The sequence below is a fragment of the Engystomops pustulosus genome, chromosome 4 (genome assembly GCF_040894005.1).
Source record: "Engystomops pustulosus chromosome 4, aEngPut4.maternal, whole genome shotgun sequence".
Lineage (NCBI taxonomy): Eukaryota > Metazoa > Chordata > Amphibia > Anura > Leptodactylidae > Engystomops > Engystomops pustulosus.
The window spans coordinates 19316217-19367686 of NC_092414.1; the positions used below are offsets into that span (position 1 = coordinate 19316217).

The following is a 51470-nucleotide window of genomic DNA, read 5'->3' on the forward strand; positions in this document are numbered from 1 at the left end:
AATGTCTTTTTAATAGTATTTTTTTTTGCATTTTTAAACAATAAGAATAACAGTACAAAAGTAACTTGACTTAAGGCATTGGATTACAGCACCATATTTGCAATAATTAGGCATTTGGCAATAATACCTACATAGTTCCAATAATGATAGAGATTACGTATTACAGGAAATATGTGTCAGGAATCAGGGTAGTGGACCCACTGGACCACCACGGACGTTGACGTAAGCCGACACCTGGGAGAGGAGCCTAAGCATTAAAGAAGACCTATCGGGTCAATTTGGGTCTCCTAACACTGCAGGCTCTGTAGTAGCTGCTACCACTGTACTGCCTATACCCCATTTACTATTACTTTGTAGGGGTTCAGAAACATGTATGGGGCATAACTAGATGATGTGCAGAGATAAGAAGCTGAGACATGGAGGAGGAGGAGGCACAGGACATTAGTAGGGTTATCTCTTCTAGTGCGGTTCCATCTGCTTAGAGTCCTCCTTGTGCCTTCACTGTCCTGACTGCAGGGCAGACAGAAAGAATTGGACTTTGTGACCTGGAAGTTGTCCCAGCAATAATTCTTATTACTCAAGCAGCGGTGTACATAATGTGCCGCATGTCATGTAAGGCACAATATCCTCCCAACTGCTCCTGCACTCAGCACCGCCGGGCCCCCCTGACACTGCAGGCCCCGTAGTAGCTGCTACCACAGCACTGCCAATACCCCATTTACTATTACTAGAGGATTTGCAGAGGGTGCAGACCCAGAACCCCATATGAGCCTATAAGGGGGTGTTTTGTGTAAAAATTAATTCCCAACAGCCTCTTATTGATTTCAATGGGATGTAGTTCCTGGTTGTGCCCACTAACAGTGCCCATAACTGGGGAGTAACCCTTCATTACGGGAGTTTGGACATTTTTGACCTGGCCAATCTGATTATGAGTCCTTGGCTTCATTTTTACCCAAATAACACGATTTCAATTTTAATTTAAAAGAAACGAGTGTGTGCAATTCTGGTTGTCGCCTATAGGTGTCTCACTACATAATACTGCTACATCAGAACAAGGCTGGACAGCAGCAGGCGCTATATCCCTATGGTATGGTCATGTGATCAGTCAAGTCTATAAGCATTACCAAGGAAACGTTTAGTAAGCCCTAGGATGATCACGTGACCGCACCGCGTATATTTACCCGCCGCAGATTCGTCGCTTTCCGGTCCATGGCCAGGTGTGTTGTTTATTTAATATTTCTCGCCGCCGGTAAAAGCGTTACCGAGTGTACAGTTTATAAAGTGTAGTTCTAAAGCTGAGGCAAATATTTCATATTTTTTACAATGGAGCTTTTTGACGAATGTGCGGACGTGAATAGTCAGAGGCAAACACTGCGCGGGAGTTTTGAGTTGTGTGTGTGGGAGAGCGGAGCCCCGAGCCGGGGGATGAGATGTAATTGTCACACAGGGGCTTCTGTATTACCTCCGCACTATGGACAGACCCTCCAGGTAGGTGATCTGTACATTATGGATGGTAAGGGTTATTATACGTATGTGTATGCACAAGGGCATGTCCATACACCATCATTTTGCTGCTAATTCTTGCAATTAATAAAATAAAACTAATGTTCATGTCAGATTCCCATGCTACCCCTGTTCTGACTTTCCCCAGGTCCATGTCAGTCTCTACATCTTGCCCTATAGCCATGACACCCCAACATGAACCAATTTAACCCCTGCTGCGATCACTGAGGTCACATGTCCATATCAGGGCACCACTGCTCCAGGGGGTGCATGGGAAGCTTCCGAATCTGTATGACAGGGGTCGTGTAAGATAACCAATGCTTCTTTCTCTGTGTTTCTTACAAATTTTTAGGTGTCTGGAGACTAATAAAATGTATGTCCCATTGTCAAGAAAGGTTGTTTTTTTTTTTTCTTTTGTCTCATTTAATAAAAAGTCTAAATATATTTTGCAGGAATAAGAAATCGGTGGATTATTCACAGTTTTTGGACTTGGAAGATGATGGTAAGTCTGTCTATCTAGGTCTCATCTTCTATATTTCTATATCTATCTCTTTCTATCTATCGATCACATGTCTATCTATGGGGCAGATTTACTTACCCGGTCCTGTCGCGATCCAGCGGCGCGTTCTCTGTGGAGGATTCGGGTTCTGCCGTGATTCACTAAGGTAGTGCGCCCGATGTCCACCAGGTGTCGCTGCTGCGCTGAAGTTTGCCGGAGTTCACTGGAGTTCACGATCCATTGCTGGGTGCAGGTAAAGCGCGTGTCAAGCGACGGGTTTTCTGACAGCCACGCCCCCCGATTTCCGTTGCGTGCATGCCGGCACCGATGCGCCACAATCCGATCGCGTGCGCCAAAATCCCAGGGCAATAAAGGGAAAATCGGCCAAAAACCGGTTGTGATTCGGGCCCTTAGTAAGTTACCCCCTATGTCTCATCTTCTATGTTTCTATATATCTATATCTCTATCGGGATAGATATCTATATCGATAGATCTCTATCTATATCTCTTAGGGCTCCTGCACATATGACAGATATGTAATAATAAATGTATACACCACTGCTGTGCCTCCCTTCATATATAGGTCTATACGTTCTTCCAGGCAGACATGTAATAGGCAGATTAGGTCTTCCAGAATGAGAGCAAATTGTTAGCAATGTCTGGTTAACAGGTTGGAGAGTCATGAACAAGGGGTGTCTGAAAAGGTTATGAAATAATCCATTTAAAGGAAAGTTCTAGTACACAGGACACTCCAGTGGAGGGCTGCATTGCCTGTCAACTCAAGGGGCTACTTGATTCTCTATAGAAGCACCATCTACTACAGTACAGCACAAAAAGATCCCAGAAAATATATCTTAGTGCAGTGCTATATATAACCCCAGGTGGAAACCAATAGGTAATAATACAGCTGCACCCGTCTTCTAGAATTAACTTGGAGTTTTTATGTTGTGTATTTACATGGCGATTTAAAGAGGACCTGTCCCCCAATTTATCGGCACTAGGAGATCTTACTAAAGTAAGCAGCTCCTAGTGCTTGAACAAACTCCGCAGTGTTAGAGTGATAGCGTTACCGGAAACCTCCGGTAACGCTTTCAAACGCTGCGGCGGGGTACAGTGTAATTGTCGGACAGCTTGTGGCTGCTGTATAAAAAATTTGGGAATCATTTGAAGCTGACAATTACAATGACCACAAGACACTGATCAGTAGTGGATTACAGGCGATCCCCTACTTAAGGACACCTGACTTACAGACGACCCATAGTTAAAGACGGACACCTCTGCCCACTGTGACCTCTCTGGATGTTACTATAGTCCCAGACTGCAATGATCAGCTGTAAGGTGTCTGTAATGAAGCTTTATTGATAATCCTTGGTCCCATTACAGCAAAACATTTTGAAACTCCAATTATCACTGGGGCAAAATTTTTTTACCATTAAAAAATACAGTTCCGACCTGCATACAAATTCAACTTAAGAACAAACCTATGGAACCTATCTTGTACATTGTACATAACCCGCTGACTGCCTGTATAATAATGGTGGTAGCCTGTCACCGAAGCCTTCTTGGAGGCCCATAGCCACCCAACCCCCCCACCAACACCAAATTTTATGTTCAGAGGGGCCTACACCCATAAAATCCTGATGCATATGTTCCTGCTCTCAATACACATATATGCAAGATCCATTTCAGGATCTTTGAAGGTCCTCCAAAGGTCCAGAAACTGCAGATTGAAAGCAGCAGAAGGGACACATCCTCCATCCCCCAAGAAGCTGATTCTAGTACCAGATGTAGGAAGTGATTCCAGACTTGTAGGGGCCATAACATCCATACATTCCTGGGCCCATAATAGTCCTCTGAGGGTCAGTATTCTTCATACAATTTTTTCTCCCACAGATGGAGATTTTGCAGTATCTGCTCCTGTAAGTAAAAAAGCACGGGTGGAGATCAAGAAAGAAAAAAAGGAAAAAACGGTAAAGAAAATTCAAAAGGAAGAGGTCACACCGAACAATTCCCAAAACAAGAGGTGAGTGGATTCTGTATAGAAGGAGACACAAGCTTCTGGAGGGGATCACACGCATCAGTGATGTAATGTGCTATACCAGTGATGGCTAACCTATGGCACTGGTGCCAGAGGTGGCACTCGGAGCCCTTTCTGTGGGCACTCAGGCCATCACCAGAGATGACTCCAGGTATCTTCCTGCAGTCCCAGACAGCCCAGGACTTGCTGTGCACAGAGCTATTTTAAAGTGACAGCTCTACCTGGGACTATCACCTGCTTTATTGGTGTCCTCAGGTGCTGGTATCAATGAAAACTGTGACAGAGAAGGGAGTATAAATCAAAATCAAATTTCTGTGTTGGCACTTTGTGATAAATAAGCGGGTCTTTGTTGTAGTTTGGGCACTCGGCCTCTAAAAGGTTCGCCATCACTGTGCTATACCCTTACCCTCCAGTACAAGGGAAGGGGCCGGGGACTTCACTGTCCGTGCCAGGCCTGTTTCATAGAGCGCTGAGCTACTACATATCCACAGGGCAGGGGATGACAATCTGACCGGTCAGGGTTTGTCTGTTTGGATCCACACCCGTGGCTATAACCAGTGTCTCGTTCTCACTCATTTATGAAGCAGCAGTCCAAATAAGTGTCCTACAGCTCCATTCATTACTACTGGAGTGGTGCTGAGCACAGAGCTCTGGTATCTTGCAGACTCTCATAAGATAAATAAATGAGAGTGCAAATTTGGCAATTTGCAAAACTCCCTTAGTAATGAATGGTGCAGTAGGACACTTGCTCGACCTGCTGTTCCATTAATTAGTGCGAACAGGACCCCTATTCTTGTCATAATTGGGGATCTGTTCTCCAATCCTCCATAGATCAGATTGTTATCCCATGTTCTGTAAATAGCAGATGATAATCAAACTTTGTAGAACCCCTTTAGCAGCGTGTGCTCAGGCAAGGCTAAGCCTCCTAGGCTCTGGGCTACGTATCCGTTCACATGATGCGATGTTATGTGACAACTCATGTTTCTGAGCCAAATCCAAGGGGGCTTTAGCTAGCAGCAGCAGTAGTGTTGTTCTGTAATACCAGTGGTTGCCATAGGCTGCTGTGCCCACAGAATAAGATGCCACTCTGAAGTTTAATATGTTACCTTGTTGTAATAACGCATCACATTACGGGAAGGTTTAGCTATGATTTATGATATAAAAAGTATCTTTTTTTGTGTGTTTTTAGGCTGCCTCTGACAGATAAACTATATCAGAGGGATCTAGAAGTTGCTTTGGCTCTGTCTGTGAAGGAGACGTCTGTCATTATAGAGAATGATGAGAATACCCCCAGTAATGGTACGTGTATACTCCCGGACCTGTACATACGTGTGTGATCACTCTTGTAGCATTGCCTTTCACTCACCATTTTGAGGATAGACGGTTACATTTCACCCATGAGATCTTCACCTTTATCCTCAAAGTCAATGACTGTGATTTTTCCATAATCTCCACTGAAACAAACGCATATTTTCATCATTAATGGGATCTGCAGCTTTTCAACTTATCCTGTGAAAGTTGCTATAAATATCATTGATTGGAAAATATCATTTAAAGAGGAGTCAATTTCCTGGTTTTTAAAGGAAAACTGCAGTCACAGCTGATTCATTGAATCCTACATAGTGCAGGACCTGAACGGAGGGACACATGACTCTAGGTTCTAGCATGCGCTGCTGGGGGGTAGGGGACTCGGATACTCGCCTCTTCCCACTCCCACCTTGTGCAGTGGCTGTACCCGCTCCGATGTCATCACGTCTGCCGGCTTTAGAAACGGCACACAGGAGGGAGTAGATGACTTCTGTGTCAAATGGCTATAAGGATGATACTGTATAAATGTAACTACTAAGCAAATCGAGTAGCTAAATTTATACAGTCATAGAATTACATTTGGCCATTTTTTAGAGCAACCACAAGGCTGATGTGGCTGTGCTCTAGGCCATCAATATGGGATCTGGTTCTCGGCACCCCCCAACAATCTGCTAAGCTAAGGGGCCATGGCGATCCGGTAGCTGACATTGCTGTGCACACTATGTAGTGGCAGCTCGGTTTCATCTACAGTAACCAGTCTATGGCTGTGCTTGCCTCCTCATCACTGCAGACCCTTGAAGAGGGATATTGGGGGTCAAAACTGCTATAATCTGATAAACCTGTGTAAGGAGAGGTCTCTAGATTCCCCCCTCTTCCCCCAATGCCTTTAAAATCTTTACTCCTCTCTGAGGTCGGTGGGGAGGATGCCTGCAGAGTGAGAGCCTTTAAATGTTTATAGGACTTCTGAAACACCTGGAATCGGGAAATCCTGAGTGTTGCAACTAAATTTTAAAGGGCTTGTCCGGAGGTTGAAAAATATGGCTGCTTTCTTCCAGGTATTGCAGCTAAGCTCCATTCATCTCTACGCAGCTGAGGTGCAATATCAGAACAAACCATGGTGAGTTGTGGCGCTGTATGTGGCAAGAAAGCATCCATGTTATTTTTAAAACTCCACACCTCCCCTTTAAGCTTTGGGTTTTCCTATACAGTCCTACGCTTGTTTTTTGTTTTTGTTGCTCTCTGTGATACACCCTTATTTCTCCTTATTTCTTCTATGAACATCCCAGTGACTCATGTCTTGTGTTCTCCAGGAACTCTAGAAGATGCTCACAGGTTGATAAAAGACCCGGATGTGGCAGAAACCTCCTTCTCCAATTGCAGCATAGACAGCGGCTCTCTAGGTAATTTCTTTTTCTGCCCTGTATGCAATAATAAAGATGAGTCCCTTGAAGGGGTTTTCTTACTTTAGATAATTTGTTGCACAACCCTTGTGCTGCTTCCCCCAGAGACCAAGGCATGGTGGCTCAGTGGGTTAGCATTACAGCCTTGCATAGCTGGGGTCCTGGGTTCAAGTCCCAGGGTCAACATCTGCAAAGAGTTTGTATGTTCTCTCCGTGTTTTCGTGGGTTTCCTTTGGGTCCTCCGGTTTCCTCCCATGCTCCAAAACATACTGGTAGGTTGATTAGAGTGTGAGCCCCATTGTGGACAGGGACTGATATGGCAAGCTCTGTGCAGCGCTGCGGTATCTGTGTGCGCTATATAAATAAAGGAATTATTATCCTTCATTGATGACTGTACTCATTGATGCTCACCGCACCTGGTATCTCCTGCTCTGCCCTGACTCCTGTCACTGGCAGTATTTGCCAGCATTGGGATCCAGGGCAGTGCAGCGGCTGAAGCAAGGGGGGACCTGATGTCAGCTGTTCTGTACTTACCGCTCGGCTCCTCTCCTGCTCTGGCCGCGGCACTGCCCTGTAACAGGAAGGAGAAGAGTAGGTGGGGTAGGGTCTCCAGTATTCTAGGTCCACTCTGGGGGGCACGTTGGGGATGGCTTATAGATCCAACTTCTCTTGTGATTTGTTGATTTTTATGGATTAGGATGGTTGATTCATTATAAGGCAAAACTGTGTCCGTCATTCAGATATTCCCCTCTCCTTGGGTAGTGGCCGCATCTCCTGTTATCACCCGGCTCCAGCGCACAGATACAGAAAGCAAAATCTTCTAGAGATATTGAGATACTTGCATCCAGTATTTACTCACTACTGAGTCAAACCTTGACCTTTCTGCTTGACTCCTCAGGTCTAGATGAGATCACAGACGACAATGAAGATGCAAGTAGAGCCCGAGGCTGCAGACAAGCCGCTTCTAGGGCCATAACAGAGCAGAGGAAACTCCTGACAGAAGAAAGCGGCGATGAAGAGGAGGCGGATGAGTTTAATCCAGTAGCCGGTATGTACTGTATCACACAGATCCCACAACTACTTCATAGGGCATCAGCGTTGTGTGCACTTTAAGACCTGTCGCTCTTTGCTTTAGTGGTCCTCCAGATCTTTGGGGTGAGTGTAACCTCTTGACTTGTCCACGTATCTTGCAGATGATGACTCTGAGAGCGACTCAAGTTTTAGTGGAGAGGATGAAGAATTCGAAGTTAAAAAAACCAAGAAACCAGCAACTAGTAAAGCAGCGAAGCAGAAGCCAAAGAGGGAAAAGAAGGAGAAAACTGTGTCCAAGACACAGAAAACTGGTGAGATTGAGAGGATGGTCAGAGGTACCACAATAATGTATATCACAGTCCCAGATTTTGGAGGGGGTGTTTGTTTTCTGTGCTGGGAAAAGACACCCTTGTCCACAGTGTCACCAAATTTTATCCCATTAAACTCGCAACCCCCTCAGGTTAGGGATGAAATGTCCTTTCCAGAATGTCCTTTTCAAAGCCCTTATCTTCAGTTCTATATTACATAGAAACATGGTGCTGGTGTCATATTAAAGATAAGAATCTCATCTTCCAGTTTACATCGGGCTTGTGGTTCTGTGATCTGCAGAACCGGAAACAGGTAAAGACCTAATTGGTAATGTGCACTACAGATAAAGATCTAATTCCACCTTTGGAATCTCTGTCTGTATTTCTAGTTCGGTAGATCACAGAACCACAAGCTTTTTGCGACCTGGAAAATGAGATTACTAAACAAATTGAGTAGATAAATTCATACAGTGAAATTACATTTGGCCCTTTAAGGGCGACCACAAGGCCGATGTGGCTCTGCTCTAGGCCATCAATATGGCCAGCAGACGTAGCTGGACACACTGTGTAGTGCCAGGGTGGTCCCATCTACAGACCAGTCTATTTCTGTGCCTCCTGATCACTGTAGACCCTTGAAGAGCGGTGCTGGAAACATGGTGCTGGTGTCATATTAAAGATAAGAATCTCATCTTCCAGATTGCATCAGGCTTGTGGTTCTGTGATCTGCAGAACCAGAGCAGACTGGTGAATAACTGCAGATAAAGTTTGCTGGTTATGAAGATCACAGAACCACAAGCTTTTTTGCGACCCGGGAGATGAGATTCTTATCTTATACCTCCGAATCGACTTGTGATGTATTAGTATGTCACGGGTCCATTTAGGGAGTATAGAGCGGCCTCACAGGCTGAACCCTCTCCATATCAGCTGCCTATTAGCTGAATATTGCAGTAAACATCCACAATTGTTCCCGGCACCAATAGTGGGTGTCAACATTTTGACCTCCGTTGACAAAGCCCCTCGGGAACCACCAAATTGACTTTGAAAAAAATAAATGGCACCTTACACAGGTCTGTACACTGAAATATGAAAAAAAGTTATTAGCTTCCTAGTACTTGGCATTGAATATTAAATACGGTCACTATAAAGAGACCGAAAACGAGCCCACTTGCAGCTCTGTGCACAGAAAAATAAAAAAGCTATTGATTTTCAAAGGAGGGGAGCGAAAAAATGGAACCTTAAAAATTGAAAATAATCACGGTTAGAGATTTCACATAAGAGAGGGAATTCTGGGAAGGACCTGAGGGGTGGGGGGTGGGGGGGGGTAGTTTAATGAGGTGGAATCTGGTGACCGGTTTCCTTCAAGTAAAGTCTCTGTCCCTCCAGGCGTGTAGTGTATGTAGCGAGGCTCTGCATGTCCTGTTCAGCTGGATGTCGGACACGTATGAGTTTGGACTTCCGATATCCGGATGGGGCGACCATACGCAGCCTCTTACCATCCGTGACCTGTAGCCTAGTGTGACTTTATCTTTTTGTCGTTTTGCAGCGCCTCTTACTCCAATCACCATTAAAATAAAGCCGATGCCAGAAAGGAAAGCGCCGGTCAGTTCCCCCGGCGCCTCCAGGCCCTCAGTGCACAGCCACAGCAGTCCTCCGGTGGGCATGAAGAGACCGGCGTGGACGCCTCCAGGTACCCTCACTTATCGCTCCCCACTGCCGGCCCGGCCTTCATCCTCATTCCCTCCATAGTCATCAATCTAGCGCTTTTTTAGCTCCTTCTTGACAATTTCCCCACCCCCCGGCTGTGCATGCAGATATACAGGGAATTCGTGTCAATATATAAATTCATCTTTGTCTCTCTGCAGCTTCATCGGGTGCAGTGAGGAGTCCTCTGGGAGGAGTCGCCGTGAAGTCTCCGAATCAAGGTCTTCGCCTCGGCCTGTCAAGACTAGCGAGGGTGAAGCCATTACACCCGACCCCTGCCCTGCACTGAGCCATGACATCTGACGTTAAGGAAATCTACCATCAAAATCCATCATGATAAACCAGGGAGTACCAGGCACCATGACTGTGGTATCTTCTTATATCTGTTATCCTTGCCCTCCTTCTAAAATTAAGTTTTTTTTTAAATTGCTCTGGCTGCACAGGCCGTTACACTGTCTCGCCTTCCTCTGCCTGATGTAATCTCACTGCAGCAGAAGAAGTTTCAGCACACAGTAGGGAGGTGGGGCATGCTCCTACACACTGTAACAGCCTGTGAATCTGTATCACAGAGGGGCTCTGGTAACACCCCCAAGGGCCCTTCAGTCTCATTAGCATAATTTAAAAGTTGATTTTAGAAGGAAGGAGGCCATGGATAGCAAATATAAGATGATTACCACAGTCACAGTGCCCGGATCTATGAGGAAGTGCCCCTGGTGTTTTAGGTTTGAAGGTGGATTTACTGTAAGGATGACCGCCATGTAACACAGAAGACGGATGCAGGGGCTTTGGAGACCTGGACTCGTAGGCGTCTGATGCCCCTAAGAGGTATCAGACCCCAAACCTCCCTGCAGACTTTTACTCCCCCCAAAAAATTATTTTATTTTCTAGGATAAACTTCTAAATATTGTCCGGACCTGAGAATGTTTTATAATCCGATCAGTTTCTTGGAAAGCTGAATGATGACTTGCATTGTCACTGTCTGTATGTCTTTTATATACTGCTCTTGTATAGCGCCCCCTCTGGTGTATTTTATTTGTGTGTGTGTGTGTGTGTATAAACCCTGTTTTTAGTCCCTCTCCAGTTCTTTGTGACCCGGGAATAATCACATTGTAATATAGTCTGTCCAGAATGGAATAAAAGTCAATATTTTATTACTTTACACTTGAGCATTTGCTTATTTCTGAGTGGAGAATAGACAATGTATGTATCTGCACAGCGCCGCTTATTGGCTGTACTTGGTATTGCAGTTCAGACATGTACGATGGGCTTTATAGTGACTACTATCCAGCACACATCAAACAATGGGGGGAGCACAGCCCTGCAGATATCATTGTGGATCATCAATATGAGATCCATGGGGATCCAGCGACTGGACACAAAATGATCAGCTGCCTCCCCTGTATTGGCCTGGAGCAGTAACACAGTTTGTCCACTATAAAGAGAACGGAGCTATTCTATCTGCAGGTCGGACCCGGATAGTTCATCAATATATTAAAGCCAGAAATCCCTCATTAACTGATGGTCTAGAGGATCCGACCTTTATTCATATGAAATCCATGAGCTTTCCTATGTAGTGGTTATCAATCTGAGCACATGGGGGTCTGCCCTAAAATCGCACAGGGATAAGGGTCTTTAAGGGTCCGGCTTCTGGGACCCCCGATGATCACAAGAACTGATGTGAATGGAGTGTTCATCGGCATGTGTGACCTCCAGTCTACTATCTTTTATGGGACTTGTAGTCCTTGTCATCACTGAGGGTCCCAGTGGTAGGACCACCAAAATTCAGACTCCTATCCAATAGTCTAGTATTGTATCGCACAGCTACAACTTTACGTGTTTTTACCAATTGTGATTATTTGCTGCACGTTTTTATAGATCACACATTAAATGTAGCAATTTTGAGAAAAATTAGGCTATTGGACCCTAGTTTAACCTTCGGACCTAACACTGGACACGCACTCACCACACCACATACCACTTACAACCACAATCCTATTCTGACTGGCATACAGCTTTTTTTCTAATCCATATCTGTCTTTATTCAATAAACTTTAAGAAAGTTTTAAGATTTAAAAAAGTAAAAAAAAAAATCTCATGCACCTGCAATTTCCACTACAAATCTGCCTGTTATGTCTGATGTGAGCACTAGATGGAGCTCTAGTCTACCGCTAATTGATGGATTCATGTCAATAGGCCTGTTTGGTCTCGGCGGCTATCCGTAGTCCGCTAAGGTTCATGGGTTGTACGGAAAGATGGCGCCTGTCATGGATTTGTTATGAAGATTCTGTGGATGTGAAATACCCGCCCGGGGAGTGACCGGCTCCGGTACAACATCCACAGTGTAACGGGGGCGGCAGCGGAGAGGACACCAGAGGGCGCTGTGCTGCAGGCGGAGGATTAGGTCAGTGCTACAACCCCGCTACATGTCACAGGAGCAGCGCTAGAGGGCGCAGTGCACAGCTCATCATGTACCCTGATATAATGTCCTACTCCTCACCTATACCCCAGAGCTGCACTCACTATTCTGCTGCTGGTGCAGTCACTGTGTACATACATGACATTACTTATCCTGTACTGATCCTGAGTTACATCCTGTATTATACTCCAGAGCTGCACTCACTATTCTGCTGCTGGTGCAGTCACTGTGTACATACATGACATTACTTATCCTGTACTGATCCTGAGTTACATCCTGTATTATACTCCAGAGCTGCACTCACTATTCTGCTGCTGGTGCAGTCACTGTGTACATACATGACATTACTTATCCTGTACTGATCCTGAGTTACATCCTGTATAATACCCCAGAGCTGCACTCACTATTCTGCTGCTGGTGCAGTCACTGTGTACATACATGATATTACTTATCCTGTACTGATCCTGAGTTACATCCTGTATTATACCCCAGAGCTGCACTCACTATTCTGCTGCTGGTGCAGTCACTGGGTACATACATGACATTACTTATCCTGTACTGATCCTGAGTTACATCCTGTATTATACCCCAGAGCTGCACTCACTATTCTGCTGCTGGTGCAGTCACTGTGTACATACATGACATTACTTATCCTGTACTGATCCTGAGTTACATCCTGTATTATACCCCAGAGCTGTACTCACTATTCTGCTGCTGGTGCAGTCACTGGGTACATACATGACATTACTTATCCTGTACTGATCCTGAGTTACATCCTGTATTATACTCCAGAGCTGCACTCACTATTCTGCTGGTGGTGCAGTCACTGTGTACATACATGACATTACTTATCCTGTACTGATCCTGAGTTACATCCTGTATTATACCCCAGAGCTGCACTCACTATTCTGCTGCTGGTGCAGTCACTGTGTACATACATGACATTACTTATCCTGTACTGATCCTGAGTTACATCCTGTATTATACTCCAGAGCTGCACTCACTATTCTGCTGCTGGTGCAGTCACTGTGTACATACATGATATTACTTATCCTGTACTGATCCTGAGTTACATCCTGTATTATACCCCAGAGCTGCACTCACTATTATGCTGCTGGTGCAGTCACTGTGTACATACATGACATTACTTATCCTGTACTGATCCTGAGTTACATCCTGTATTATACCCCAGAGCTGCACTCACTATTCTGCTGCTGGTGCAGTCACTGTGTACATACATGACATTACTTATCCTGTACTGATCCTGAGTTACATCCTGTATTATACCCCAGAGCTGCACTCACTATTCTGCTGCTGGTGCAGTCACTGTGTACATACATGACATTACTTATCCTGTACTGATCCTGAGTTACATCCTGTATTATACCCCAGAGCTGCACTCACTATTCTGCTGCTGGTGCAGTCACTGGGTACATACATGACATTACTTATCCTGTACTGATCCTGAGTTACCTCCTGTATTATACCCCAGAGCTGTACTCACTATTCTGCTGCTGGTGCAGTCACTGTGTACATACATGACATTACTTATCCTGTACTGATCCTGAGTTACCTCCTGTATTATACTCCAGAGCTGCACTCACTATTCTGCTGCTGGCGCAGTCACTGTGTACATACATGACATTACTTATCCTGTACTGATCCTGAGTTACATCCTGTATTATACTCCAGAGCTGCACTCACTATTCTGCTGCTGGTGCAGTCACTGTGTACATACATGACATTACTTATCCTGTACTGATCCTGAGTTACATCCTGTATTATACCACAGAGCTGCACTCACTATTCTGCTGCCGCTGCAGTCACTGTGTACATACATGACATTACTTATCCTGTACTGATCCTGAGTTACATCCTGTATTATACTCCAGAGCTGCACTCACTATTCTGCTGCTGGTACAGTCTCTGTGTACATACATGACATGACTTATCCTGTACTGATCCTGAGTTACATCCTGTATTATACTCCAGAGCTGCACTCACTATTCTGCTGCTGGTGCAGTCACTGTGTACATACATGACATTACTTATCCTGTACTGATCCTGAGTTACATCCTGTATTATACCCCAGAGCTGCACTCACTATTCTGCTGCTGGTGCAGTCACTGTGTACATACATGACATGACTTATCCTGTACTGATCCTGAGTTACATCCTGTATTATACCCCAGAGCTGCACTCACTATTCTGCTGCTGGTGCAGTCACTGGGTACATACATGACATCACTTATCCTGTACTGATCCTGAGTTACATCCTGTATTATACTCCAGAGCAGCACTCACTATTCTGCTGCTGGTGCAGTCACTGTGTACATACATGACATTACTTATCCTGTACTGATCCTGAGTTACTTCCTGTATTATACTCCAGAGCTGCACTCACTATTCTGCTGCTGGTGCAGTCACTGTGTACATACATGACATTACTTATCCTGTACTGATCCTGAGTTACTTCCTGTATTATACTCCAGAGCTGCACTCACTATTCTGCTGATTCTCTTGTAGTTGGAGACACGATGAAGCCTGGGAAAGTGAACCCCAGTTACGTGGAGCGGGATTTTGTGTATACGTTCGGGGCCGGGTCGCAGAGCTTTGTCCTGACTGTTCCTCTGCAGTTTCCGGTCCAGGAGAACCTTGATCACTTACATGGACGTCTCGTGCTGCTCCATGACCTTCCCTGCTTCATAGAACAAGGTGAGGGATCTATTTCTCCTTCTGGTAGGTAGGGGGCGTTGCAGAGAATACACCCACATTGGGGTGTTGTTTCCTCAGGAACTTGCAGAGGAAAACCACGTCATGTCGACTCAGGCCTGGAGTTGGGCCTAAATCTCTAGGCCTCAAAACCGTCCATGTATCTCCTAGCAACCAATGAGAGCGCATCTTTGAGTTTGCAAACCACTCTGATAAAATGAAAGCTGCACTGTGATTGGTTGCTACTAACAGAAGTTCCTGTATATTGAGCGTGACTCATCTAAACCCTCCCTGTTATCCATAGCAGCCAATCACAGCGCTGCTTTCATTTTACCACATGCCCAGTTTTCAATTACAGGCCCTGGAAAATTGTGTTGCTCATTGCAACCAATCACAACAAGTTTCATTTCCAGACCACATTGGTAAAAATGAAAGCTGCTTTGTGATTGGTTGATCTAGGTTTAAATATAAGGGAAAAAACTCATATCCAAAGCAAAAAATCAAACAAAAACAAAAATTGGTGTAAATATGACACCACATACGGTATTATATAGACACACTATGACGGTATTATGTGCTTACTATAAGGTGTTTTTATATGGGCATGGTATGGCTTCATAATATTTTATACATATACACATGATGGCGGTATTATATTGGCAATGTATTGCACTATGGAGGTACAGCGTGTGTTATGTGAATACCGTATGGCGGTATTATTGATGCATTGTATGGCTTCATAATATATTCATAACAGAACACATTGTGGCGGTATTATATTAGGGCTGTATGACACCTTTATGAAGACTATGGCGGTATTATGTTAGTTTTCTCTCTTGTTTTAGACCCCGATGTAGCACTATATGAGGGTAGTGTGAAAAACTCTATGGCGGCATTATGTGCACACTCCGTCATGTTATTGTTTGATCGCGGTAGGAGAATATTATGTGGGTAGTGTATGGGGACATTATTTAAGCAATGTATAGCAGTATGTATATCATGCGTAATGTTATCAGTAATGGCAAACTATATGAGGGTAGTATGTAGCACCCTATGGCGGTATTATGTGTTCTCTCTATCTTGATATTGTTTTGTCAGTATTATGTGTTACTGTATGGTAATATTATGTGTGTAGTAGATGAGACTATATGGCTGTATTATGTAGGTAGTATGCTGTCACTATTTGGCTTCTATACATGCACATCATGACGGTAGTATGTTGGTATTACATGGTAATATTATTTTAGCACGGTAGAGAAATTAGTTTGCTGATAATCTATATAGTATGTTTTGAAGTGTAGATGTAGTATGTACATACCCTATGTTGTATGCATACTGTATGAGATTATTATGCGTGCACTCTATGGTGCTATTATTTGAGCACAGTTTGGCAGTGTTATCTATATACAGTATGACAGTATTATGTGTGTACTCTATGGTGTTATTATTTGGGCACAGTTTGGCAGTATTATCTATATACAGTATGACAGTATTATGTGTGTACTCTATGGTGCTATTATTTGAGCACAGTTTGGCTGCATTATCTATATACAGTATTATGTGTGTACTCTATGGTGCTATTATTTGAGCACATTTTGGTAGTTTTATCTATATACAGTATGACAGTATTATGTGTGTACTCTATGGTGCTATTATTTGGGCACAGTTTGGTAGTTTTATCTATATACAGTATGACAGTATTATGTGTGTACTCTATGGTGCTATTATTTGGGCACAGTTTGGCAGTGTTATCTATATACAGTATGACAGTATTATGTGTGTACTCTATGGTGCTATTATTTGAGCACAGTTTGGCAGTATTATCTATATACAGTATGACAGTATTATGCGTGTACTCTATGGTGCTATTATTTGAGCACAGTTTGGCTGCATTATCTATATACAGTAATATGTGTGTACTCTATGGTGCTATTATTTGAGCACAGTTTGGCAGTGTTATTTATATACACTATGACAGTATTATGTGTGTACTCTATGGTGCTATTATTTGAGCACAGTTTGGCAGTATTATCTATATACAGTATGACAGTATTATGCATGTACTCTATGGTGCTATTATTTGAGCACAGTTTGGCTGCATTATCTATATACAGTATTATGTGTGTACTCTATGGTGCTATTATTTGAGCACAGTTTGGCAGTGTTATTTATATACACTATGACAGTATTATGTGTGTACTCTATGGTGCTATTATTTGAGCACAGTTTGGCAGTATTATCTATATACACTATGACAGTATTATGTGTGTACTCTATGGTGCTATTATTTGAGCACAGTTTGGCAGTATTATCTATATACAGTATGACAGTATTATGTGTGTACTCTATGGTGCTTTTTTTTTAGCACAGTTTGGCTGCATTATCTATATACAGTATTATGTGTGTACTCTATGGTGCTATTATTTGAGCACAGTTTGGCAGTATTATCTATATACAGTATGACAGTATTATGTGTACTCTATGGTGCTATTATTTGAGCACAGTTTGGCAGTATTATCTATATACAGTATGACAGTACTATGTGTACTCTATGGTGCTATTATTTGAGCACAGTTTGGCAGTATTATCTATATACAGTATGACAGTATTATGTGTACTCTATGGTGCTATTATTTGAGCACAGTTTGGCAGTATTATCTATATACAGTATGACAGTATTATGTGTACTCTATGGTGCTATTATTTGAGCACAGTTTGGCAGTATTATCTATATACAGTATGACAGTATTATGTGTACTCTATGGTGCTATTATTTGAGCACAGTTTGGCAGTATTATCTATATACAGTATGACAGTATTATGTGTACTCTATGGTGCTATTATTTGAGCACAGTTTGGCAGTATTATCTATATACAGTATGACAGTATTATGTGTACTCTATGGTGCTATTATTTGAGCACAGTTTGGCAGTATTATCTATATACACTATGACAGTATTATGTGTGTACTCTATGGTGTTATTATTTGAGCACAGTTTGGCAGTGTTATCTATATACAGTATGACAGTATTATGTGTGTACTCTATGGTGCTATTATTTGAGCACAGTTTGGCAGTATTATCTATATACAGTATGACAGTATTATGTGTACTCTATGGTGCTATTATTTGAGCACAGTTTGGCAGTATTATCTATATACACTATGACAGTATTATGTGTGTACTCTATGGTGTTATTATTTGAGCACAGTTTGGCAGTGTTATCTATATACAGTATGACAGTATTATGTGTGTACTCTATGGTGCTATTATTTGAGCACAGTTTGGCAGTATTATCTATATACAGTATGACAGTATTATGTGTACTCTATGGTGCTATTATTTGAGCACAGTTTGGCAGTATTATCTATATACAGTATGACAGTATTATGTGTGTACTCTATGGTGCTATTATTTGAGCACAGTTTGGCAGTATTATCTATATACAGTATGGCAGTATTATGTGTGTACTCTATGGTGCTATTATTTGAGCACAGTTTGGCAGTATTATCTATATACAGTATGACAGTATTATGTGTACTCTATGGTGCTATTATTTGAGCACAGTTTGGCAGTATTATCTATATACAGTATGACAGTATTATGTGTACTCTACGATTATGTATGTGCTCGGATAATAATACCCTAGAGAACACGTGATTATGGATTATTTTTCTTCCTCTTTCTATAAGACCTGAAGAAATCTCTGAAGCAGTTTGTGGAGGAGGAAACCATCAAAGATTTTGACAGAGACGCTGAGCAGGCGCTGGAGGCGGTGAGCTCGGGGCAGGTGAACGCGGGAACCTTGGCCAATACCTGGATGAGAGCCTATACCGTGGTGAGAAACAAGATCTCTGCTTGCAGTCAGTGAATCATTTCTGCATCCATAGGTTGTGCAAGCGGCTTAAAGGGATTGTCCGGGATCGATGAATTTGGGAAGGGGAAGGGGCGCTGTCTTGCTGAACGTTTAAGTAAGAATAGCCCTTTAAGAAATGAGTCATATCTGACCCTCTGGGGAAGGCAGAAGCCTACACCCTAGTAGAATGCAGCTCTTATACAGATGGCTGATATAAAGAGTGACAACTAGGGGGCAGTAGAGCGCTGCTGCTAGGGGATAACATAAATTCTGATATATTTTGGACATTAGGACATCTAAACCACATTCAGAACACAGGGGATGAAGAAGGCGCTCATGGCCAGGCATGGCACTGCTGAATATAGATGTCCCTTCCCCCTATCAATAAGTTGAAGATCTGTTTGGTGACCAATTGGGATCTTATTAGGGCGAAAGAGACCCCCAAAGCCGTTTAACTACAGTCGATTGTCAAAGTGTGAACCCTTAAAGAGGGCTCATCACCTCTCCGGACATGTCATTACCTATACTACCATCTTAGATCTCTTCATGGCGTTGTCCCTCTGTTTATCCTCCTGGAAATGAGCATCACCCTACGATTTGTCAATCAAGAGTGTCCTGACACTTTCTGGCAGTTCTGATTGGACAGTATCAGGCTGTGAAGGGAAACGCCATCAATTGGTATTACCCAGCAGTCAATAGAGTCACACATTTCCAGGAGGAATAACTGAGGTTCTGACGGATTTGAGCTTAAAAAATGTTGAAAAAGTGTCAGGTCCACATTAAGGTAAGTAAAATTGAATAAAAGGAGGCCGATTTGGAGGACAGGTTCACTTTAAATTGTGCTGAGCTAAACTATACTGATCCTCCCTCCCTGCAGACCACACTAGAACATGCCCGTCCAGAGGAGCCCAACTGGGATGAAGATTTTGCCGACATTTATCATGACCTCATTCACTCCCCGGCCTCGGAAACCCTTCTGAACCTGGAGCACAACTACTTTGTCAGCATCTCGGAGCTGCTAGGGGAGCGGGACGTGGAGCTGAAGAAGTTGCGAGAGAGGTGATTTTATGTATTGAGTTTTGGGAAAGCGTCTGTGTAACTTTCACATGGGCAGGATAAAGTTACATGATGAGATTCTAGATGCATGTAGCCACCACTAGGGGGAGCTCTGTGGGTACTGAGTTATAATTGAGTAATTACATGCACGGTGAGCTCCCTCTAGTGGCAACAAAAATCTATCTAGAGTAAAATCTTTACTCTTCGGTGTTTTACTCTTTCCCTGCAGGCAAGGCTTGGAGATGAATAAGGTGATGCAGGAACTGGGCAAGTCATTAAGTGACCAAGATGTCAACTCGGTAGCCGCTCAGCATTTTGAGTCTCAACAGGTACACAGCATAGCACCTTGGGACCCCCTATGGGTTATATTTGGAAATCATAGCCACTTCTTACTCTTTGTTGTATGTAGAGGCTAGAGCTTCTTGAGACCAAATATAGGTTATGTGTGAGGTCGTGGATATATAGGACTCCTTTTATATTATATGTGAGGTTATGGATGCATAGGACCCCCTATATATTATATGTGAGGTCATGGATGCATAGGACCCTTTATATATTATATGTGAGGTCATGGATGCATAGGACCCCCTATATATTATATGTGAGGTCATGGATGCATAGGACTGCCTATATATTATATGTGAGGTCATGGATGCATAGGACTGCCTATATATTATATGTGAGGTCATGGATATATAGGACTCCTTATATATTATATGTGAGGTTATGGATGCATAGGACCCCCTATATATTATATGTGAGGTCATGGATGTATAAGACTGCCTATATATTATATGTGAGGTCATGGATATATAGGACTCCTTATATATTATATGTGAGGTCATGGATGCATAGGACCCCCTATATATTATATGTGAGGTCATGGATGCATAGGACCCTTTATATATTATATGTGAGGTCATGGATGCATAGGACTGCCTATATATTATATGTGAGGTCATGGATGCATAGGACTGCCTATATATTATATGTGAGGTCATGGATATATAGGACTCCTTATATATTATATGTGAGGTTATGGATGCATAGGACCCCCTATATATTATATGTGAGGGTCATGGATGCATAGGACTGCCTATATATTATATGTGAGGTCATGGATGCATAGGACCCCCTATATATTATATGTGAGGTCATGGATATATAGGAATCCTTATATATTATATGTGAGGTCATGGATATATAGGACTCCTTATATATTATATGTGAGGTCATGGATATATAGGACTCCTTATATATTATATGTGAGGTCATGGATATATAGGACTCCTTATATATTATATGTGAGGTTATGGATGCATAGGACTGCCTATATATTATATGTGAGGTCATGGATATATAGGACTCCTTATATATTATATGTGAGGTCATGGATGCATAGGACCCCCTATATATTATATGTGAGGTCATGGATATATAGGAATCCTTATATATTATATGTGAGGTCATGGATATATAGGACTCCTTATATATTATATGTGAGGTCATGGATATATAGGACTCCTTATATATTATATGTGAGGTCATGGATATATAGGACTCCTTATATATTATATGTGAGGTTATGGATGCATAGGACTGCCTATATATTATATGTGAGGTCATGGATGCATAGGACTGCCTATATATTATATGTGAGGTCATGGATGCATAGGACCCCCTATATATTATATGTGAGGTCATGGATGCATAGGACTGCCTATATATTATATGTGAGGTCATGGATATATAGGACTCCTTATATATTATATGTGAGGTTATGGATGCATAGGACTGCCTATATATTATATGTGAGGTCATGGATGCATAGGACCCCCTATATATTATATGTGAGGTCATGGATATATAGGAATCCTTATATATTATATGTGAGGTCATGGATATATAGGACTCCTTATATATTATATGTGAGGTCATGGATATATAGGACTCCTTATATATTATATGTGAGGTTATGGATGCATAGGACTGCCTATATATTATATGTGAGGTCATGGATGCATAGGACTGCCTATATATTATATGTGAGGTCATGGATGCATAGGACCCCCTATATATTATATGTGAGGTCATGGATGCATAGGACTGCCTATATATTATATGTGAGGTCATGGATATATAGGACTCCTTATATATTATATGTGAGGTCATGGATGCATAGGACCCTTTATATATTATATGTGAGGTCATGGATGCATAGGACTGCCTATATATTATATGTGAGGTCATGGATACATAGGACCCCCTATATATTATATGTGAGGTCATGGATGCATAGGACTGCCTATATATTATATGTGAGGTCATGGATATATAGGACTCCTTATATATTATATGTGAGGTCATGGATGCATAGGACTGCCTATATATTATATGTGAGGTCATGGATACATAGGACCCCCTATATATTATATGTGAGGTCATGGATGCATAGGACTGCCTATATATTATATGTGAGGTCATGGATATATAGGACTCCTTATATATTATATGTGAGGTCATGGATGCATAGGACTGCCTATATATTATATGTGAGGTCATGGATACATAGGACCCCCTATATATTATATGTGAGGTCATGGATGCATAGGACTCCTTATATATTATATGTGAGGTCATGGATATATAGGACTCCTTATATATTATATGTGAGGTCATGGATGCATGGGACCCCCTATATATTATATGTGAGGTCATGGATGCATAGGACCCCCTATATTTTATATGTGAGGTCATGGATGCATAGGACTGCCTATATATTATATGTGAGGTCATGGATGCATAGGACCCCCTATATATTATATGTGAGGTCATGGATGCATAGGACCCCCTATATATTATATGTGAGGTCATGGATGCATAGGACCCCCTATATATTATATGTGAGGTCATGGATGCATAGGACCCCCTATATTTTATATGTGAGGTCATGGATGCATAGGACTGCCTATATATTATATGTGAGGTCATGGATGCATAGGACCCCCTATATTTTATATGTGAGGTCATGGATGCATAGGACCCCCTATATATTATATGTGAGGTCATGGATGCATAGGACCCCCTATATTTTATATGTGAGGTCATGGATGCATAGGACTGCCTATATATTATATGTGAGGTCATGGATGCATAGGACCCCCTATATATTATATGTGAGGTCATGGATGCATAGGACTGCCTATATATTATATGTGAGGGTCATGGATGCATAGGACTGCCTATATTTTATATGTGAGGTCATGGATGCATAGGACCCCCTATATATTATATGTGAGGGTCATAGATGTATAGGACCCCCTATATATTATATGTGAGGGTCATGGATGCATATGACACCCTACATGTATCATATGAGGAGGTCCAAGCCACTTTGGTCACCTTCTATATAATATGTAAAGCTTGGGACTCCCCCAAACATTATATGTGGAGGTCATAGCCCTATAAGACCTATTATATTTTATGTGCATATGATGGCTACTCCTGGGATTCCCTATATACCTTTTGTGGAGGTTGCAACTGCTGGAGACCCCCTATATATTACATGTGGAGGTCTTCGTCCTTAGTACCCCCATTATTAGAGCAGAAAGACGCTGCAGCCTGGAGGACCTGGCTCCCTCATACAAGGTCTGCATGCACTTATACAGCACATTATATATACATTATTATATTTAGACCTCTCCTTTAAGGCAGCTGATGGATAAAAGGGGATTATCCTGACAGAAGAACCACTGGTAATGATCCCTCCATACATTTTTTGTCAGATTCTAGAAAATAAGTGGAGCACAGAGCTGATACAGCTATCTACCATCCAGAAGCAGGAATACCAGGAATGGGTGATAAAGTTACACCAGGACCTCAAGAACCCAAACAACAGCTTTATAAGGTGAGAAGAGACTGTAGGAGGGGTTCTTACTGCTTACTCCACCCACACACAGTGATTGACAGTGAGAGTCCTGATTACCCCGCCCACACACAGTGATTGGCAGTGAGAGTCCTGATTACTCCACCCACACACAGTGATTGACAGTGAGAGTCCTGATTACCCCGCCCACACACAGTGATTGGCAGTGAGAGTCCTGATTACTCCACTCACACACAGTTATTGACAGTGAGAGTCCTGATTACTCCACCCACACACAGTGATTGACAGTGAGAGTCCTGATTACCCCGCCCACACACAGTGATTGACAGTGAGAGTCCTGATTACTCCACTCACACACAGTGATTGACAGTGAGAGTCCTGATTACTCCACTCACACACAGTGATTGACAGTGAGAGTCCTGATTACTCCGCCCACACACAGTGATTGACAGTGAGAGTCCTGATTACTCCACTCACACACAGTGATTGACAGTGAGAGTCCTTATTACCCCGCCCACACACAGTGATTGACAGTGAGAGTCCTGATTACTCCACTCACACACAGTGATTGGCAGTGAGAGTCCTGATTGCTCCGCCCACACACAGTGATTGACAGTGAGAGTCCTGATTACTCCGCCCACACACAGTGATTGACAGTGAGAGTCCTGATTACTCCGCCCACACACAGTGATTGACAGTGAGAGTCCTGATTACTCCGCCCACACACAGTGATTGACAGTGAGAGTCCTGATTACCCCGCCCACACACAGTGATTGACAGTGAGAGTCCTGATTACTCCACTCACACACAGTGATTGGCAGTGAGAGTCCTGATTGCTCCGCCCACACACAGTGATTGATAGTGAGAGTCCTGATTACTCCGCCCACACACAGTGATTGACAGTGAGAGTCCTGATTACTCCGCCCACACACAGTGATTGACAGTGAGAGTCCTGATTACTCCGCCCACACACAGTGAATGACAGTGAGAGTCCTGATTACTCCGCCCACACACAGTGATTGACAGTGAGAGTCCTGATTACCCCGCCCACACACAGTGAATGGCAGTGAGAGTCCTGATGGCTCCGCCCACACAGTCGGTAACATGTCGGTAACCTCGATCTCTCTTCTCTCCTTCTTAGTGATGAAATTAAAGTTCAGCCGAACCGCTTCCAAGAATCGGCAGACCCGGGTCAGGTGATGTATGAGGAGCACGGGCAGCTGGAGGAAAGTTTTACCATACACTTAGGTAAGAGTTTCTTGTACCTCCCTTGTGACCCTGCACCCAGGATTAGGGTTAGTGACATCGCTCTTCATCCTCTCCCTAGGCGCGCAGTTAAAGACCATGCACAACCTGCGGCTGCTGCGGGCGGACATGCTGGACTTCTGCCGACACAAGCGCAACCACCGCAGCGGAGTAAAGCTGCACCGGCTCCAGACAGCCCTGTCCCTGTACTCCACCTCCCTGTGCGGCCTGGTGCTGCTGGTGGACAACCGCATCAACTCATACAGCGGCATCAAAAGAGGTAAACGCTGCAGTACCACACATAGCCTGTGGACAGATGTGGCGCTGTTTCTACAGGAAGCCAACCTCACACTGCAAAACTGCAACCCCACACTGTACTCCTCCAACCCTACCCTGTACTAATACAACCCCACACTGTACTACTCCAACCCCGCTCTGTACTACCCCAACCCCACACTGCTGTACTACTCCAACCCCACACTGTACTACTCCAACCCCGCACTGTACTACTCCAACCTCACACTGTACTACTCCAACCCCACACTGTACTCCTCCAACCCCGCACTGTACTCCTCCAACCCCGCACTGTACTCCTCCAACCCCACACTGTACTACTCCAACCCCACACTGTACTACTCCAACCCCACACAGTACTACTCCAACCCCGCACTGTACTATTCCAGCCCCACACTGCACTGCTACAACCCCACACTGTACTATTCCAGCCCCACACTGTACTACTCCAGCCCCACACTGTACTACTCCAACCCCACACTGTACTGCTCCAACCCCACACTGTACTGCTCCAACCCCACACTGTACTGCTACAACCCCACACTGCACTGCTACAACCCCACACTGCACTGCTCCAACCCCACACTGCACTGCTACAACCCCACACTGTACTGCTCCAACCCCACACTGCACTGCTCCAACCCCACACTGCACTGCTACAACCCCACACTGCACTGCTACAACCCCACACTGCACTGCTACAACCCCACACTGCACTACTCCAGCCCCACACTGCACTACTCCAGCCCCACACTGTACTACTCCAACCCCACACTGTACTGCTCCAACCCCACACTGTACTTCTACAACCCCACACTGCACTGCTACAACCTCACACTGCACTGCTACAACCCCACACTGTACTCTTCCAGCCCCACACTGTACTCTTCCAGCCCCACACTGTACTCTTCCAGCCCCACACTGTACTCTTCCAGCCCCACACTGTACTCTTCCAGCCCCACACTGTACTCTTCCAGCCCCACACTGTACTCTTCCAGCCCCACACTGTACTCTTCCAGCCCCACACTGTACTCTTCCAGCCCCACACTGTACTCTTCCAGCCCCCACACTGTACTCTTCCAGCCCCACACTGTACTCTTCCAGCCCCACACTGTACTCTTCCAGCTCCACACTGTGCTCTTCCAGCCCCACACTGTGCTCTTCCAGCCTCACACTGTACTCTTCCAGCCTCACACTGTACTCTTCCAGCCTCACACTGTACTCTTCCAGCCCCACACTGTACTCTTCCAGCCCCACACTGTACTCTTCCAGCCCCACACTGTACTCTTCCAGCCCCACACTGTACTCTTCCAGCCCCACACTGTACTCTTCCAGACCCACACTGTACTCTTCCAGACCCACACTGTACTCCTCCAACCTCACTTCTATATAGTATATGCTTCCCGCTGCTTCTGGTTACTAGCTTGTCTCCCATACTCGGAGATTCAGAACTATGTATTAGTCAATGATGATGAGAATTGGAATTTTTTATAGTAATTCTGAACTTTTTTTCTCCATTGCCATCAGACTTTGCCACCGTCTGCCAGGAATGCACCGACTTCCATTTCCCGCAGCTGCAGGAGCAGCTGGATGTGGTGCAGCAGGTGGTGCTCTATGCCCGGGCACAGAGGAGCCAGAAGGCAAAACACCAACAAGGTAAGTGAGGTTACTGCACGGATAAAGGGGTATTCTGCCAAGCCAAACCCTGCACCGCTCCATCTACTGGGTCCCCACCCATCGACCCAAGTGATACACTGCTAGGGTATGTTCATACAACCTGCACCCCTCAAAATCTGCTGGTACATAGAGTTGCGATGTGCCACATGAATGAGGCTGAGGTGCAATTCTAAGTCCAGCCACTACGCACTGTAGGACGCTGTGCTTCACGAGCAGGGAAGATACCACATTGCCAGAACACTATGATCCTAATCAGTAAGGGCTGCCTGTTTCGGACCCCCACTGATTAAATTTTAATCACCCATCATAAAAATCCAGGCATACCCTACATAGTGACATTAAAGGGGCTTTCCAGGAATTCGGCACAAGCCTGTAAAGAGTTGGGGGTGACCAAAAAAAACCCAAGGGAACTCGCCTCCGTTCTCACAAAAGTGTTGAAGGTCATTTCCAGCATCTGTACAGTAACTCAATTCTATAGTATCAGAACGTTAAAAATTGCTGAGCGCAGCGCTTTGGTATCTCCTAGACAGTGAATGATTGTGCAGTGAATGATTTTTGCTGCTCCCATACTATTCATTGGAGCAGCAGTAAGTATGCCGGACCTGACCCTTAACCATTTAGTGGGAACCAAACGGGGGTCCCAGCAGTTGGACCCTCACCGATCAGCTTGTTGTTAACCTACAACCCCTTTAATGTGCTTGTATAGGTGGGATAAGGCCGGAGGGTTGTAAACAGCTCAGGCCCCTTCCCTCCCCGGTGACGTGAATATATAATGAAGCCGCATCTATATTTATCCGTGTCTGTATTTGGCCCTGTCATCTGCTCTCGCCGCTGCCGCTCTATAAATTGAATGGCAGCTCGGGACGCTCCTAAATAGAAGCCCGGTGGACGCTTTCACTAAGTAGCACGAAGTGAGAGCGTAAAAAAACGGTCGGCATGACGATTTCAACAATTTTTGGCTCCGATTCCGAACTCCGGAGCTAAAAGGAACTTCCAGGACCTGCGTAATCCTCCTATGATCTGCAGGTTGGAGCTGGGTCAGATCTTGATGCATAGGGCTGTAAATTCCAGGACACCCACCACTCCCTCCATCTCTCTTTACATGACATGCACTGCTCATCCTGAGCCTCCTGGTTCCTAAATATAAACTGATATTAACCCTGCAGTCTCTATAAAGAAAAGCAAGAGTGCTCTGATCATATAGTTGTTAGTGTAGGGGGACACAGCACCGGCCAATCAGAGGCTTCCATGGACACTTCCTGTAACGTCACAAATTACTTCCTGTGTCCAGGGAGATTACTGATTGGCCGAAACTTAGGTTACTGATGTGACGGGGGAAACTTAAACCTCCCCTTAACCTTTCATGGTGGGTATTTGCGGACCCTTCACTATGCGAGGAACCTCTGGTGTCGTATGACTCGCAAAAATAAGATGACGAAAAAATTCTGTCCATCTAAATCGCCCAAAGCGAGGAAGTAGGGAACGAATGGTATTTCCCTAATTATCCCACTGTCATCGTACTGAGGTGACATAAATATACCGCTAAATTACTGCCCAAAGCAGCGGAATCACACGGGGCGTCATCACATCCAGAAATGGAACCTTCACGGAACGTTCCGGAACGGATTCAACCTGTTCTGAGGGTCTTCATGTGTCAATTACCTTCATATCAGACTCTTCCATTCTCAGTCTTGGGGGGGCAATCCCAAAGGAGAAATGGGGGGGTTGTGAATACTCCGCATTCAAGGGTTGGTTCACATTCAATCCTAGAAAGGTAGGTATCCCACATGGACAATCCAGACTTCCAGATTTCGATTTTTTTGTAGTCATTTCCCAATGCAATCCAGTCTTTAGCATAGTTTTACTGATACAGAGTACCAAACCTTCAGCATAGCTATAGAGGTGAAGGGGTTTTGCCACTATATACACTTATTTCCCATCTATAGGATTGATCGTGTCTCAGGGGACCCCCAGTAATCATGAGAACAGGTGCCGGGTGTGCACATCCGTATCGTTGATATGGGCCTGTAGACCCCCAGAACTCATGATCACTGAGGATCCCAGCAGTAAGTTCTTGATTCACAATACTGTACGTAGAAAATAAGGTTATATAATGTAAAAGAAAATCCCTTTAAATCATTCTTTTGATAGGGTTCTCCCTGTCCGCTCTTAAATGCAGGAGGATCTGCCTCCTGCTTGTAAGAGCTGGTAGGGGAAACCCCCTAACAGTGTGAAGCTACATCTTATGGGATACACTGGAGATAGTGTCAGGAGGGGTGAAATGATTATCTTATGCAGCAGATGCCCACATGGACAAGTGGGCGGGGCTTGATTAGAAGGGGAGGAGTCTGAGAGATTGTGGAGTGTTTTGAAAGACGGCACAGTTCACACATGGAGGTCAGATCTAGCTTGAATCCTTGACTCTATTCCGCCAATCTTGGTGATTTTGGGGTCAGAGGAGTCTAAAGGAAGTGTGCAAAATGCATTAATTAAACAAATCTTTAAAAAAAAAAAATACTTTAAGCAATATAAAAAGAATTCTAGCTATTTGTAGCCACCACTAGAGGGAGCTTACTGCATATTGGTTACACAGAAAACTGAAAACCAGGATTGTATACAAAGAGCTCCCTCTAGTGGTAACTGCGGGAGGCAACGTTTGTTTTATTCAACCTGGAGGAGATTTTGGAGATGTGTTAAAGGCATGAAGGGTGAGCATTCCCATGATAGGTTGTAGTAGTGGTAGGTGGGTCACTTTAAGGCAGTAGTTTGCCTTCTGCATGGGTATGTGATGGGCGCATAGCAGGGATGCCTGATGCTTTATGCTAGTCCTCCTTTAGCTCATGTCCTGCTACAACCCCCCTCGCCCTCCCCATACCTCAGGGATAAGCAGAGCTCACACACGTAACCGGACCCCGCTCCTCAAAAATACAATTATTCCAAATGGACCCTAAGAGCGCTCCGTGCCCCATTAAGGGTTATAGAGAGGACGGGGCGGGTGCCAAAAACCTTCCCAGCCCGTAACTCTATCAGCCTGATCCTCTGGTGGGGGGCGTCAGGGGACCTTTTTGCACATCCGATGATACGTCTTGATGCGTATTAGTGATGGGGTGCCATGTTCTCTCTCTGATCCGAGGACAGATGTGGCCTCCTATGGGGATGAAGTCATTTTTACTGAGGTTGCGTTTCTCCGCTTTCCACAGTTCCTGATGACAGGCGTTTAATGATGACCAAGGTCATGTGCTGGAAGGGTCTAAAAGGGACGCGTGTCTTAGGCAACGCTGACAGGCACGGGGCAAGTGGTACCATTCCTCATAAAGAGGAGCTGTCACCACCGTGGGAGGGGGCTTTTTTAGTAAATAACTTGTTTTTCCCTTTAAATCACAATTCCGAAGGGTTCTTAGAACTTTGGAATGTTGACGTTCCTCTGTTATGCTTCCTGGGACTGTAGCACTCTGTCAAAGGGTTTGTCAGTGACAACAAATCAGCATTGCTGTCTCAGTGTTGGGACCACCACAAGTCAAGAGAACGGGGGTTGCACCCCCTCCCCCCTTGTGCCCCAAAAAGAAAAGCCAGCAAGCGCGCATGTGTGACCGGCCGCTCCATTCTTTTCAGTTATAATGAGGGGCAACGGACCCCGGTTCTAGTGATCCAAAGGGGGTCCCATGGCTGAGACACCTCCACCCTCTGGATAGCAGCTCACTTCTTGTCACTGGACATCACTTTTAAGGGGAACCACTAGACATGTGGCCATTCTTAAAGGGGTTTTCGAGGAATCCTGAAAAATCCCTCTGTAAAGCTCAGGGTAAATATTTCGACTGAAAACCAAGTCTGTGACGTTCCCTGAGTCACAGAGAGCGACTGTTCAAAATTTGGTGATTGTAAACGCGACGGTGCAGACTCCGGACAGACATAAATACACACATACATACACACACAAACACATACATGCATGCACATATATACATGCATACACATATACACACGTACATACACATATATACATATATATACACAAACACACATACACACATAAAAACACACACAAATGCATACACACATACATACATATATACACACATCCATACATACACATATATACACACACATGAACATACATACATACACACACATACATACACATATATACATACATATATACACACACGAACATACATACACACACATACATACACACATGCTTACATACATATTTACATACATACACTAAGCTTTATATATTAGATTTTTTGTAAAGTTGTTTTTCCTATTGAAATAATTTTTTTTTTACATTTTATTTATAGTTTTGTCTCTTATTTATTAAATACAGTATTTACCAAAAATAACAATTTAGTATTTATGGGTTTTTTTTCCCCCCAGAGGCGAGCAATGGGAACGACGGACGTGGAGACAAGGCAAAGACTGCTGAGCGCAACCAGTCTAATCTGTTACCAGGTGAGGGCGCTCTCTACCCAGCACATCCTGGCTTATCATACTGGGACTGGTGGTCCCTATAGTGGTTGTGGTAGGAAGCTGAGAAATCCTGGTTTCTAACCAACAAGAATAAGGAATAGTTGAATGTGATGTAGTCGGTCAACATTGTGACTCTATGCCATGGGGGCGGTATCATTGCATATATGGCATGCATTTAAGGGTTGTACCCCACCCCCTTCCCCATTGTGATTTGCCATTGCTTCCCCTCAGGATAGATCAGCCAGAATCTGTATTACCAGATATCCCATTGCTTGTACATTCCATATGGAGATTCTAGAATTTGTTAAAATTTTGTATACCAGCAGCCACCACTAGGTGGAGCTCTCTACACATATTTTTATTAGAGGGCATCTGTCTGCATTTGTGATTATGTATAACTGCAGGCACGGTTAGGTAGTAGTAGTAATAGCGGTAGTAGTCCCAGAGAGATGATTTATATCCCAGGATTGCAACTTTTGTCGGCGTGTCTGTCCTCACACTGCTGTGCTGTTAGCTCTGAGGCATTGAGCTGCTCAAAAGCGCATCCACTTTTCTTTGAGTAAAAACTCTAGGAGGATTTTAGTATAACACTATAGCATTCACAGAGGAGAGAATATCATAGCAGAGAGCACAGCAGTGTGAGGATACCCCCCCAGATACTAAAAACCTGAAATTTAAATTCATTTTTTTTTGTAGTGCTACGGCTACTAGCTACACACACACAAAGGGACAATTACACAGATCTCCAGGGACAATACCTAACACTGCCTTCAGAAAGCTAAGAGCACAGCAGTGTGAGGACACACACCCAGATGATAAAATCCTGCAATATAAATCTATTTTTTTTTGTAGTGCAGCGCCAACTAACAACACACACAACGGTATGATAACACAGATATCCAGGGAAAATGCCTTACACTGCCTTCTGGAAGCTAAGAGCACAGCAGTGTGAGGACACACCACCCAGATGCTAAAATCTTGCAATATAAATCCATTGTTTTGTAGTGCTGCGGCTACTAACAGAAACAAAGGTACGATTACTCAGATCTCCAGGCACAATACCTAACACTGCATTCCGAAAGCTAAGAGCACAGCAGTGTGAGGACACGCCCACAGGAGCTACTATCCTGCATTTTCTTGGTAGTGCAGTGGCTGCTAACAACACACATAAAGGTACAATTACACAAATCCCCAGGGACAATTCCTAACACTGCCTTCTGGGAGCTAAGAGCAGCTTGAGGAAATGTGCCCAGTGCACTTGGTGAAGCTACAAGTCTAGAATTTAAATTTCACAGTCCTGCTGCTACTAACAACGTACACAAGAGTATGATTACACATCTCTCCATGGCCAATACCTAAGACTGTCTACATAGAGAACAGAGCACTGGAGTGTGAAGACGACCCCAGAATCTACAATCATGGAATATAAATGCATTTTTCACAGTCCTGCTGCTACTAACAACACACACAAGGGTTTTGATTACAAAGATCTCCAGGGATACTTCCTATTTGTACCCTTAGACTTGACCTGTGTGCCCCCTGGTGGCCGCCATAGCCCGGCTCCGGGGCAGAAGTCCTGTGGTATGCAACTAGTATACATCCAGGGATTTGTAGATGTTCTCCGCCCGCACGCTATAATCAGGGGAATGTAATATGTTTGTTTCGGAAGCCACAGCATCAGAAAATAGCCTGGAAAGGAGAGGAAATGTCCCTTCTCTGGGTAATTGTGCGCTACCTGACCCCATGACGTGACGCAGCAGCTTTCTTTAGATATCTCCGTGGTTGTCACCGAGTCATTTTCATCCCGCGTTGTCTTCCAGGGGAATTTTACGTGAGCCGGCACTCCAACCTCTCCGAGACTCATGTGGTTTTTCACCTCTGCGTGGACGATAACGTAAGAAGCGGTAATATCACTGCCCGCGATCCGGCAATTATGGGCTTGAGGAACATCCTGAAGGTGTGCTGTACCCACGATGTCACTACTATCAATATCCCGCTGCTACTCGTCCACGAGATGTCAGAGGTGAGGGAGAGTGTGCCATCTACCATAAGGGCAGGGGCTTGAAAACAGCACCATACATGTCCACAGGGTGTGTTTGGTATTGCAGCTCAGCACAATTTTTTTTTTTTTTTTTTTTATTGATTTGCAGTACCTGACATAAACTGTGAACAGGGTGGCGCTGTTTCTTTAAAGAAAACCTCTATGTTTTTCATAGATTGATGCCCACGCTTATTAGCCGTATGGTGTCTGCTGTATAGTACAGCAAATGTCTGCCATGTATGGCAAGGTCTCTGTTCCTGAGCCCCCTTCACTGATCTTTAAGTAAAGACTGATCTCCATATCTACCAACTACAACTCTGTGTCTCTTTAAAAGGCGCCACTCCACTGATTCCGACCCAGTTGGAATTTTTTCTCTAGCCCACACCGTTCCCGAGCAATCAGAGCTTTTATTTTAGGTATTCATCTGACAATTGGGCGGCGCTAGGGTGGGTTGCACCACCCACCTGCCAGTCTAGTGCCTATTTAGCATATAAGGGGCTGAAAGTAACGGCACTGATTGCTCAGGAACCGTATGAGCTAGAGAAAAAATTCCAACTGCGTCGGAATCAGTGGAGCGGCACCCATCTAAGGAGGCAAAGTGTGGGGGGTGTTGGAAGTGGTGAGACGTTCCCTTTAAGATTGATAAACTATCAGGATGTGATTCATTTCAGGTCTGTGGGGCTCTGACAACTAGTAGCCAATCAGCTCTTCGAAGTTTTTCACAGTAGTTGGATGAGTGCTATGGACTGTTCTCTCCTTACCTAGCACAGCGCCATACATTGTATAGTGGCTCTGCATGGTATTGCAGGCGCAGCCACAAGCCGCAAACTGGCCATGTGACCTATGGAGATGATGACCTGTGAAGTGGAATTGGATATCTAAAAAGTTGGTGCCCCCCACAAATTTGTGGAAAATCCCTCTAAATTGATTTTGTTTTCCTTCCTGGCCTTTAAAGGATATATCCAAGCAAAATAAGCATTTTTGTGATGTCCATATCCCAGCTTGAACTGAGATTACCCCTTTAAGTGGTAACATCTGGGGACACAAGGGAGGTCACTTATTTTTGGTAAATTGTTCATTTTTAATTAACTCGTAATAAGGCGATAATTGGTTCCCTAATTGTTATCTGCTGCGAGTGAAGGCGGAGCAGAAACATATGGAACCGAGATGCCTAATTTATGACCCCCATCCCCAAACACCTCCTTCCCTCTCTTGACCACCGACACCGCAACTCAAATCACTTCTCCTCGCAAAGCTGGAACAATCGACAAGAGGCTGAGAGATGCCAAGTGTGAAACCAGAGTGTGGCAAGGAAGGATGTGTAGGAGGTGGAGAGGCACGTACACAAACTCCATGACCCGGACAAGGATGTCCCAATGGTTGATCTCCGCTTAATGGTAGGGTTCGGAGATAACCTCCCGTTCCCTGACTGATACAAGTTCATCGCATGAACCTGGCGATTCACAACACCCTATATTAAGGTTGTCCAGGGTCAACGCGGAGTTGTGTAGGGAGACGTAAAAGTAGACAGAGGGTTCATAACAATAAACACCTTCACAACCCAAAGTTTTGTATAAAAGCAGAAACAAAACTATTGCCATAGATGTGTTTATATTTGTAGCTTCTATGTAGTCTCCCTGGTAACAGACTACAAACCGTGAACCTGTAGTCATATTCCCTCTTCTCTGTGCCAGGATAGGATGAGGTGTGACTGTAGGATCGGACTCTTGCTGTATGCTGGCATGGAAGCATGGGGCTATCCAGGGAATCTCAATTTACTATCGAGTCAATTTATTTACCAATTTTGTTTTCCCCTTCCAAGTTTCTGCTCTTTTAAAATAATTTATCTCATCTGAGGGACACGGAAGCAGCGTCTTTACACTGCCTTACAATAATTATCCAGGTCACATGGTCTTTTCCACCTTAGAATTGGTAGTGTCGTGGGATGGATTCATGGTGCTGGACTGAAGACATCCTGTCCCCTCAGTCACAGCAGTGACCAGACAATGGGGCACATTTACTTACCCGGCCGCTGGAGTTCACCGAAAGTGCGTTGTCCGACGATAATGCCCTGTGCCGCGATTCACTAAGATCGTGCCCCCGATATCCTGCATGTGTCGCTTCCCCGCTCAGGTCCACAGGAGTTCACCTTCTTCTTCCTGGTGCATGTAAGTGCATTGGATTGCGACACAATTTGAAAGTTAAATCCCGCGCTCAGTCCGAATCAGTCGGATCGTCACGCCCCCTAATTTGTGTTGCATGGAAGCCAGCACAGCAGGATAAGAAATCGATCGCGTGCGCCAAAATTCCAGCGCAGACACTTGCTAAATACCTGTCCGGGCTGTGTAATCCCCAAAAACGTTGCACAGTTCGACGAAAGTGGGCTCCACGACCCTTAGTAAATGCCCCAATGTGTGTATCTCTTGCTAACTTAGTGATCTGTTGTGACTGAGGGGGCTAGATATCCTCAGTAAAGCAGAATGAATCCAGCCCCTAGTCACATGATACAATGATGCTCCACCTCTTGGGCGGGAAGAACATGAATCAGAGTAGTAATGCATCACGTGACCACGGGCTGGATTCACGGTGCTGTACTGAAGACATCCTGCCCCCTCAGTCACATTACGGGCCAGACGTTTTGTATCTCTGTATACGCTCTGGTAATCTCTGGTAACGTAGTAATCTATTGTAATCTCAGCACAGCAGAATTAATCCAACCCCGGTCACATGGTGCAATGATGCTCCACCTCCTGGGCAGGTAAGACAATGGGGCACATTTACTAAGGGTCCTCAGCCGCGAATCCGTCGGGTTTTTCCCGAATATTTCCTCTTTGCGCTGTATTTCACGGGATTGTGGCGCACGTGATCGATTTTTGGCGCAATCGCGCCGATTTTCGCGCGACAGAAATCGGGGGGCGTGGCCACCGGACAACCCGAAGGATTCGGAAAAACCTCAGAATTTAAAAAGCCATTTGTGTCGCAAGATCAAGCACTCACATACACCAGAAAAAAGCAGGTGAACTCCGGCGGACCTCAGCGCAGCAGCGACACCTGGTGAATATCGGCGCACGGACCTAAGTGAATCCCAGCAGAACCCGAATCAGCGTCGGAGAACCTGCCGCTGGATCGCGACTGGACCGGGTAAGTAAATGTGCCCCAATGTGACCTGGAGCTTCATTGTAAAGTGTAAAGTCACTGCACCCAGGTCCCTCAAATCAGATAAATTATTTAAAGGAGCAGCAACCAGAAATGAGGGAAGCAAAGGACCCCCTATTCTTGTTATACTTGGAATTTCGGCATATGACCCCCCAACCATCATCCTCTGGATAGGGGAGAAGTCTTCTTTGTAAAACTCCCCTTTAAGGTGGATGCCAGAGGATTTGGGAAGGTTACAGGGTGTCAAATTTAGATTGTGGTATTTTTGAGATGCAATTTATTTGGAGGGTTTAAAGTTTATATGACATGACTGCCGCAAGAGGGGTCTGTGCCTTAAAGGGGTTGTCCGGTTTAGAAAACGGATATTAAACTACCCTATTATTAAATCCAGATCTAATCTCTATATCAGAGTGAAGAGAAAGAGCAAAGGACCGGCCCTGTCCTGCATTGATTTAAAGGGGTAGACTGTAATGCTTAGATTTACCTAAGGTGGCGCTATTGGGAAATGAAGCACTTATTATTTAGTATTACCATAGATAAGAGACGATTGCTGGGGGGCTCCCTGCTGGGGGATACCAGATAATCAGCTCATTTACAAGGGACCTTTTTAAAGGGTAAGGTAAGTTCAAAGTGGAGCATCCCTTTAAGTGCTTGTAAGTGAACTTGCTCACCTTGACAGATGACATGAGTACAAAGACTGTTCATTTTAGTTTTAGGAGATGGGTTGCGATCATTATCCAAAACACAGGGCAGAAACCACTGTCAGACGCCTACGCTCGCTGTTGACAGCACGAAATGGAAGAGTGTGTGTTACGTGTAGGCAGATAAATTACGACGAGGCCTGAAAGATACGGCTCCCAGAATTATGGGTCTCTCTGCCTCTGGGGCTTCGCTAAGCAGTTATTTCTCCTAAATTGGCTTTTAAAGGGGCATCATCCTTTGGGTGGATGATACAGGATGTAACTCAGGATCAGTACAGGATAAGTAATGTCATGTATGTACACAGTGACTGCACCAGCAGCAGAACAGTGAGTGCAGCTCTGGAGTATAATACAGGATGTCACTCAGGATCAGTATAGGATAAGTAATGTCATGTATGTACACAGTGACTGCACCAGCAGCAGAATAGTGAGTGCAGCTCTGGAGTATAATACAGGATGTCACTCAGGATCAGTACAGGATAAGTAATGTCAAGTATGTACACAGTGACTGCACCAGCAGCAGAATAGTGAGTGCAGCTCTGGGGTATAATACAGGATGTAACTCAGGATCAGTACAGGATAAGTAATGTCATGTATGTACACAGTGACTGCACCAGCAGCAGAATAGTGAGTGCAGCTCTGGGGTATAATACAGGATGTAACTCAGGATCAGTACCGGATAAGTAATGTCATGTATGTACACAGTGACTGCACCAGCAGAATAGTGAGTGCAGCTCTGGGGTATAATACAGGATGTAACTCAGGATCAGTACAGGATAAGTAATGTCATGTATGTACACAGTGACTGCACCAGCAGCAGAATAGTGAGTACAGCTCTGGAGTATAATACAGGATGTAACTCAGGATCAGTGCAGGATAAGTAATGTCATGTATGTACACAGTGACTGCACCAGCAGCAGAATAGTGAGTGCAGCTCTGGGGTATAATACAGGATGTAACTCAGGATCAGTACAGGATAAGTAATGTCATGTATGTACACAGTGACTGCACCAGCAGCAGAATAGTGAGTGCAGCTCTGGGGTATAATACAGGATGTCACTCAGGATCAGTACAGGATAAGTAATGTCATGTATGTACACAGTGACTGCTCCAGCAGCAGAATAGTGAGTGCAGCTCTGGGGTATAATACAGGATGTAACTCAGGATCAGTACAGGATAAGTAATGCCATGTATGTACACAGTGACTGCTCCAGCAGCAGAATAGTGAGTGCAGCTCTGGGGTATAATACAGGATGTAACTCAGGATCAGTACAGGATAAGTAATGTCATGTATGTACACAGTGACTGCACCAGCAGCAGAATAGTGAGTGCAGCTCTGGTGTATAATACAGGATGTAACTCAGGATCAGTACAGGATAAGTAATGTCATGTATGTACACAGTGACTGCACCAGCAGCAGAATAGTGAGTGCAGCTCTGAAGTATAATACAGGATGTAACACAGGATCAGTACAGGATAAGTAATGTCATGTATGTACACAGTGACTGCACCAGCAGCAGAATAGTGAGTACAGCTCTGGGGTATAATACAGGATGTAACTCAGGGTCAGTACAGGATAAGTAATGTCATGTATGTACACAGTGACTGCACCAGCAGCAGAATAGTGAGTGCAGCTCTTGGGTATAATACAGGATGTAACTCAGGATCAGTACAGGATAAGTAATGTCATGTATGTACACAGTGACTGCACCAGCAGCAGAATAGTGAGTGCAGCTCTGGAGTATAATACAGGATGTAACACAGGATCAGTACAGGATAAGTAATGTCATGTATGTACACAGTGACTGCACCAGCAGCAGAATAGTGAGTACAGCTCTGGGGTATAATACAGGATGTAACTCAGGATCAGTACAGGATAAGTCATGTCATGTTTGTGTAGAATTCTTCTCGTTTGGACTTGGTATAATGTAAGATGGGAGTAGTAGTCCTGGGTCCCTCCTATAAATAGTGCGTGTTGCTGTCCTCCTGTGTGCAGGGGCCGGGAGGTCTGTACATCGCGCTGTATATGACTCGCACGTCCACACGTACACACTCGCCACCTCGTAATAATAATGAGCACTTCCTGATTCCTCTGTCTCTCTAGGAAATGACTATACCATGGTGCCTGAGGAGAGCCGAGCTGGTGTTTAAGTGTGTGAAAGGTAAGACAACGTGTGAACGTCTATGGTGCGACCTCATAGTAAACACGTCTCGGGTTCCCATTGTTCCCGTCCACAATCCAGGCATATTTTATGAGGACTGAAATCATGTTCTGGCTGGAAGGGGAAAAAAAAAATTTGGAAAGGTTTTATTTTCTGTTTTCTTCACCTCACGTAAGCAGCGCAGGCAGCGGCCGCATCCCTGGCTCCTCCGGCCTTCCTGTGCTTGTTTATGTGTGCGCTGTGGACAGCAGGGTCAGATCAGGACGAGCTTTGTACCCCAATAACAAAGGGGGAGCCTCATTATTTGGGAATATATATTGTCTGATCCTTGGAAAGCTGAGTGAAAACTCCCACCCTCTCCTCTCACAGACAGCAGTTCTCCTCTCTCAGGCAGTAGTTCTCCTCTCACAGACATCAGTTCTCCTCTCATAGACAGCAGTTCTCCTCTCATAGACAGCAGTTCTCCTCTCATAGACAGCAGTTCTCCTCTCATAGGCGGCAGTTCTCCTCTCATAGACAGCAGTTCTCCTCTCATAGACGGCAGTTCTCCTCTCACAGACAGTAGTTCTCTCATAGACAGCAGTTCTCCTCTCATAGACAGCAGTTCTCCTCTCATAGACAGTAGTCCTCCTCTCATAGACAGCAGTTCTCCTCTCATAGACAGCAGTTCTCCTCTCATAGGCGGCAGTTCTCCTCTCATAGACAGCAGTTCTCCTCTCACAGACAGTAGTTCTCTCATAGACAGCAGTTCTCCTCTCATAGACAGCAGTTCTCCTCTCATAGACAGTAGTTCTCCTCTCATAGACAGCAGTTCTCCTCTCACAGACAGTAGTTCTCTCATAGACAGCAGTTCTCCTCTCATAGACAGCAGTTCTCCTCTCATAGACAGCAGTTCTCCTCTCACAGACAGTAGTTCTCTCATACCAAATTCAGAGTAGGCTAAGTGTTGATCTAATAAACTTCAGATTATTTGGAATGCATTCATGGCATGGACCTTTCTTTACCCTGTTGTTTTTGAATTCAAGTAGTTCTCTCATAGACAGTAGTTCTCCTCTCATAGACAGTAGTTCTCCTCTCATAGACAGCAGTTCTCCTCTCACAGACAGCAGTTCTCCTCTCATAGACAGCAGTTCTCCTCTCAGAGACATCAGTTCTCCTCTCACAGACAGCAGTTCTCCTCTCATAGACAGCAGTTCTCCTCTCACAGACAGTAGTTCTCCTCTCACAGACAGTAGTTCTCCTCTCACAGACAGTAGTTCTCCTCTCACAGACAGTAGTTCTCCTCTCACAGACGGCAGTTCTCCTCTCATAGGCAGCAGTTCTCCTCTCATAGGCAGCAGTTCTCCTCTCATAGGCAGCAGTTCTCCTCTCATAGACGGCAGTTCTCCTCTCATAGACGGCAGTTCTCCTCTCATAGACGGCAGTTCTCCTCTCATAGACGACAGTTCTCCTCTCATAGACGGCAGTTCTCCTCTCATAGACGGCAGTTCTCCTCTCATAGACGGCAGTTCTCCTCTCATAGACGGTAGTTCTCCTCTCATAGACGGTAGTTCTCCTCTCATAGACGGTAGTTCTCCTCTCATAGACGGCAGTTCTCCTCTCATAGACGGCAGTTCTCCTCTCATAGACAGTAGTTCTCCTCTCATAGACGGCAGTTCTCCTCTCATAGACAGCAGTTCTCCTCTCATAGACGGCAGTTCTCCTCTCATAGACGGCAGTTCTCCTCTCATAGACAGTAGTCCTCCTCTCATAGACAGCAGTTCTCCTCTCATAGACGGCAGTTCTCCTCTCATAGACGGCAGTTCTCCTCTCATAGACGGTAGTTCTCCTCTCATAGACGGTAGTTCTCCTCTCATAGACAGTAGTTCTCCTCTCATAGACAGTAGTTCTCCTCTCATAGACAGCAGTTCTCCTCTCATAGACATCAGTCCTGGTTGGATGGAAGAAATATCTGCCTATTAGATGGGGATCCCATCACAGATTTTGTATTGGGGCCTAGAAGCTCCACGTATTATGTACATAGAACCTTTTTGTGACATCTTTTGTTATTGTAGGTTTTATGATGGAGATGGTTTCCTGGGATGGAGGAGTTTCGAGAACGGTGCAGTTTCTTGTCCCTCAGGTACGATGCAAGGATCCCCTCAGTGGCGGTAACCTTCCTCCTCATCCTTCTATGTTTCTATCGATCACAGAGGTCCTCTTCTCCATCCACATGTTGGTGGGGATCTGAGCATTGGGACATGCATTGCCTGCCCTACAGACTGGGGTACACGACATGACACCCACCCCCTCAGGCCTGATCATTGCCATACTCAGGTGATATAGCACCCCCTTCACATCTGTTGTGTACATCACGTCTTATTTATTGCCTGATCAGCATATCTGTACAAAATAAGAATTTGGAAGCCATTGTCCCCCCCTCAAGGGCTGCGGCCGCCCCTCTGGGTTCCCACGGGGGTCATAAAACTATCAGCAGGCGACACAGTGACCAAGATGAAAAGGAAAAACCTCCCGCTCAGAATGTGCCTCGATGTCTTTGTCTAGCGGGATCATCTATATTAACAGGAAGAGACTGTCAGAGCCGTGTGACACAATGACACGTATTCTTACAGCACGGTGGGTAGGGGGGAGGGGGGGGCTTTAACCCTTTCTTTCTTTCTGGGGAGGGAGGGGAATACATATACACAGGTGGCAGCAGTTTAGAATAAGGAAGACCTCATAACAGAATCTGCAGGGGAGGGAGGGGGATCACATACACAGGTGGCAGCAGTTTAGAATAAGGAAGACCTCATAACAGAATCTGCAGGGGAGGGAGGGGGATCACATACACAGGGGGCAGCAGTGTAGAAGAGGAGAGACCTGATGGCAGAATCTGCAGGGGAGGGAGGGGGATCACATATACACAGGGGGCAGCAGTGTAGAAGAGGAGAGACCTGATGGCAGAATCTGCAGGGGAGGGAGGGGGATCACATATACACAGGGGGCAGCAGTGTAGAAGTGGAGAGACCTGATTGCAGAATCTGCAGTGTGGGGGAAGGGGATCACATATACACAGGGGGCAGCAGTGTAGAAGAGGAGAGACCTGATGGTAGAATCTGCAGGGGAGGGAGGGGGATCACATATACACAGGGGGCAGCAGTGTAGAAGAGGAGAGACCTGATGGCAGAATCTGCTGGGGAGGGAGGGGGATCACATATTCTCAGGGGGCAGCAGTGTAGAAGAGGAGAGACCTGATTGCAGAATCTGCAGGGGAGGGAGGGGGATCACATATTCTCAGGGGGCAGCAGTGTAGAAGAGGAGAGACCTGATTGCAGAATCTGCAGTGTGGGGGAAGGGGATCACATATACACAGGGGGCAGCAGTGTAGAAGAGGAGAGACCTGATTGCAGGATCACATATACTCAGGGGGCAGCAATGTAGAAGAGGAGAGACCTGATTGCAGAATCTGCTGGGGAGGGAGGGGGATCATATATACACAGGGGGCAGCAGTGTAGAAAAGGAGAGAACTGAGGGTTGAATCACAGGTTAGGACATGGCTGTGCTAATACATGAGAGCTGGGGAAGGAGGTAGAACTATCATGATGTCCTCTATGTTTGTTCTTGACTTTTTTTTAATTTCTATATTCACAGAACATCTCTGAAGAAATGTTTTACCAGCTGAGCACCATGCTTCCTCAGATCTTCAGAGTCTCGTCCACACTCACCCTCACGTCTAAACGCTGAAGTCTATTGTCTCTGTGAAATATAAAGGCCCATCCAGAAGCCGCCATTATGGAGCATTGACAATGCAGCCAGCGGTGGTGACCTGTGATCTTTCCCCTCAATAATGTGACAAGTCCCCTGGATTATAGGGAAGACTACAACTGGCAACCTCGGAGGGCATGTGCCCCTATGGGCAGCAGTGGGAGCCATGGGCTCGGCGTGATCTGTATATGTATGAGAGTATAGAAAACTAATAAACATTCCAGCTCAGTGATGGCTTCTGTGTGATTACCTGGTGGGCCGGGGGAAGGCTGAGGTCCCAGCATACCAGGAGAGTCCACTGCTTCTGTGAGTGAATTGTAGTACCAGACACAACCTCTGGACAACCTCTATAGAGACCAAGGACCAGACCCTCATCTATAGAGACCAAGGACCAGACCCTCATCTATAGAGACCAAGGACAAGACCCTCATCTATACAGACCAAGGACCAGACCCTCATCTATAGAGACCAAGGACCAGACCCTCATCTATACAGACCAAGGACAAGACCCTCATCTATAGAGACCAAGGACCAGACCCTCATCTATAGAGACCAAGGACAAGACCCTCATCTATTCAGACCAAGGACCAGACCCTCATCTATAGAGACCAAGGACCAGACCCTCATCTATACAGACCAAGGACAAGACCCTCATCTATACAGACCAAGGACAAGACCCTCATCTATACAGACCAAGGACAAGACCCTCATCTATACAGACCAAGGACCAGACCCTCATCTATACAGACCAAGGACAAGACCCTCATCTATAGAGACCAAGGACAAGACCCTCATCTATAGAGACCAAGGACCAGAACCTCATCTATTCAGACCAAGGACCAGACCCTCATCTATAGAGACCAAGGACAAGACCCTCATCTATACAGACCAAGGACCAGACCCTCATCTATACAGACCAAGGACAAGACCCTCATCTATACAGACCAAGGACCAGACCCTCATCTATACAGACCAAGGACAAGACCCTCATCTATACAGACCAAGGACCAGACCCTCATCTATACAGACCAAGGACAAGACCCTCATCTATACAGACCAAGGACAAGACCCTCATCTATACAGACCAAGGACAAGACCCTCATCTATTCAGACCAAGGACCAGACCCTCATCTATACAGACCAAGGACAAGACCCTCATCTATACAGACCAAGGACAAGACCCTCATCTATACAGACCAAGGACAAGACCCTCATCTATACAGACCAAGGACCAGACCCTCATCTATACAGACCAAGGACCAGACCCTCATCTATAGAGACCAAGGACCAGACCCTCATCTATAGAGACCAAGGACCAGACCCTCATATATACAGACCAAGGACAAGACCCTCATCTATACAGACCAAGGACAAGACCCTCATCTATAGAGACCAAGGACCAGACCCTCATCTATACAGACCAAGGACCAGACCCTCATCTATACAGACCACGGACCAGACCCTCATCTATACATACCAAGGACCAGACCCTCATCTATACAGACCAAGGACCAGACCCTCATATATACAGACCAAGGACAAGACCCTCATCTATACAGACCAAGGACCAGACCCTCATCTATAGAGACCAAGGACCAGACCCTCATATATACAGACCAAGGACAAGACCCTCATCTATACAGACCAAGGACAAGACCCTCATCTATACAGACCAAGGACCAGACCCTCATCTATACAGACCAAGGACCAGACCCTCATCTATACAGACCAAGGACCAGACCCTCATCTATACAGACCAAGGCACAGACCCTCATCTATACAGACCAAGGACCAGACCCTCATCTATACAGACCAAGGACCAGACCCTCATCTATACAGACCAAGGACCAGACCCTCATCTGTACAGACCAAGGACCAGACCCTCATCTATACAGACCAAGGACCAGACCCTCATCTATACAGACCAAGGACCAGACCCTCATCTATAGAGACCAAGGACCAGACCCTCATCTATAGAGACCAAGGACAAGACCCTCATCTATACAGACCAAGGACAAGACCCTCATCTATACAGACCAAGGACCAGACCCTCATCTATACAGACCAAGGACAAGACCCTCATCTATACAGACCAAGGACAAGACCCTCATCTATACAGACCAAGGACAAGACCCTCATCTATACAGACCAAGGACCAGACCCTCATCTATAGAGACCAAGGACAAGACCCTCATCTATACAGACCAAGGACCAGACCCTCATCTATAGAGACCAAGGACCAGACCCTCATCTATACAGACCAAGGACAAGACCCTCATCTATAGAGACCAAGGACCAGACCCTCATCTATAGAGACCAAGGACAAGACCCTCATCTATTCAGACCAAGGACCAGACCCTCATCTATACAGACCAAGGACCAGACCCTCATCTATACAGACCAAGGACAAGACCCTCATCTATACAGACCAAGGACAAGACCCTCATCTATACAGACCAAGGACCAGACCCTCATCTATACAGACCAAGGACAAGACCCTCATCTATACAGACCAAGGACAAGACCCTCATCTATAGAGACCAAGGACCAGACCCTCATCTATACAGACCAAGGACAAGACCCTCATCTATAGAGACCAAGGACCAGACCCTCATCTATAGAGACCAAGGACAAGACCCTCATCTATTCAGACCAAGGACCAGACCCTCATCTATAGAGACCAAGGACCAGACCCTCATCTATACAGACCAAGGACAAGACCCTCATCTATACAGACCAAGGACAAGACCCTCATCTATACAGACCAAGGACCAGACCCTCATCTATACAGACCAAGGACAAGACCCTCATCTATAGAGACCAAGGACAAGACCCTCATCTATAGAGACCAAGGACCAGACCCTCATCTATTCAGACCAAGGACCAGACCCTCATCTATAGAGACCAAGGACAAGACCCTCATCTATACAGACCAAGGACCAGACCCTCATCTATAGAGACCAAGGACAAGACCCTCATCTATACAGACCAAGGACCAGACCCTCATCTATACAGACCAAGGACAAGACCCTCATCTATACAGACCAAGGACCAGACCCTCATCTATACAGACCAAGGACAAGACCCTCATCTATACAGACCAAGGACAAGACCCTCATCTATACAGACCAAGGACAAGACCCTCATCTATTCAGACCAAGGACCAGACCCTCATCTATACAGACCAAGGACAAGACCCTCATCTATACAGACCAAGGACAAGACCCTCATCTATACAGACCAAGGACAAGACCCTCATCTATACAGACCAAGGACCAGACCCTCATCTATACAGACCAAGGACCAGACCCTCATCTATAGAGACCAAGGACCAGACCCTCATATATACAGACCAAGGACAAGACCCTCATCTATACAGACCAAGGACCAGACCCTCATCTATAGAGACCAAGGACCAGACCCTCATATATACAGACCAAGGACAAGACCCTCATCTATACAGACCAAGGACAAGACCCTCATCTATACAGACCAAGGACCAGACCCTCATCTATACAGACCAAGGACCAGACCCTCATCTATACAGACCAAGGACCAGACCCTCATCTATACAGACCAAGGCACAGACCCTCATCTATACAGACCAAGGACCAGACCCTCATCTATACAGACCAAGAACCAGACCCTCATCTATACAGACCAAGGACCAGACCCTCATCTGTACAGACCAAGGACCAGACCCTCATCTATACAGACCAAGGACCAGACCCTCATCTATACAGACCAAGGACCAGACCCTCATCTATAGAGACCAAGGACCAGACCCTCATCTATAGAGACCAAGGACAAGACCCTCATCTATACAGACCAAGGACAAGACCCTCATCTATACAGACCAAGGACCAGACCCTCATCTATACAGACCAAGGACAAGACCCTCATCTATACAGACCAAGGACAAGACCCTCATCTATACAGACCAAGGACAAGACCCTCATCTATACAGACCAAGGACCAGACCCTCATCTATACAGACCAAGGACAAGACCCTCATCTATTCAGACCAAGGACCAGACCCTCATCTATAGAGACCAAGGACAAGACCCTCATCTATACAGACCAAGGACAAGACCCTCATCTATACAGACCAAGGACCAGACCCTCATCTATAGAGACCAAGGACAAGACCCTCATCTATACAGACCAAGGACCAGACCCTCATCTATAGAGACCAAGGACAAGACCCTCATCTATACAGACCAAGGACAAGACCCTCATCTATACAGACCAAGGACAAGACCCTCATCTATAGAGACCAAGGACCAGACCCTCATCTATACAGACCAAGGACAAGACCCTCATCTATACAGACCAAGGACCAGACCCTCATCTATACAGACCAAGGACAAGACCCTCATCTATACAGACCAAGGACAAGACCCTCATCTATACAGACCAAGGACAAGACCCTCATCTATACAGACCAAGGACCAGACCCTCATCTATACAGACCAAGGACAAGACCCTCATCTATAGAGACCAAGGACCCAGACCCTCATCTATAGAGACCAAGGACCAGACCCTCATCTATAGAGACCAAGGACCAGACCCTCATCTATACAGACCAAGGACCAGACCCTCATTTATACAGACCAAGGACCAGACCATCACAAAATATAGACCCGTGTCCAGTAATCCACATATATCAGACCCCAGACCAGTATCTGTGTATATCAGATCCCAGGCCAATAATCTATACCTACCAGTCCCCAGACCAGTAATCTACATATATCAGAGCCCAGACCAGTAATCTACATATATCAGACCCCAGACCAGTAATCTTTGTTTATCAGACCCCATACCAGTCATTCACATATATCAGACCCCAGGCCAATAATCCACATATATCAGACTCCAGACCAGTAATCCACATATATAAACCATTAATTTACACATACCAGCCCCCAGACCAGTAATCTATTTATCAGACCACAGAAAAGTAATCCACATATCAGCCCCCAGACCAGATTACCTCACCCCCATACTCCCCAGTAATCTATGTATATCAGCCCCCAGACCAGATTACCTCACCCCCATACTCCCCAGTAATCTATGTATATCAGCCCCCAGACCAGATTACCTCACCGACACTAACATGTGTCCCCCCCCCCTCCTTCATTATTGTTCAGGTATTTGCTATCCAAGAGGCTTATTATTTGCCCCTCCTCCTTGACCATGAGGGTCAGCCCCTCCCCTGCTTATTGTAAACGTGGACATTCCACGCTGCGCAGTTTCCGTATTTTCTCTTTCTTCTCTGTTTTAGAAGATGTATTTAAGGAAGGGAAACTGATATTTTCATAGATTTGCAATCTTGGTTCTGTGGGTAAATAAGAATTATGGGATTCTAAAACGGTGCCTTTAACCAGAGGCGTTTATATCCGACTGTGATATATGGCGCTAGTGACCGGCGGCGGAGCCTCCTCCCCTGCAGAATATTTATAGAGACGACTATAGGAGGAAGTGTAATTACCACCGCAGTTACTATGCAGGATTCTCTGTGCTTAATCCATTCTGTATAATCTTTTAGAATTTTTGTCATATAAAATAATTTTTAATTTTCCGACATCTCCGTGACCCCTGAATAGAACACGGAAGACATTAAAGGGGTTGTACATATATATTTTTAAAAAATTCTTCTGGTAAAAAACAGTGCCCCTATTGGCAGGGCTTTGTATTGCAGCGCAATTACATTCACTTCAATGAATGAGCCTGAATAACTTTAATGTCAATGCTTTCCCAACAGCGCCGCCTATATCCGCAGGGTGTTAGTGGTATTGCAACTCACCCCTTTTGACAAACAGCGCCCCTATTGTTCATTGGCAGGGTCTGGTATTGCAGCACAACTATATTCACTTTAATGGGATGATTAATAGAAAATATGATTGCTGTGCTGACAGCGCCACCAATACCTGCAGGTTGTAAGTGGTATTGCAGTTTAGTTCTATTTACTTCAATAGAGCAATTCTGCAATGTTATACACAACCCATACCCCCCTTCCCATCCATCCTGGATTAAGGAGGACAATACTGGATTTTCAGGTCATATCCAGGCAGCCCTAGGCCGTTGCCTACCTCTGCTTACCCCTCTTCCCGGGCCTGCTGGAGTTAGGGGCAACTTTTATCCTACTTGGGGTTTAGGACAACCAAAGGATAAAAGAAGAAATTATCCATATGTATCAACCTCTGTACATCCCCTTTAAATGGAGCCTTTAAAAAAAACTTGAGAATTTCCTACGCGAGTGACTGATGATGTCATCGGTAATAACGTGGCCGGGGCTCTACCCTCCAGTATTCACAAGTTAATCTGACACGCACAGTCTAAAAAACGTGAAAGGGATTATGTCCAAAAATATGTAAATTTCCTTCGCGCCCTGCGCCCCCCCTGCTGGTTTTCCTCTAAAAACCTGATTATTCTCTCCTCTTTTCAGGAGCCCCTATTGTCGACTGATCTGCAAAGGGGGTCTCTGATTGGTTCTGTGAGCGGTAGATTGACCAAAAAGTGACAGATCAAGGACATTACTGCGATTGAGATGAATGTGGCGCTGCTCGGAGCGCAGAATGGCGGCTTTACATGACAAAGGAGCCACTGCCCTGGTGTTACCCCCACGGGAGATACAATCACATCATATTTCATCATTTCTCTCCTCTACATGTTCTCAACAGAAGAATAAATGCAAATTATGCAAATGTAGTATTATGAATCGCAGTGCAGCCGCATACGACCAAGGCTGAAGAAGCCGTCCCGGCCATGAGACACATCCAAACTTCATATAACTCAAAATGTTAGAGGAACTTCAGAGCAGAAATCAAAATGCTGCTACCCTATAACTTGAGACCCTGACCCCAAACTGACACCCTGTAGAGCGCTCATACAGAAAAAGGAGCAAGAGATTTCTTCTCCTGTCATTCAGAGTAAATCAAAGACAATTTCTTTTCATGTTTTGACATTTACTGTATATACAGTACCAGAACCAAGCTTCGTAGAAAGTTGAAGGACCTATAAAGCACAGTCAAAGGTTCGGGAAGGATTCTGGTAAAAGGTGTGTTTAGAGCTTCAACAAATGTATGAGGATGTAAGGATTCTCTTTATTTTCAAGATAAAAATTGTGGCCCCCACCTTCCCATTCTAATTTTTAACATTTATTGCCTACATACAGTACCAGAACCAAGCTTCTTGGGAAAATTTCAAGGTCCTGGAAGCTCTATATGTGTCTGGAGAGTGGGCACGAAGATTTCAGGGCTCTCTTTATTATCTCTACAGGGCAGTCTCAAACTTGGTGGGTGTAATTGGGTGCTTATTGACCCCCTAGAAGCCTTAGGTCCTAGGCTGCTGCCCAAACTAGCCCTATTATACAACCCTAGATCAACCCCAAAAATACCAAATCTGACCCTAGGCAGCCCTCCCTCCACACTTACATGCTTAGTTCAAACAGGTATACATGTGTTCAGGGAGTAAACTGAGGCAAAGCATCACTACCGGCAGGAGGATTGGGCATATTGAAATTCAACATGGCCGACATCCCTTTGATGACATAATCTGTCAGTGAAGAGCGGGTAGACCTCAGGATAGTCTACCAGTCGCATCAAAATCGGTGGCATAAATGAAAGAGTCGGTAGAGAACTTCTGTTTGTGAGACTAGCCAGGGCTTCATGGAGAGGAAGACTCTGTTCTTAAAGGGGGTTTCCTTTAGAAAACCAGTCTTGGGTGAGGACTAATCCAGGACTTCTAGGCCTTATTGGTCTCATGTTAGTGAAGCTTAAAGAAGTTGGGGGTCACTTTACCTCATGTTTTACCTCATGTTTTACCTCATGTTTTACCGCATGTTTTTGTAATGTGTGTAGGTGCGGGGGGCAGGCATTAAAGATTTCCCCTGACCCGCTTCTATTTACCACAGGATGCTGCAATGATAGAAGTCTCCAAAATAGGTTTTGTTCCAATTTACAACTCAGAACCGGTACCGTTCTTGATTTTACAGGTGCTGTGGTAAGGTCTGACAATGGACCCAGTGGATGACAGAGCAGTCCTCAAGTTCCAAAGGAGACATTTGATGAGATGAAAGAGATTTGTGGTGATGATTCCCTATCATATGATGTAGTCAGGAATCTAATCATCAATCGCCATGCCGGGACCTTGATCTGATATTCCTGAATACTATCATAAGGTCCTGACAGGGTGATTGCTCATGGACAGATAGAGATCACATGACCCTCCATCTGTGGCCATTTTATGGTCAGGAATCACTGGC

At 45.0% G+C, this 51470-nt stretch overlaps 2 protein-coding genes across 3 annotated transcripts; both read left to right on the forward strand.

The window, feature by feature from the left end:
• The first annotated feature begins 1065 nt into the window (after positions 1-1065).
• On the forward strand, positions 1066-10948 carry RAD51AP1 (RAD51 associated protein 1). Of its 2 annotated transcripts, XM_072145411.1 has the most exons (10): positions 1072-1217; positions 1330-1488; positions 1956-2005; positions 3896-4025; positions 5230-5339; positions 6659-6748; positions 7647-7796; positions 7942-8091; positions 9632-9775; positions 9951-10948. In XM_072145411.1, exons 2-10 carry the CDS (start codon positions 1472-1474, stop codon positions 10076-10078), a joined length of 969 nt encoding a protein of 322 aa, XP_072001512.1. In that variant the 5' UTR covers positions 1072-1217; positions 1330-1471; the 3' UTR covers positions 10079-10948. The 2 variants fall into 2 exon arrangements, with proteins under 2 accessions (XP_072001514.1, XP_072001512.1); XM_072145413.1 differs by lacking the exon at positions 1330-1488 and having other exon boundaries at positions 1066-1217.
• A 1053-nt stretch (positions 10949-12001) lies between these two features.
• Positions 12002-43432, forward strand: FERRY3 (FERRY endosomal RAB5 effector complex subunit 3). The gene is made up of 14 exons (XM_072145414.1): positions 12002-12190; positions 14732-14920; positions 18609-18754; positions 19650-19831; positions 20058-20157; positions 23614-23735; positions 24856-24962; positions 25042-25239; positions 26781-26909; positions 31308-31382; positions 33221-33423; positions 39403-39460; positions 41515-41582; positions 43091-43432. Exons 2-14 carry the CDS (start codon positions 14743-14745, stop codon positions 43181-43183), a joined length of 1659 nt encoding a protein of 552 aa, XP_072001515.1. The 5' UTR covers positions 12002-12190; positions 14732-14742; the 3' UTR covers positions 43184-43432.
• The last annotated feature ends 8038 nt before the right edge of the window (positions 43433-51470 follow it).

Coding starts and splice junctions, on each gene's coding strand:
- FERRY3 (XM_072145414.1), top strand. CDS start 14,743: ATGAAGCCTGGGAAAGTGAACCCCAGTTACGTGGAGCGGGATTTTGTG. Junction 14,921..18,608: donor TCCCTGCTTCATAGAACAAG/GTGAGGGATCTA, acceptor TCTTTCTATAAG/ACCTGAAGAAATCTCTGAAG. Junction 25,240..26,780: donor ATACAGCGGCATCAAAAGAG/GTAAACGCTGCA, acceptor CATTGCCATCAG/ACTTTGCCACCGTCTGCCAG.
- RAD51AP1 (XM_072145411.1), top strand. Junction 4,026..5,229: donor AACAATTCCCAAAACAAGAG/GTGAGTGGATTC, acceptor GTGTGTTTTTAG/GCTGCCTCTGACAGATAAAC. Junction 7,797..7,941: donor TGAGTTTAATCCAGTAGCCG/GTATGTACTGTA, acceptor CGTATCTTGCAG/ATGATGACTCTGAGAGCGAC.